The following is a 72,089-nucleotide window of genomic DNA, read 5'->3' as shown; positions in this document are numbered from 1 at the left end:
ACATGTCTAGAAATGGCAGAAGCATTCAGGCCTACACTATAGTGATCAAGAACATAGTGGATCAGCTTGCCACCATTGGATCTTCAATGTCTGAGGATGATATGATTGCAGTGACATTGAAAGAACTTGGCAAAGAGTATAAAGCATTTGATACATCTATTTTTGTGAGAGCTGAATCCCCTGATTGGGATGAGCTGATTGCTTTGCTACAGCACGAGGAAGTTAAACCTGGGCTGAATACAGGTTCTAGTATGTTTCAAAGTAGAAACACTGTTCTTTACTCTAGAAAGTGTGGCAGAGGTAGCAGAGGCCTGTCAAGATTGTGGGAGAGAAGGAAGGAGTCTCACTTGTAGCTTTCTTGCTTGCACAATGGGGGAATACACACAGAGGTGGAGGCTGAAAACAGTTTTCCTCTTCTTAGTTGTGTAAGCCAAAAGAACTCTCTTACAAAGAAATAAAAGAACCCTATATATGGGTCTCAAACAAAACTCAACTAACTAAGGTGGCATACTAACTGAGCCACGAACTAGAGTAGATAAGGATAGCTATCATGTAGCTATTATTCATGGGCGGTGTACCAACCGCGTCTGCAACTGATAAGTCGGTGACATAAATACACAACGGTCACCTTGGCATATCACGAGTGGAGCTCGATATCTCAACACTTCCCCTCGAGCTCAATCCCAATTCCTGCACACCAAGCAGGTCTCTGAACTTGCGCAGCTTCTCTGCGCCCAATGCCTTTGTGAATAGGTCAGCTACCTGATCCTCTGTGCTGACATAAACTAGATCAATAAGACCTAGTAAAACCCTCTCTCGCACATAGTGATAATGCACCTCGATGTGCTTTGTTCTAGCATGATAGACTGGGTTATTTGCCAAGTGTATACTACTCATGTTGTCACAATAAATGACAACTGGCCCATCTGTAGACTGATGCATATCATAAAGTAGCTTATGCAACCAAGCTACCTCACATGCAGCCATTGCTGTACCCCTGTACTCAGCCTCTGTGCTCGACAAGGCAACTGTAGGCTGTTTCTTGCTGCTCCAAGTGACTGCAGCACTCCCAAAAGAGAACACATATTCACTAGTAGATCGTCTATCAGAAATACTACCAGCCCAATCAGTATCAGTGTATCCATGCAACTGTATCTGAACCCCAGTCTCATAAAATAGTCCATACTGCAATGTGGACTTCACATACCTGAGTATGCATCTAGTCGCATCCAAATGTGGTTTCCTTGGAGCCTGCATAAACTAACTTACCAATCCAACAGCATAGCTCAAATCTAGCCTGGTAATAGTCATATAAATCAAACTTCCTACTATGCGTCTATACATAGTAGGGTCTTCTAGAAGCCCACCTACATCTGTGCTTAGCTTCGTATTCTACTCCAAAGGAACTGAAATAGGCTTACAGCCTGTCATCCCATATTTGGACAGCATGTCCAATCTATACTGCCTTTGCAAGAGCTGTATCCCACTTGGTGATCTAATCACCTCAATGCCCAAGAAATAATGCAGCTCTCCCAAATCCTTCATCTCAAACTTCTGCTTCAATAGCATTTTCACATGAAGGATATCTTCATCACTGTCATGTGTCATAATCAAATCATCAACATAAATGACAAGTAGCATAATATATTTTTCTGTTTTTCTCACATAAAGTGAGAAATCAGCCTTGGAAATCTGAAAGCCAATATGACAAGATACTGTCCTATCTTGTCAGGCCATGCTCTAGGCGCTTACTTCAAGCCATACAAGGCTTTCTTCAACCTGCAAACAAACTCAGGATGAACATCATGCACATAATCTGGTGGCTGCTCCATATAGACCTCTTCTTGCAAATCACCATGCAAGAAGGCATTCTTTACATCCATCTGATGTAAAGACCATCCCTTTGATGCAGCCATAGCAATGACTGCTCTTACGGTTGCCATCCTTGCAACCGGACTGAATGTTTCTTCATAGTCAATGCCATATGTTTGTGCATACCCCTTGACTACTAATCTTGCCTTGTATCTGTTCACAGAACCATCTGCATTGTGCTTCACCTTATAAACCCACTTACAGCCAATTGCATTCTTACCTTTAGGTAAAGGTACCAATTCCCATGTAGCATTTGCTTCCAAGGCATCCATTTCTTCATCCATGGCTTTCTCCCATTTTTCTTTTCCCATGGCTTGCTCAAAAGAAGTGGGTTCTGGTTCTTGTATCACTTTGACCATATATGCATAGTGAATGGCTGTAAATCCATCATATTTCAGCCTATCCACAGGATACCTAGCTCTCGTAGACCTGTGCAAAGTAGGTTCACTCCCAGGTGCTCTCAAAACATCCCTGGTCTTCCTTACTCTAGGTGTAACAATAGAAGGAATACCCAACTCATCATCAATGCTTTGTTCTGAGCCACTGGATTCACCATCCACATAAGAGTGACCTGCATTCACATCAAACATGGGCTGATCAACCTTCTCTTTTCCTTTTCATGATACCTGCATACCACTATCTACATTGCTTTGAGAAGATTCTCATGATCTCAATCTGCCTGTCCATGGCGAAGAATGTGAACCACTGCTAGACGACGCTCCAGGCCCACTAATATTTTGTGACTGCTGCTGTGAATTCTGTGCAGCATTACCATTTTGTGCATCTACATCATCAATCACATTTATTGGTTTATACCAGCTACTCATCTCATAAAAAATAACATCTCTCCTCACTGTAAACTTATGAGTAGAAGGGTTATAGCATCTATACCCTTTTTGCTGCAGAGAGTAACCAATAAAGATGCACTTCTCAGCTTTTGGATCCAACTTGGATCTCAACTCATCTGGCACATGTACATAGGCAATGCAACCAAAAATTTTCAAATGAGAAATATCTGGTTTCCTACTAGTATACCTCTCCTCTGGAGTCATTCCATGTATTGTTGTAGTGAGAGTCCTGTTCATTATGTAGACTATTATAGCAACTGCTTCAGCCCAATAAAAATCTAGCAAGTCTTTTTCATTGAGCATGGCACGAGATACCTCTCAAATATGCCCGTTTTTCCTTTCTACAATTCCATTTTGTTGTGGGGTATGACTGCATGAATATTGCTGCTTTATGCCATGCTCTTGCAAGAACTTTGCAAACTCATTTGAGAGGTACTCTCCTGCTCCATCTGACCTTAGGCATTTTATCTGCAGGCTTGTTTCTTTTTCAACCATAGCTTTAAGAGTTTTGAAATGCCCAAAAACTTCACTTTTCTTTTTCATAAAATACACCCAAACTCTTCTGCTATAGTCATCAATAAAAGTGACAAAATAATGACAGCCTCCAAGAGATGCAGCTTTAGTAGTCCACACATCAGAGTGGATTAATTCCAATGGCTTCTCACTCTCTTGAACATGTCTAGGAAATGGTTTCCTTGCCTGTTTTCCAAACTGACAGGCTTCACATACCTTATGCATTTCTGCAACCTTGAATTTGGGCAATCCTGCAACAATATTTTGGGCATGCATTGATTTAAGTCGCTGTACATTAACATGACCAATGCGTTTATGCCAGATATCAATATCTGCAACTACACCGGTCCCATGTGCAAACATTGCTGCACTCAATTTAGACATGTCTACATCCAACATAAACATTCTGCCCTTCTTCTTTCCTTTTGCTATCAAGCGACCTTTATTTTTCATATCCTCAACAAAGCATCCATGAGGATTAAATCTGACCTGTAAGCCCTGCTCAAACATTTGACCAATAGAAACCACATTCTTGGTGATATTCGGGACATGAAATACATCGGACAGGTATTTCTTTTTCCCATCCTGCATAGACAAAGGAATTTTTCCAATCTGCACAATAGGATGTGCAGTATCATCACCAGTCTCCACAAATCCTGATTTTTCCATTTTCCTTGCATCCTCCATCCATTCTGCATGACCTGTCATGTGGTTTGATGCACCTGAGTCAACATACCATACATCATTGCTTTCTTCTACACTTGTCACAGAATTGTTCATGTGCTGCACTATAAACAAATGCTCATTTCTGTCATCACCCTGTCTACTAGAAGATGCATAATTCCTTTGTTGCAGTTTTCCATTCATGATGTCATTCTGCTTTTTATAGCAGTCTTTAGCCATATGACCCATTTTACCACAGTAGTAGCATTCAACATTACTGTTTGCATTTTGGCCTCTTTGCCATCCACCACGACCTCTTTGGCTCCCCCTGTCTCTAGAGTTACCACGTCCTCCTCCATAGGACTGGTTTTCTTGAGTTTGCTGCATATTTTGATTTCTGCCACGGCCTCCAAATCGGCCTCCTCTACCTCTGCCTCTACCTCTTTCAGCATTTGAGTAGAAGACAGCTTCTTTTGAAGTTCCTCCTGAAGAAGATACACCACTATTTCTCTGCTCCTCAGAAATTAGAAGAGCAATCAACTCCTCAAAATCAGGAAATCTTTCACGGACGGAAATGGACGTTCGAAACTGTGCATAATCCTTTCCTAGACCATTCAAGGTCACTGAGACTAAATCATCATCTTCCATTGGCGAGCCAATGGAAGCAAGTGCATCTGCAATCTTCTTCACCTTCATGTGGTAGTCATTAATGCTGATACTTTCTCTTTGCACATTGTGCAACTCTTGCTTGAGCTGCATTTTCCTGGCTTGCGTATTTGTGCTATACATTTTTGACAAAGTATCCCATGCCTCCTTTGGCGTACTTGCATCTTGAATATGCACAATCATAGAGTTTGAAATGCTGATAGACAGCCAGTACATAACTTTCTTGGCTCTCTCATGCCATGCATTAAATGCTTGCATTTGCTGTTGATTGGGAACATCAGGAAGAACTAGTTCTTCTTCATTTCCTGCAACAAATTCCCAATATCCTTTTCCCATAAGGAAATTCGTCATTCTAAACTTCCATGCTTGGAAGTTGTTCTTGTCAAGCTTTTCAGTGACAATCTGTGAAAGAGAATCAGATGCCATTATAGAACACTACAAAAAATTCTGTCACTGCAAAAAACATAGCTTCACACTCACAAGGGAAAATCTGCAAAACTGGCGAAAGTGGTATTTGACCACACAGTCACTTTCTAGTGATGATTTTACATCAACAGGCAACAGGAATGATTCTGTAACTCCCAATGTCTCTGCGCACAAGCATACGATGCAATTTCTACAATAACTTTTCACCGACCTGTAGAACAGTGGCTGCACAGCATAAAACTGGGCCTTTTCCTGAGTGCGTGCAGAAAACTTCCGCCTCCAAAACGGGCCCCGAAATGGCCTCAAATCATTTAAAAAAAGGTCGCCAAGGGCTAAAGCCCTGTCCCGCAGCATATACTGCCCTCTTGCTTCACTACGAAGGGCGTCTCAACGTGAGACAATGCACTCTTGCACTTTCTGGCTGTGCTACCTGCAGAGATCTGCTCCCAAAACAGAAAATGAAAGCAACACTGCTCCTCTTACCAAAACATCGCGAGCTTGGCTTGCTTTCTTGAGCTTCTTACCACGAACAAGGCTCTGATACCATGTCAAGATTGTGGGAGAGAAGGAAGGAGTCTCACTTGTAGCTTTCTTGCTTGCACAATGGGGGAATACACACAAAGGTGGAGGCTGAAAACAGTTTTCCTCTTCTTAGTTGTGTAAGCCAAAAGAACTCTCTTACAAAGAAATAAAAGAACCCTATATATGGGTCTCAAACAAAACTCAACTAACTAAGGTGGCATACTAATTGAGCCACGAACTAGAGTAGATAAGGATAGCTATCATGTAGCTATTATTCATGGGCAGTGTACCAACCGCGTCTGCAACTGACAAGTCGGTGACATAAATACACAACGGTCACCCTGGCATATCACGAGTGGAGCTCGATATCTCAACAAGGCCATGGCTCTTTTCGAGGTCGAGGATACACTCAAAACACTTATGGACAACTGGCATGACACAAATACACAGGGCCAGCGTGGATGTGGCTGTTTTAGAGGTAGGGGGAGATCACCCCATGGTAGAGGTGGTGGATCTGGTTCATGGCAGTCAAATGATCAATCAAACAAAGATAGGGATTGTCAATACTACAGTAGATATGGACACATTGTAAAGGATTGTTACAAGAGGTAGGGAGATATGAAGGCAAAGGGCAAACAACATAGGCACTATGCATCTTCTAGCATTGCTCATGATGAGCAGGTTGATAGATTGTTTCCCATGCAACATGTGTCTAAGAATGCATCTAGGCAGAACAGAGATGAGAGATGGTACATTGATTTAGGAGCTTCAAATCATATGACACCCCTTGGAGAATGGTTTGATGAGATGGCTGTAGGTTTGCATGGACATGTTTGTACTGGGGATGACACCCAGCATACTATTCAGCATAAAGGAGTTGTACCTTTATTGATGCTTAATGGTAAGAAAAAGAGCCTGCATGATGTACTACATGTACCTACAATAACCAATAATCTTTTCTCAATTGGACAGATGGCAGAACATAATATGCATGTGAGATTTAATAGAGATGGATGCTTTGTTAAAGAATATGGTAATGGCTGCAAATTGATTGCTAGAGGCCAAAGAGATGGTAGAATGTTTACTCTTGACGCGTCAATTCCAGAATTGAAAGCAGCCATGTTTGCACATGATGATGGTGCTATATAGGATGTTGAGATATGGCATAAGCAGATTGGCCATGTGAATGTACAAAAGCTAAAATCTATGCAACAAAAGAAGATTGCGCTTGGACTACCTAGGTTCAAGTATCATGACTTTGGACATGTATGTGATGCATGCCAGTTTGGAAAGCAAGCACGGTTTCCATTTATGAGACATGTATAAAATAGCTCATGACCCTTGCAGTTGGTACATTCAGATATATGGGTTCCGTCTCATAATGCTTTGTTTGGTGGTGCTCGTTACTATGTATCCTTCATTGATGATCTCAATAGGTATACTTGGCTTTACATACTGAAACATAAGGATGATGTGTTTGATGCATTCAAGGACTTCAAGAAGCATGCTAAAAATGAGTTGAGCTATAAAATTTCATGTCTTAGATTATATGGAGGTGGAGAATATGTCTCTAACTACTTTGATAGGTACCTAGCTAAATATGGGATCAGAAGATAGTTAACTTGAAGTTACACACCACAGCAAAATGGTGTAACAAAAAGGAAAAATAGGGTGGAATCGGCAAGAGCTATGGTGAATGAGAAGAGTTTTCCAAATGGTTATTGGGCTGAAGCAGTAGTGACTGTTGTCTATGTGATGAATAGAACTCCTACAGCAGGGATTCATGATGTAACTCCATATGAGAGGTTGTATGGTCATAAGTCTAACATTTCACACTTGAAGGTATTTGGCAGCATTGCATAGGTGCATGTTCCTCATGTGAAAAGAGAAAGAAATTGGATCCTAAAGCTGTAAAGAGTGTGTTCCTTGGTTATGCACAAGAACGAAAAGCTTACAAGTGTTATGTACCGTCTACACATGAGACATTAATTAGTAGAGATGTTTTTTATGAGCTGGCATCGTGGTATGATAATCCTATTGCAATGGCTATTGATGGATCATCCAGCACTAGTAATGCTGAAAATACACCTATAGTGAGTACATCTATGAGTGGTCCTATAGGTGAGGGTCACCTACAGTAAGTCCTTGGTCATGATGCTTGTAGAGTCGTACTCCTACGTCCACTAACACGGATATTTCAGTGAGGGGGAGATTGGATAAGGGAAAAGAAAAGATGCTTGAGGATGTGATAGGTCCACTTATAGCAGGTTATGAGTCATCCAGTAGTGATAGTTTGGATAGTGAGTTGGGCATTCCGTCTATTATGACACTTGGAGCAAGGAATAATCATTATGTACCACCTCATGAGAGGCAAGCTCAGAGTGAGCCACAGTTACGGAGATTTGAGAGAGCTAGAAAACTAGTTGACATGTTTACATACATTGGTTATTTAGCCCACCATTATGCATATATGGCTAGTGTGACAGGTTACAAAGAACCTACAAAATTTGATGATGTAGTTATAGATGATAACTTGTGTGATGCCACGGATGAGGAGTATACAGCCCTGGCTGAAAATGAGACATGGTAATTGGTTGAGTTGCCTAAAGGCAAAGTCCCCATTGGTTGCAAATGGGTGTACAAGGCTAAGTGCAAGTTAGATGGTCATTAGAATGCTATAAGGCTAGGCTGGTTGCAAAAGGGTATGCATAGCAATATAGCCTTGACTATGAGGAGAATTTCAGTTCAGTGGCTAAAATGGAAATAGTCAGAACTATCATTGCTTTGGCAGCATGGAAAGGCTAGAAATTATGGCAAATGGAAATCAAGAATGCTTTCTTGAACAATGATTTGGTTGAGGAAGTATATATGGAGCAGCTCAAATGCTATGTTCACCCGGACTTTTCTACACATGTATGTAAGCGAAAAAGGCTTTATATGGGCTGAAACATGCACCTAGAGCATGGAATGCTCCGATTAGTAGTTATTTACAGCTACATGGATTTAGATTGGGCGATGCATATCATAGTTTGTTCACGAAGAAGACAGATCATGGATATGTGTTTCTAGCGGTTTATGCAGATGATCTTACCATCACTGGAGATGATGAAGAGGGCCTTGCTGAAATTAAATCATGTTTACAGGTTGAATTCAGAGTCAAAGACCTTGGTGAGCTGAAGTATTTTCTTGGAATTGAGGTAGTGTCTATGCCTCAAGGTATATGGATGCTACAGAAGCAATATGATCATGACATGTTACAAAAGTATGGTATGGCTGAATGCAAGCCTATGGAGACACCTCTTGATCAAAATGTCAAGCTCCAGATTGATGTTGGGAATGACATAGAGAATGTGACCATATATCGATAGATGGTGGGTAGCTTGATATACTTGTGACTATTACCTGTCCTAACTTATGTTATACAGTGGGGCCGATTAGTCAATTCATGCAGAAGCCTCACAAACCACATTTAGATGCAGTCAGGAGGATCATGAGATATGTAAAGGGTACTATAGGTTATGGGCTGTTTTATGCATATGGAAAATCTCTTGACTTGATAGGGTTTACTGATGTTGATTAGGCTGGTTGTGCCTATGATAGGAGGTCAACCATTGGTTATGCATTTGGATTGGGCAACAGTATGATTAGTTGGTAGAGTAAGAAACATCCTACTGTTGCATTGTCTAGTATAGAAGCTGAGTACAAAAGGAGCTGCCTTAGCGGCTTGCAAATCAGTTTGGTTGATGAAACTATTGAAAGACTTGGGAATATAGCTAGAAAGTAGAGTGAGATTTCATTGTGATAACCTCAACAGTGTTATGTTGGCTAGCAATCCCATCTACCATGCTAGGGCCAAACATATTGAGGTTCACTACCATTTCCTCAGAGAAATGGTTCTTACAAGACAGATTGGCTTGATTCATGTGAATACTGAAGACTAGGTAGCATATATATTTACCAAGTCTCTTGGTAAAGAGAAGTTATTATACTTGAGACAGCTACTTGGAGTTTATCATATGGTTTGAGCTTGAGGGGGAGTGTTAGAATATCAAGCTTTCACTACTCTTCAGTCAGTCTATCTTTATGTGTGTCATCGACATTAGTTGGATATAGCTATACATGTGTGTGACATTCAATAAATCGGTATAGTTAGTGACTTAACCACAGTTAATCTTGGTTAGTCATACCTATGTGTGTAAGTCTCTTTCAGTTAGTATGATGGAAGAATAATGGAAGAACAACAATGAGCTGAGGCTCATCTTCCACTCCACTCTATCTCTCTCCCTCTCTTCCAACAAGAAAGTCTAGCAAGCAACAGACTATGGCAAGTGCGTGGAATTCCTTCGAACCTTCAACATGAATTGCCACTCCTTTAACTGTGCGGTAAGGAGAGGAAACCCACGAGGTGGAGGTTGAGTTGAGCCTTGAGTTGGTGGAGAGAGTGTTGGGCCTGGCCAACAAAGTCGACAGACAATCCAAAAGGGATTTGTATAAAATGCTAGGAATGGAAAAAATTATGGTCCACACCAATGATGGCATCAGCCTCATCGCTATCCTAGATTCAAAAGTCAAGTTGTAAGTGAAGATGGTGCATGCCTTGTTCTCCCATCAAAGGTACAACACACTAATGAGCAAGATCAATGTATTGATGCTGGAAAGCATTGTAGCCAAATCCTTAGATGAAGTGAACTTGAATGGCTTCTTGTAAAAAACGATCAAAACCTTAGCAAAAGCACTATCCTCAGGTGGAAGACCAGTAGATGGACTATCCCCAACCTCAAAGGCAAGAAAGGAGTCATCCTCCAAGGTCTCAACCATAGGATTTGCTGGGTATTGATAACCATCATCTAGGAGGCAATAGGAGAGGTGCAAGGCAAAGAACAAGTTGGAGAGGCACCCAATAGGTCACCTTTCCATGAGCAGGAGAACAATCTAGTGAGAGAACTGTGATGAGGAATGAGAGTAGGAGACACAATCTAGCCAAGGAGGGGTGAACAAGAAAAAGAAGAAGAATCCCCAAAAGAAGGTTGAAGAAGAGCGAAAGAAGAAAGAAAAAGATGACTTACTGAGGGTCCAAAAAGAGTCGAAGGAGACTAAAGAAGAAAGGAGGAAAGAAAAAGATGAATTGGAGAAGATAGAAGAGGAGTCCAAGAGAACCAAAGAGGAGAGAAAAAGAAAGGAAGATGAAGAGGCCAAAGAGCTAAGGAGGAAAGAAGATGAGGACATGGCTAGGTCCATCCACATGTTGGTAGAGTAGCACTCCAAGGAGGAGGAGTTGGTTGCCATGATCCCTTTTAGAGGAGAAGGCCCAGGAACTAGTGCCCAAGTTCCAGACATCATACCACCCCCAGTGATAGAAGGAAAGGGCAAGGGTTTGCTTCATCCAATCTCACCCACTCTCATGCTGACTACCCTAGCTACCACAACTACCCAAAGCACTACACCCAAGGTAGATGCCAACAATCTCATGGCTTGGGTGCAATTCTTCCCAGTGGACAAGACACAGGAGATAGTCCTAGATGTAAGTGCAGGAACCCTAGTGTGACTGGAACTAAGAGACCGATGGGCGACTACAAATATTGAGTTAAGACAAGACCCCAAAAGGAAAAAGATAGAGGCCTCTACCACTTCCATCCCCATTGTCGTGCCGCTTTCCATAGGCTATGATGAATACGTCAAAGAGTTTCTCTCACAGCTAGAGAAAGCAAAGGAGGATAAGAAGATAGCAGTAGCCAAGTTGGAGGTTGAGAAGGAGACACTAGCAACCTACCAAATCGAGAGAAATTGCTTAGTGGGATGGCTATCAAAAAGAGATCTGTGAGCTGAAGATAGATCTCAAGGGAAAAGAAGGAGAAGAAGATAAGTGGCGAGAAAGGCTTGAGGATGAGCATCATGAATTGATCGGCCTACAAAGATAGTACAATATCCTCATTATGCAAACTGAAGAGTTGACAGGGTGGATGGGCAGAATCCAAGAAGCCATGGATCAACTCACAATAGAAGAAGTAGAGAAATCTCAAGAAGGAGAAGATCATCAAAGATAGATAGAAAAAATGACATTTAGGCTACTGATGGAGATGGAAGAGCAAGGGAGATTAGAGAGAGAGATTGAATGCTTGGAGAAGGAGAAGGAGAAAATAACCAAAAAGTGGAAAGGGAAAGAACCAACGATAGTGGCCTTATCTTAAAGATAGAATGAAAGCTTAGAGGAAATGAAACATAGAGCTGAAGAATGGGTGACGAAGAGTGAAAGGAGAGTAAAAGACATGGCGAGCTGCTTGGCCCTTGTAGAAGGGAACAAAGTATTAGCAAAAAGTAGGGCAGAGGCCACATAGACAAGATTGGAACCCCAACAACGTGCCTTCCTCAGCACTATCTTGGATGTCAAACATTCAGAAGAGGAGGAGGCCATTGAGACACTAAAGAAAAAGCTAGAGATCACCCGCACAGCCATAAGGCATGGGCTGTGTGCTCAACCACAACAAGAAGAAGGGACCAGCCTAAGCCAACGAGATCAAATAAATTATTTGCTAAGGGTAGGGCTAACGGTCCAAGATGTAGATTTTCTAGGCTTCAAGGGAGGAGAACCACAAGAGCCCAAGAGAGAAGATGAAATGTAGAGGCCACTTCTTCTAGAAATAGGACTAGAATTTGAAATGGGGCAACCAGATGAGGAGCTAGTCCCACAACCTCCCTCTCCACAACTAGAAACGTAGCAAGAGATGGGCACCACTATCGAGAGAAAAGTAGAAATCAAGAAGAAGAGAATGAGGATGTTGGAGCATGCAAGGAGAAGATTAAAAGCCCAACCAATAGTAGCCCTTGAAGCACCCATTCCATCACAAGAAAATTGTTTTCTAGTGAATTGGAATGTGGAGCTTATAGTGTGGGAGCAAAAAGAGAACGACGGCCAACCCTTCAACTTCACTTTCAAATTCCCCTCTACACTATGCGAAGTACTATCAACCAAAGTGGTGAAGGAGGTGATGCATGGGAGGAAGGCTTGGCGATAGGTGGAACTAAGAGAGGAAGAAGAATCTAATGCAGTGGGGAATGGAAGCACATGATTACTAGGAAAAAAATTTCATGGAGGTGCCCAAGACAGTGAAAGGCTACGGGTCCCAACCAAAGTGGAGGATGAGAAAATCCGGAACAGCAACATGGACACGTGGATGTCATTTTGCAACACATTATCCTTCGAGAGAAACAATCCCATATACATGCCATATTCGAGAAAGGTAGGGGTGGACTTCAACCCTAACATCAATGGGAGATATGATTTCTTGAAAATATACAAGGTAAATACCACAAAGCTGGTTGACCTTCTCCAAGAATGACTTATGAGACTTGATTTCCCATTTTCTTAATGAGTTCACTTCTTGCCTGGATCCCACCCTTTATCACTACTTGTAACTATCTTAGATTACTTAGGGTACTACTTAAACAAGATTCTACACCACAAGAATACTGCCTCCCACCCCTATTTTTTAATCTTAATGCCGAGTGTTGATCCAACATGTTTATACGCATAAACAAATCTCTATACATGACAAGAACTACATTGCAAATTATAAACAAAATAGTAAGTTTTTAAATTTTATCACTCTTTATTCTTTTACATCAAAGTTGTTTTTAAAAATCTTTGCAGTGTTCTAATTCAATCTTGTTTTACTGACAACTCTATATCCATCAACTTTGCATGAATGGCAGAATGTGGAATGTTTGAGCGGCAAGATACATGTTTGGCATGAAGACATAGGTTCTTTGATCTATGACAATAACTCTGCAAGTCAACTTGCAACTAAAAATATCTTTTTTTATAATTCATTGTATGTAGTAGAAAGCCAGAGATTGCAGCATGTCCCATTGCCGCCACTATCTAGTGGTGAATGGTTGATTGGTAGCTTGGATTTGTTAGGAGCATGTAAGTCCAAGATAAAATCAAACATCAATAGTGCTGTGAAACCCACCACATGCTCCAAAGATGTAGATCTTAGTTGGTTTATTCCATTCTCATTGTTTGCACATTTGTTTGGTTCATGTGATAATCTAAAGAAAACAAAGATTACTTATCAATGCAAGTGTCCATCTGAGGAATGGATGAGTCAGCTATTGGATGAGTCTTGGCAAGTCAAAAGAACACATTTTGATGAGACGATTGAATGCAGGGTCAACCAATCTGATCTCACATTTAGGTAAATCTTTTTTACTACTTTGAATGCCTTGATTTAATTGACATAGGTCTTGCTTAGATTAATTGCTGTGTTATTCACATTTACTTACCATTATTTTTGTTTTTATCACAGGTATTTCATCCCTAGACAAACTCTGTGCATTTGCTTTCGGTATAGAAGATGGCGACTTTTGCGAGGGGAGTGGATTAGCTTGGATCAAGATACCCGAGATGAGACACATATAGCTCTCATAGATGTGGTTATCTTGTGGAATGGTCATAATCCTTTTGTGGTCAGTGCAGAGAGCCATTGGCCCATTTCTTTTATGAGACAAGAAATCCAATTAATGTCCAATGAGGCCCTTTACAATTTCTATTTCAAATTAGATAATAGAAAAGTCAGGATTTGTAGTGAGCAATCCATGACATGTAAACAATGTGCTTCTCCACATATCCTTGAGATAGTGGAATCCTTGTAACTTTTTTTAAAATAAAGAAAAAATATTAAAAAAATTAAACTTATGAGTACTTTCAATTTTGGATCATCTTAGTTTACTATGATCCAAGCTTGCAATACTACATGCTGTAATTAGTCAATCGTGTTGGTTAAAATCATAATTAAATTACAAGTTGGAGTTCTATAATCTATGTAATATTGTCTTTGTATAATGATGTATTGTAGCTCATCTTTTCTACTTATTTCTTAAAATTAAATATTAAATTAGATCCAAGGGATTTTGAAGGTCTTTCATATTTCTTTTCTTAAAAATTTTCTATATTTTCTATAGCTGGACTTAAATATACTCATTGATCTAAGTATATTAGAGGATATAATAATGTAGAATGAAGCATTTGTCTGTATGAGTAATTTTAATGGTTACTTTAAAGTATTGAAATAAAGAAACTAAGGTGAGAGTTTTAACTTGAAACTTTAGGGTTAAAAAAGAACCTTTATTTAAAACCCTAGATACGTAAAAGCTATAACTCCAAACCCATTTTCACTTTCATTCTCTACTTTCCTACACTTGTGCAAACCCTCTCACCTACTCTATTTCGGACTCTGCTCTCAAATGGGTCCCCATAGATTGACCATATTGCCAAAATTCCCTGACCTGCAAAGTATGGACCATGTGCTTCAAGTATATGCTGCACAAGAAGAGAGATTAGAAACACAAACTAATTCGAAATGATGATATTTTTTTGTAATGGTAACAATACTGACCATGTAGTGTGTTATATTATTTGCAGTCCATTCCTCCACCATGGACTTATGGAATTCAGCAACTATCTCTTTAAATGTATTGGCATCACCATCCCTAAACCTCAACTTTTGTAAGAGAGTTGCTAATCTATCTAGGTGTATCCACACTTCTGCCTTTGCAATCCTCATTTGTCCCCCATTGCTCCAATCCCGAACAGTAAGGTGCAACTTTTTCCATGCTTCATACTTCTCTGGTTGTTTTACAAGTATATTGCCTTCCTCATCTCGAGGTGGAGATATAAACTTCCTAGCCTTGGGTCCACCAAAGCATGGTTTACAAGGGATATTTTCACTCTTTTCTAATTTTTAATTGTCCTTTTTTATTTCTACTTGGCCCCTATGCAATCCAACTTCAAAGAGGACTCGTTCTACCTTCTTGCATGTAGCATCAACTTCTGACACATGGTGTATCTTGTATGCAAAGCATATATATTCATATACTAGCTTCTCAATTATTCTAGCCAAACAATGCAATGTGCAAAAGTGAACCCTTGTTAGTGGTATTTCCAAAATAGGGCCAGTTTGGATCCACTGGAGCTAGCATTCCATTTCTCATGACTTTTTGATCACGTGTTGGAGCATCTTGTTGTCCTACCTTGGCAAGCCATTATTTCTTTCCATCTTTCCCTTTCTTCCTTGTTTGCATGTAGTATATGCACATAAATTTTTCATTCGCTACATTTGATAAACGAAACATAAACTTCAATGTTTTTAAATCACCAGCTGCAAGATGCCATTCAACTTGATAGTCCCCAAACCCCTCGATGTGCAAAATTGCTCCATTATTTTGCTATTGAATAACACTGGGTATATTAGTGACGTTAAAAAAAAATAAGTATTTCATGGTCCTCCTTTGGTACTTCAAATGCTGCAAGCCACCATATTTCATTATTTGACTGTACAATGAAGTATAAAGGATGGTTTTCATCAATGTTGGGATCCAATGCTCGATTCATAAGTGTTATACTCACACATTCAAGATTTTTCCCCTTAATAATCTCACTCTCATCAAGTTTGAGGACAAACATAAGCTTGCCTCTACATTCTTCCATAGACATATTGTAGAACTTGACAATAGCAATTTGAACCCTACATATATCCAATACAAAGTTGTTGGATGCATTCAATACAAATGCAAATTCTTTGGAACCATACTTCAATATGTGTGTATTTTCTAGATGCGTAAGCTCACCAATTAGTTCTAAAACTTTCTCATTTAGTTGTTTTCGAGCCTTCTTCACATGAAATGGTTTCGGCAACGACATTACCCACTTAGTTTTGAAAACTTTCTTAAATCCTGTATCCAATTGTTGATAGAGCATACTATATGACTCAGAACACATTCCCATGTTGTCACATAATCCCTGAGCATCTGTAGCAATAAACAAGTTGCTCACATCCCTAAGATGTTCATTTGCGACACCATCTACAATGTCCATGAATTTACGATTTTCCAATGCATTTTTGACCATATCCTTGCTTAGGACTTTGGCAATAGTATCATTCTCTCCATGAGGGAACATATTTCTCATTGTAGTAGATTGAGCATATATCTATCTATGATCTTGTCCACTTCCTTTGGTTAATTGGTGGATTGGTTTAACTAATTAGATGCGCTGATGTGCTTCTTTGGTATTTAAAGTGGGCCCAATCTCCAAATTTTTTTTGAGCTTCCTCTTTATGTTTTGATTCTCCTTCTCCAAGTCCATAACTTTAGACTGTAACTCCATATTTTGCACATGTGTAGCCTGCATAGCATTGTTACGTGAGCGGTGATCGAGAAAAAGCCTCACTCACAACCCACCCGATAATGAGATATTAAGGAGTGCCGGTTAGGGTAATTGACTTTATCAAATGCACAACACAACTTGGAAAATTAAAATATTCGATGAAACACCACAAACCACACAAGACAACTCACAATGAAACTATCAAAATTTTGACAATAGCCAAGTAAACTATATTCTCATACCTTAATAGCCTTGATCCGAAGCTTGACACCACAAAGTCTATCTTCTTCCTCTTCGACAATAGCACGTCCAAAAGTATTCTCTTGCATGCGACCCTCCTCTCACATCTCTCACAAGTTGACAAGAAGATACAAGGGAAGGGCCCCTAACTCTCTACTCTCCTCTCCTTTTATAGTTTTTTACGTCCTCCCTTACGTTGGACATGCTTTTGCTTTCCCAAAAAGCCTTGGGCTTTTTATGCCTTTCAAACTTAAGGAAATTTATTATTCTTGAAGTTTAAGATATTAAAGCTTAGGAAAATTTAAAGCCTTTAAGGCTTTTTACTTGATGCGTTAAGTTAACGCTATCCTTGCTGAATGGTCTGCTTTTGTTTCTGTTCATCTCTTTACCGTCTTCTCAGCAGATCTCCTCTATGTGCCTCTCCAAGCTCGCCGATTTTGTCGACTCACTCCTTCATCTTCTCATCCTCCTGCTTTGAGACTTTTGCACGCAAGTTATGCTTATCATCGTCGTCTTCACACTCGTCATCTTCTACAACCTTCGTCTCTTCCTGTGGCTTCGTTGTCGCTCTTTCGACCTCAACCATCTATGTCATCATGTCAGAGCTTGCTAATCTTCTCTCCTCTCAGCTTCATCTTCAAAGCTCCTTCTTCATCTTTAGTCTCGTTATTATTCTATTACCCTCTTTCTACGCTTCCTTTGTCCTTCGTAACCTCCTTCGTTCTCGCTCTTTCTCCCCTTTCGACTACACCTTCATCTTCTGCTCTGTCGTTGCAGTTTTCTCTCCTCTCGTCACCTTGCATCTCACCCTTTCTTCTTCTTTTGCTATTCTGTCCTCCCGACCTTCTGCATCTCCTTCTGTCGCGGCCTTCTTCAGTCACTTTGTCTTCCTCCTTCTTTCTCACTTCCATTGTTTTTTGCCCCATCCTTCTCCTCTCCGTCGCTATTAGGACGCCACAGCAAACAGTCCCATGCAGAGACAAGTTGTAGCTAGTTCTCAGGAAGAAAACTCCAGCTGTTCTTACATCTTCAGCATCTCCTCTCATTACATCGTCGGCTGCCATCTTTTATTGCATGATTTCCAAATCAGCTTGACTTGCCACCTTCTGATGCACACATCCACCTCAGAAGGCTTCGACAAAGAATCACTTCAGGTCAATAAAGATTGTCAGAGCTTGGCTCCTCCTTCGTCGATCTTCACCGCAGTTGTCGCAGCATCCTCCGATTGTCACCGAAGATCTCTCTCTGTCACCTCCGAGCTCCATGTCATCCGTTGTTGCAGTCTTTCGAAGATGCTTTTTCTTCGTTCATAGCTTCTTCATCACCCACAATTGAGTGTCTTTTCTGATCCCCTCACGTACTGTAGCAGCTTCAATTCGCCATCATAGTCCAACAAAACTGCCAATTCCTCCACCCTTCGCTAGATGTCACAACAACAGTCTTGTCTTTGTCTTCATCCGAACTCTCCTACATCTCCTCTTCTTTGGCAAATTTTGCTGTTTTAGATGAACCTTGGGCCTTGTTCACAACTCCCTCTTCTTCCTTTGCATACTTCTCGCACAGCTTTTGCCATTCCTTGAGCAATGCAAGGAAATCCTTTGCAACTTCATTCCGTACCAGAGTTTCTGGATGATTTTGTTTCAAGCTTTGTCTAGTACGTAGCAGAATCTCCATTCTCTTGCTGCATTGAAGAATTGCTGGTGGATATGGTCGACCTTGAATCATTTCCTGAATCATGGTCCCAATCCATCCATGGGCTCCCATGAATCCTCACTTGCTCCATATCCTTTCCAATGCACCTTGAACTCGAGTCCTGATTTGTTCCAGGCAGAAGGACCAACATAGCGGATGCCTGTCAAGATTGTGGGAGAGAAGAACGAGTCTCACTTGTAGCTTTCTTGCTTGCACAATGGGGGAATACACACAAGGGTGGAGGCTGAAAACAGTTTTCCTTTTCTTAGTTTGTGTAAGCCAAAAGAACTCACGTACATAGAAATAGAAGAACCCTATATATGGGTCTCAAACCAAACTCAACTAACTAAGGTGGCATACTAACTGAGCCACGAACTAGAGTAGATAAGGATAGCTATCATCTAGTTATTATTCATGGGCGGTGTACCAACCGCATCTGCAACTCACAAGTCGGTGACATAAATACACAACGGTCACCCTGGCATATCACGAGTGGAGCTCGATATCTCAACACTCCCCCTCGAGCTCAATCCCAATTCTTGCACACCAAGTAGGTCTCTGAACTTGCGCAGCTTCTCTGCTCCCAATGCCTTCGTAAATATGTCAACTACCTGATCCTCTGTGCTGACATAAACTAGATCAATAAGACCTAGTAAAACCCTCTCCCGCACATAAGGATAATGCAACTCAATGTGCTTTGTTCTAACATGATAGATTGGGTTATTTGCGAAGTGTATACTACTCATGTTGTCACAATAAATGACAACTGGCCCATCTGTAGGCTGATGCATATCATAAAGTAGCTTATGCAACCAAGCTACCTCACATGCAGCCATTGCTGCACCCCTGTACTCATCCTCTGTGCTGGACAAGGCAACTGTAGGCTGTTTCTTGCTACTCCAAGTGACTGCAGCACTCCCAAAAGAGAACACATATCCACTGGTAGATCCTCTATCAGAAATGCTACTAGCCCAATCAGCATTAGTGTATCCATGTAGCTGTATCTGAACTCCAATCTCATAAAATAGTCCATACTGCAATGTGGACTTCACATACCTGAGTATGCGTCTAGCTGCATCCAAATGCGGTTTCCTTGGAGCCTGCATAAACTGACTTACCAATCCAACAGCATAGCTCAAATCTGGCCTGGTAATAGTCATATAAATCAAGCTTCCTACTATGCATCTGTACATAGTAGGGTCTTCCAGAAGCTCACCTGCATCTGCGCTCAGCTTCACATTCTGCTCCAAAGGAACTGAAATAGGCTTACAGCATGTCATCCCATATTTGGACAGCATGTCCAATCCATACTGCCTTTGCAAGAGCTGTATCCCACTTGGTGATCTAATCACCTCAATGCCCAAGAAATAACGCAGCTCTCCCAAATCCTTCATCTCAAACTTCTGCTTCAATAGCATTTTCACATGAAGGATATCTTCATCACTGTCACATGTCATAATCAAATCATCAACATAAATGACAAGTAGCATAATACCTTTCTCTGTTTTTCTCACATAAAGTGAGAAATCTGCCTTGGAAATCTGAAACCCAATAGTGACAAGATATTGTCCTATCTTGTCAGACCATGCTCTAGGTGCTTCCTTCAAGCCATACAAGGCTTTCTTCAACCTGCAAACAAACTCAGGATGAATAGCATGCACATAACTTGGTGGCTGCTCCATATAGACCTCTTCTTGCAAATCACCATGCAAGAAGGCATTCTTTACATCCATCTGATGTAAAGACCATCCCTTTGATGCAGCCATAGCAATGACTACTCTTACGGTTGCCATCCTTGCAACCGGACTGAATGTTTCTTCATAGTCAATGCCATATGTTTGTGCATACCCCTTGAATACTAATCTTGCCTTGTATCTATTCACAAAACCATCTGCATTGTGCTTCACCTTATAAACCCACTTACAGCCAATTGCATTCTTACCTTTAGGCAAAGATACCAATTTCCATGTAGCATTTGCTTCCAAGGCATCCATTTCTTCATCCATGGCTTTCTCCCATTTTTCTTTTCCCATGGCTTGCTCAAAAGAAGTGGGTTCTGGTTCCTGTATCACTTTGACCATATATGCATAGTGAATGGCTGTAAATCCATCATATTTTAGCCTATCCACAGGATACCTAGCTCTCGTAGACCTGTGCAAAGTAGGTTCACTCCCAGGTGCTCTCAAAACATCCCTGGTCTTCCTTACTCTAGGTGTAATAATAGAAGGAATACCCAACTCATCATCAATGCTTTGTTCTGAGCCACTGGATTCACCATCCACATAAGAGTGACCTGCATTCACATCAAACATGGGCTGATCAACCTTCTCTTTTCCTTTTCGTGATACCTGCATACCACTATCTACATTGCTTTGAGAAGATTCTCCTGATCTCAATCTACCTATCCATGGCGAAAAATGTGAACCACTGTTAGAGGACGCTCCAGGCCCACTAATATTTTGTGACTGCTGCTGTGAATTCTGTGCAGCATTACCATTTTGTGCATCTACATCATCAATCACATTTATTGGTTTATACCAGCTACTCATCTCATCAAAAACAACATCTCTGCTCACTGTAAACTTACGAGTAGAAGGGTTATAGCATCTATATCCTTTTTATTCTGCAGAGAGTAACCAATAAAGATGCACTTCTCAGCTTTTGGATCTCAACTCATCTGGCACATGTACATAGGCAATGCAACCAAAAATTTTCAAATGAGAAATATCTGGTTTCCTACCAGTATACCTCTCCTCTGGAGTCATCCCATGTATTGCTGCAGTGGGAGTCCTGTTCATTATATAGACTGCTGTAGCAATTGCTTCAGCCCAGTAAAAATCTGGCAAGTCTTTTTCGTTGAGCATGGCACGAGATACCTCTCCAATATGCATGTTTTTCCTTTCTGCAATTCCATTTTGTTGTGGGGTATGACTGCATGAATATTGCTGCTTTATGCCATGCTCCTGCAGGAACCTTGCAAACTCATTTGAGAGATACTCTCCCCCTCCATCTGACCTTAGGCATTTTATTTGCAGGCCTGTTTCTTTTTCAACCATAGCTTTAAGAGTTTTGAAATGCCCAAAAACTTCACTTTTCTTTTTCATAAAATACACCAAAAATTTTCTGCTATAGTCATCAATAAAAGTGACAAAATAATGACAACCTCCAAGAGATGCAGCTTTAGTAGTCCACACATCAGAGTGGATTAATTCCAATGGCTTCTCACTCTCTTGAATATGTCTAGGAAATGGTTTCCTTCCCTGTTTTCCAAATTGACAAGCTTCACATACCTTATGTATTTCTGCAACCTTGAATTTAGGCAATCCTGCAACAATATTCTGGACCTGCATTGATTTAAGTCATTGTACATTAACATGACCAATGCGTTTATGCCAGATATCAATATCTACAACTACACCAGTCCCATGTGCAAACATTGCTACACTCAATTCAGGCATGTCTGCATCCAACGTAAACATTCTGCCCTTCTTCTTTCCTTTTGCTATCAAGCGACCTTTATTTTTCATATCCTCAACAAAGCATCCATGAGGATTAAATCTGACCTGCAAGCCATGCTCAACCATTTGACCAACAGAAACCATATTCTTGGTGATATTCGGGACATGAAATATATTGGATAGGTATTTCTTTTTCCCATCCTGCATAGACAAAGGAATGTTTCCAATCTGCACAATAGGATGTGCAGTATCATTACTAGTCTCCACAAATCCTGGTTTCTCTATTTTCCTTGCATCCTCCATCCATTCTGCATGACCTGTCATGTGGTTTGATGCACCTGAGTCAACATACCATACATCGTTGCTTTCTTCTGCACTTGTCACAGAATTGTTCATGTGCTGCACCATAAACAAATGCTCATTTCTGTCATCACCCTGTCTACTAGAAGATGCATAATTCCCTTGTTGCAATTTCCCATTCATGATGTCATTCTGCTTTTTATAGTAGTCTTTAGTCATATGACCCATTTTACCACAGTAGTAGCATTCAACATTGTTGTTTGCATTTTGGCCTCTTTGCCATCCACCACGACCTCTTTGGCTCCCCTTGCCTCTAGAGTTACCGCGTCCTCCTCCATAGGACTGGTTTTCTTGAGTTTGCTGCATATTCTAATTTCTACCACGGCCTCCAAATCGGCCTCCTCTACCTCTATCTCTACCTCTTCCAGCATTTGAGTAGAAGACAGCTTCTTTTGAAGTTCCTCCTGAAGAAGATGCACCACCATTTCTTTGCTCCTCAGAAATTAGAAGAGCAATCAACTCCTCAAAATCAGGAAATCTTTCACGGACGAAAATGGATGTTCAAAACTGTGCATAATCCTTTCCTAGACCATTTAAGATCACAGAAACTAAATCATCATCTTCCACTGGCGACCCAATGGAAGCAAGTGCATCTGCAATCTTCTTCACCTTCATGTGGTAGTCATTGATGCTCATATTTTCTCTTTGCACATTGTGCAACTCTTGCTTGAGCTGCATTTTCCTGGCTTGCGTATTTGTGCTATACATTTTTGACAAAGTATCCCATGCCTCCTTTGGCGTACGTGCATCTTGAATATGCACAATCATAGAGTCTGAAATGCTGATAGAGAGCCAGTACATAACTTTCCTGGCTCTCTCATGCCATGCTTTAAATGCCTGCATTTGCTATTGATTGGGAACATCAGGAAGAACTGGTTCTTCTTCATTTCCTGCAACAAATTTCCAATATCATTTTCCCATAAGAAAATTCGTCATTCTAAACTTCCATGCTTGGAAGTTGTTCTTGTCAAGCTTTTTAGTGACAATCTGTGGAAGAGAATTAGACACCATTACGAAACACTGCAAAAAATTCTATCACTGCAAAGAACACAGCTTCAGCCTCACAAGGGCAAATCTGCAAAACTGGCGAAAGTGGTATTTGACCACACAGTCACTTCCTAGTGACAATTTTGCATATACATGAACCAAGGATGATTCTGTAACTCCCAATGTCTCTGCACACGAGCATACAATGCAATATTTGTGGTAACTTTTCACCAACCTGTAGAACAGTGGTGGTTGCACAGCATAGAACTGGGCCTTTTCCTGAGTGCGTGCAAAAAACTTCCGCCTCCAAAATAGACCCCCACCCACAGCATATACTGCTCTCTTGCTTCACCGTGAAGGGCGTCTCAACCTGAGACAATGCACTCTTGCAATTTTCGGCTATGCTACCTGCAGAGATCTGCTCCCAAAATAGAAAATGAAAGCAACACTGCTCCTTGTACCAGAACACTCCGACCTTGGCTTGCTTTCTTGAGCTCCTTACCACAAACAAGGCTCTGATACCAAGTCAAGATTGTGGGAAAGAAGGAAGGAGTCTCACTTGTAGCTTTCTTGCTTGCACAATGGGGGAATACACACAGAGGTGGAGGCTGAAACCAGTTTTCCTCTTCTTAGTTGTGTAAGCCAAAAAGAACTCACATACAAAGAAATAGAAGAACCCTATATATAGGTCTCAAACCAAAGACAATTAACTAAGGTGGCATACTAATTGAGCCACGAACTAGAGTAGATAAGGATAGCTGTCATCTAGCTATTATTCATGGGCGGTGTACCAATCGCATCTGCAACTAACAAGTCGGTGACATAAATGCACAACGGTCACCCTGGCATATCACGAGTGGAGCTCGATATCTCAACAATGCCTATGATTTTCTCAACTTCAAACTCGCCATCTTGTAAAGCAGTATCTTCTTCAGCTTCTTCCCCTTCTTCCTCACTTCTGCTACTTTCCAATACTGCAGCAAAAATAATCCAAAGGTCCTCATGTAATAGAGCAGACATGCTTTTATCCCTTATGTACTTTGCAAAACATCCAAGGACAAATGCCAAAGCTTCACCGATCACTGCATTTTTTCTCCCTTAATTCTGAAAGAGTTTTGTTCTTTCTGTCTATCTGTGTTTGATTTTGCTGCAGCATTTGTTTAAGTGATTTATACTCTCGTTGTAAGGATAACACCTTTCTCATCTCAAAGTCATGCAATCTTTTGGCAGACCCAACTGCCAATGTCCACCACATACAATTTGAAGGTTGTTCATCCAGATCAGCTAGCCAATCTGGGTAAGCATCACCATCTTTGAAAAAATTAGCAACACCATCATCCACGCCTTTCTAAAATTTCACCACAATCCATAATCATGACTTCAGGGATTGTGCTCTATGCTGCACACAACTCCCATCCCTTTAATGACCTTTTCAAACACAACATGCTTCCCATCTAAGTGAGAGGTTCAAGTGGTTGTTATAAGAATTGGGACCCGTTTGTGTTTGGTCTTGCTTAAGTCCTCCTAAAATCAAGGCCAAAAAATATATATGTCCATTGAAACCCCTTGTTTCTTTGGTGAAAAACTCAACACATTCTTCTCTTGTCACAAGCTCAGAAACCTGGTTTAGAGGACATTATCCAAATTTTCATCAGTTGTTGGCTTTTTTCTCAATATTGACTATGAACTTGGTGTAAAATATTACACGGCGCAGCGAACAGAATCTGAGAAAGAGATAGAGAGTACACAACAGATAAGAGGAGAATCAGTAAATTCTTTAACTTCAAACAACTGATACAAAGATGGCTCTGTCCACCCGTGCGCTTCCACTAAATGAAGCTTAGATGGCGATCTAGACAGAAGATAGGTGAAGAGCTTAAGGCTAGCTGGAACAACTCTGACTGGGTGAAAGATGAGTGTAAGATGGCTGCGAAGGGGTTTAGCTTTTATAGCCTGCGAAGGTCGTTAGGTCGGCCTACTGACCGACCTACCATATGAGTCTCCACTAGTCGGCCAGGGAATATTCCCTTTACCATCGGGCCCCACAATAGGGGCCCCTTTTAACTCCCTTACCACACAACTCAATGCAATGTGCCTCGAGTTGCTACCAGCTTAACCACTCTGTCTAACCCAAAGATTAGACCCACAACAGTCACCTTTTTGCCATCCGGTCACATAGACCTCATCTGATATACAAGTCAGGACTCAACCAATGTCCGGGCTCACATTTGGCTTCTCCTCATAATCGGGGCCTTACAACTTTGAGCACCATGGATCATTGGTAGCACCTAATGAGGGTGGGGGCATTGATCATATCTAACACCCCCCCTCAATGTCCACCCATAGGTGAACTATCTCCTCGGCCCAATGCCGAGTCTCTGAAGATGAACTTGAAGCAGATCCTTCGGAAGTGCTTTGGTGAAGATATCTGCTCCATTCTCCTCTGTTGGACAGTAGACCAGTTCCACTATCCCATCCTCCATCAAATCACGCACATAGTGATACTGGATCTCTATATGTTTGGTGCGTGCATGAAACACTGGATTTTTGGCGATGGCGATGCAACTCTGATTGTCACATCTCAGCACAGTTGGTTCTTCATCCTGCACTCCCATATGCCATAGAATCCTTCTCAACCATACGGCCTCACATGCAGCAAAACAAGCTGCCTTGTACTCTGCTTCGGTAGAAGACAATGCCACTGTTGGTTGCTTCTTACTAATCCAAGAAAAAATTCCTGAACCCAAAGAGAAACAATAACCAGAAACTGACTTCCTGGAATCAATGTCTCCCGCCCAATCTGAGTCACAGTTCCCCACAAGAGAAGTTTCGAAACTGTATGTGATACCATAGTCAAGAGTTCTCTTCAAGTATCTGAGCACCCACATCCCAGCCTTCCAATGACTCTCATTGTCAAGATTGTGGGAGAGAAGGAAGGAGTCTCGCTTGAAGCTTTCTTGCTTGCACAATGGGGGAAGACACACAAGGGTGGAGGCTGAAAACAGTTTTCCTCTTCTTAGTTGTGTAAGCCAAAAGAACTCTGTTACAAAGAAATAGAAGAACCCTATATATGGGTCTCAACCAAACTCAACTAACTAAGGTGGCATACTAACTGATCCACGAACTAGAATAGATAAGGATAGCTATCATGTAGCTATTATTCATGGGCGGTGTACCAACCGCGTCTGCAACTGACAAGTCGGTGACATAAATATACAACGGTCACCCTGGCGTATCACGAGTGGAGCTCGATATCTCAACACTCCCCCTCGAGCTCAATCCCAATTCCTGCACACCAAGCAGGTCTCTGAACTTGCGCAGCTTCTCTGCGCCCAATGCCTTCGTGAATATGTCAGCTACCTGATCCTCTGTGCTGACATAAACTAGATCAATAAGACCTAGTAAAACCCTCTCTCGCACATAGTGATAATGCACCTCAATGTGCTTTGTTCTAGCATGATAGACTGGGTTATTTGCCAAGTGTATACTACTCATGTTGTCACAATAAATGACAACTGGCCCATCTGTAGACTGATGCATATCATAAAGTAGCTTATGCAACCAAGCTACCTCACATGCAGCCATTGCTGCACCCCTGTACTCAGCCTCTGTGCTCGACAAGGCAACTGTAGGCTGTTTCTTGCTGCTCCAAGTGACTGCAGCACTCCCAAAAGAGAATACATATCCACTGGTAGATCGTCTATCAGAAATACTACCAGCCCAATCAGCATCAGTGTATCCATGCAACTGTATCTGAACCCCAGTCTCATAAAATAGTCCATACTGCAATGTGGACTTCACATACCTAAGTATGCGTCTAGCCGCATCCAAATGTGGTTTCCTTGGAGCCTGCATAAACTGACTTACCAATCCAACAGCATAGCTCAAATCTGGCCTGGTAATAGTCATATAAATCAAGCTTCCTACTATGCGTCTGTACATAGTAGGGTCTTCTAGAAGTTCACCTGCATCTGTGCTCAGCTTCACATTCTGCTCCAAAGGAACTGAAATAGGCTTACAGCCTGTCATCCCATATTTGGACAGCATGTCCAATCCATACTGCCTCTGCAAGAGCTGTATCCCACTTGGTGATCTAATCACCTCAATGCCCAAGAAATAACGCAGCTCTCCCAAATCCTTCATCTCAAACTTCTGCTTCAATAGCATTTTCACATGAAGGATATCTTCATCACTGTCACCTGTCATAATCAAATCATCAACATAAATGACAAGCAGCATAATACCTTTCTCTGTTTTTCTCACATAAAGTGAGAAATCTGCCTTGGAAATCTGAAAGCCAATAGTGACAAGATACTGTCCTATCTTGTCAGACCATGCTCTAGGTGCTTGCTTCAAGCCATACAAGGCTTTCTTCAACCTGCAAACAAACTCAGGATGAACAGCATGCACATAACCTGGTGGCTGCTCCATATAGACCTCTTCTTGCAAATCACCATGCAAGAAGGCATTCTTTACATCCATCTGATGTAAAGACCATCCCTTTGATGCAGCCATAGCAATGACTGCTCTTACGGTTGCCATCCTTGCAACCGGACTAAATGTTTCTTCATAGTCAATGCCATATGTTTGTGCATACCCCTTGACTACTAATCTTGCCTTGTATCTGTTCACAGAACCATCAGCATTGTGCTTCACCTTATAAACCCACTTACAGCCAATTGCATTCTTACCTTTAGGCAAAGGTACTAACTCCCATGTAGCATTTGCTTCCAAGGCATCCATTTCTTCATCCATGGCTTTCTCCCATTTTTCTTTTCCCATGGCTTGCTCAAAAGAAGTGGGTTCTGGTTCCTGTATCACCTTGACCATATATGCATAGTGAATGGCTGTAAATCCATCATATTTCAGCCTATCCACAGGATACCTAGCTCTCGTAGACCTGCGCAAAGTAGGTTCACTCCCAGGTGCTCTCAAAACATCCCTGGTCTTCCTTACTCCAGGTGTAACAATAGAAGGAATACCCAACTCATCATCAATGCTCTGCTCTGAGCCACTGGATTCACCATCCACATAAGAGTGACCTGCATTCACATCAAACATGGGCTGATCAACTTTCTCTTTTCCTTTTCGTGATACCTGCATACCACTATCTGCATTGCTTTGAGAAGAATCTCCTGATCTCAATCTGCCTGTCCATGGCGAAGAATGTGAACCACTGCTAGAGGACGCTCCAGGTCCACTAATATTTTGTGACTGCTGCTGTGAATTTTGTGCAGCATTACCATTTTGTGCATCTACATCATCAATCACATTTACTGGTTTATACCAGCTACTCATCTCATAAAAAACAACATCTCTGCTCACTGTAAACTTACGAGTAGAAGGGTTATAGCATCTATACCCTTTTTGCTGCAGAGAGTAACCAATAAAGATGCACTTCTCAGCTTTTGGATCCAACTTGGATCTCAGCTCATCTGGCACATGTACATAGGCAATGCAACCAAAAATTTTCAAATGAGAAATATCTGGTTTCCTACCAGTATACCTCTCCTCTGGAGTCATTCCATGTATTGCTGCAGTGGGAGTCCTGTTCATTATGTAGACTGCTGTAGCAACTGCTTCAGCCCAATAAAAATCTGGCAAGTCTTTTTCATTGAGCATGGCACGAGATACCTCTCCAATATGTCTGTTTTTTCTTTCTGCAATTCCATTTTGCTGTGGGGTATGACTGCATGAATATTGCTGCTTTATGCCATGCTCCTGCAGGAACCTTGCAAACTCATTTGAGAGGTACTCTCCCCCTCCATCTGACCTTAGGCATTTTACTTGCAAGCCTGTTTCTTTTTCAACCATAGCTTTAAGAGTTTTGAAATGCCCAAAAACTTCACTTTTCTTTTTCATAAAATACACCCAAACTTTTCTGCTATAGTCATCAATAAAACTGACAAAATAATGACAGCCTCCAAGAGATGCAGCTTTAGTAGTCCACACATCAGAGTGGATTAATTCCAATGGCTTCTTACTCTCTTGAACATGTCTAGGAAATGGTTTCCTTGCCTGTTTTCCAAACTGACAGGCTTCACATACCTTATGCATTTCTGCAACCTTGAATTTAGGCAATCCTGCAACAATATTTTGGGCCTGCATTGATTTAAGTCGCTGTACATTAACATGACCAATGCGTTTATGCCAGATATCAATATCTGCAACTACACCGGTCCCATGTGCAAACATTGCTGCACTCAATTCAGACGTGTCTGCATCCAACGTAAACATTCTGCCCTTCTTCTTTCCTTTTGCTATCAAGCGACCTTTATTTTTCATATCCTCAACAAAGCATCCATGAGGATTAAATCTGGCCTGCAAGCCCTGTTCAACCATTTGACCAACAGAAACCAGATTCTTGGTGATATTGGGGACATGAAATACATCGGACAGGTATTTCTTTTTCCCATCCTGCATAGACAAAGGAATTTTTCCAATCTGCACAATCGGATGTGCAGTATCATCACCAGTCTCCACAAATCCTGGTTTTTCCATTTTCCTTGCATCCTCCATCCATTCTGCATGACCTGTCATGTGGTTTGATGCACCTGAGTCAACATACCATACATCATTGCTTTCTTCTGCACTTGTCACAGAGTTGTTCATGTGCTGCACCATGAACAAATGCTCATTTCTGTCATCACCCTGTCTGTTAGAAGATGCATAATTCCCTTGTTGCAGTTTTCCATTCATAATGTCATTCTGCTTTTTATAGCAGTCTTTAGCCATATGACCCATTTTACCACAATAGTAGCATTCAACATTACTGTTTGCATTTTGACCTCTTTGCCATCCACCACGACCTCTTTGGCTCCCCCTGCCTCTAGAGTTACCATGTCCTCCTCCATAGGACTGGTTTTCTTGAGTTTGCTGCATATTCTGATTTCTACCACGGCCTCCAAATCGGCCTCCTCTACCTCTGCCTCTACCTCTTCCAGCATTTGAGTAGAAGACAGCTTCTTTTGAAGTTCCTCCTGAAGAAGATGCACCACCATTTCTCTGCTCCTCAGAAATTAGAAGAGCAATCAACTCCTCAAAATCAGGAAATCTTTCACGAACTGAAATGGATGTCCGAAACTGTGCATAATCCTTTCCTAGACCATTCAAGGTCACGGAAACTAAATCATCATCTTCCACTGGCGACCCAATGGAAGCAAGTGCATCTGCAATCTTCTTCACCTTCATGTGGTAGTCGTTGATGCTCATATTTTCTCTTTGCACATTGTGCAACTCTTGCTTGAGCTGCATTTTCCTGGCTTGCGTATTTGTGCTATACATTTTTGACAAAGTATCCCATGCCTCCTTTGGCGTACTTGCATCCTGAATATGCACAATCATAGAGTCTGAAATGCTGATAGACAGCCAATACATAACTTTCCTGGCTCTCTCATGCCATGCTTTAAATGCCTGCATTTGCTGTTGATTGGGAACATTAGGAAGAACTGGTTCTTCTTCATTTCCTGCAACAAATTCCCAATATCCTTTTCCCATAAGGAAATTCGTCATTCTAAACTTCCATGCCTGGAAGTTGTTCTTGTCAAGCTTTTCAGTGACAATCTGTGAAAGAGAATCAGACGCCATTACAGAATACTGCAAGAAATTCTGTCACTGCAAAAAACACAGCTTCACCCTCACAAGGGCAAATCTGCAAAACTGGCGAAAGTGGTATTTGACCACACAGTCACTTCCTAGTGACGATTTTGCATAAACAGGAACCAAGGATGATTCTGAAACTCCCAATGTCTCTGCGCACAAGCATACGATGCAATTTCTACAGTAACTTTTCACCGACCTGTAGAACAGTGGTCGCACAGCATAAAACTGAGCCTTTTCTTGAGTGCGTGCAGATAACTTCCGTCTGCAAAACAGGCCCCGAAATGGCCTCAAATCAAAAAAACAAGGTCGCCGAGGGCTAAAGCCCTCGCCCGCAGCATATACTGCCCTCTTGCTTCACCGCGAAGGGCGTCTCAACCTGAGACAATGCACTCCTGCAATTTCCGGCTGTGCTACCTGCAGAGATCTGCTCCCAAAACAGGAAATGAAAGCAACACTGCTCCTCTTACCAGACCACCGCGAGCTTGGCTTGCTTTCTTGAGCTCCTTACCACGAACAAGGCTCTGATACCATGTCAAGATTGTGGGAGAGAAGGAAGGAGTCTCGCTTGAAGCTTTCTTGCTTGCACAATGGGGGAAGACACACAAGGGTGGAGGCTGAAAACAGTTTTCCTCTTCTTAGTTGTGTAAGCCAAAAGAACTCTGTTACAAAGAAATAGAAGAACCCTATATATGGGTCTCAACCAAACTCAACTAACTAAGGTGGCATACTAACTGAGCCACGAACTAGAATAGATAAGGATAGCTATCATGTAGCTATTATTCATGGGCGGTGTACCAACCGCGTCTGCAACTGACAAGTCGGTGACATAAATATACAACGGTCACCCTGGCGTATCACGAGTGGAGCTCGATATCTCAACACTCATGAGGTTTGTTTGAGAACCTGCTCAAAACATCAACAGCAAAACTGATATCTGGTCTGGTGTTACACAAGTAGATCAGACTGCCGACCAACCTCCTATACCTCCCAATGTCTGCTAATGCTGATGTATCCTCGACGGATAACTTTGCATTCACCTCCATAGGTATAGCTATCTCCTTGCACTCGGTCATGCCAAATGCCTTCAAGATCTCCCATGCATACTTCTTCTGAGAGATGAAGATCTTTCCTGGCTCTTGCCAGACTTCAATCCCCAAACAATAGTGCAGCAAGCCCAAGTCTGTCATTTCAAACTCAAAACTCAAAGCCTTTCGAGTTTGGTTGATCATATCTTCATAGTCACCTGTAATAAGAAGGCCGTCCACATATAGGACAATCACTACAGACTTTTTACCATCCCTGTAAACATACAAGTTAGCATCTGAGGCACATCTTTTGAAGTTTAGGTTTAAAAAGAACCTATCTATCCGCTGGTACCATGCTCTGGGGGCTTGTTTCAGCCCATACAATGCCTTCTTCAGTTTACACACTTTGTTCTCAGAATGGGGGGCCTCAAACCCTGGTGGCTGAGCCACGTACACCTCCTCCTTGAGGTCACCATTTAAGAACGCTGACTTAACATCCATTTGGTACACTGGCCACTTCTTATGGGCAGCCACTGCAAGTACTGTGCGAATAGTGGTCATTCTGGCAGTTGGGGCAAATGACTCTTGAAAATCAAACCCTTCAACTTGTGAAAATCCTTGGGCAACCAGTCTAGCTTTGTACTTTTCTAAGGTACCATCAGCCTTGTACTTTACCTTCCAGATCCACTTGGTGCCAATAACCTTCCGCTTTGCTGGTCGATCCACTAGCACCCAAGTGTCATTCTTCATTATGCTGTCATACTCCGCCTGCATAGCATCCTTCCATGATGGATCTGCAAGTGCTTCTTCTAGGTCAGTTGGCTCCTTTACTTCTCTCATAATCTCAACCATCAAGGCCATATTGACTATGTGAGCAGACGCCCTCCTTTGCTCCTCTATTCTCTGAGACCTCCTTGGTCCGTCTGCCTTCTCCTCAACAGATGCAGGCATAGGATTATTGTGGTCATAGAGCTGCTTCACCCAGCGCGGCAATGGCTTTTCCGGTGGGGTGATGTCAGGTTGGTGAACTTTTTCCTCATCATCTGAAGATGATGCTTCCTCCTCCTTAAGGATAGGGATAGCTCTCGAGACAGGTTCATAATGGACTACTTCTTCGCTTGATGATAAAGTGGAAGAACTTGCCTTCTCCTCCTCCACTGTATGCGGCTCCTCCTTGAACACCACATCACGACTCGCGATGATCTTCTTTGCCTCTTGGTCATATAACTTGTAAGCCTTCTGCTCATCACTATAACCCAAGAAGATACATTTTCTGCTTTTTGGTTGTAACTTGTTTCTCTTCTCATCTGAAACATGTGCATAACATTCACATCCAAAAATTCTGAAATGTGAAACAGATGGTTTCTTACCAGTGTAAGCCTCATGAGGTGTTTTTCCCTTGAGAGCCTTTGTGTAGCTCCGATTTAGAATGTAGACTGCAGTATTAACAGCTTCAGCCCAAAAATGGTTAGGCAATCCCTTGCCCTTTAGCATGCATCTTGCCATCTCCACAATGGTACGATTCCTGCGTTCCACAACACCATTCTGCTGAGGTGTGTGAGGCATCGTCAATTGACGCTTGATCCCTTTGCTCTTGCAAAAGCCTTCAAACTCCTTTGAGTTGAACTCACCACCACTATCTGTTCTAAATTTCTTCACACTTTTCCCTATTTCATTCTCAACAAGTATTAGCCATTCTTTAAACTTACCAAAAGCTTGAGCCTTATCACGAAGGAAGTACACCCACATCTTCCTACTGTAGTCGTCGACAATCAACATAAAATAAGAAGATCCCCCCAAGGCCTGTGTAGGCATCTTACCACACAAGTCAGCATGCACCAACTCTAGAGAAGCCTGTACTCTATTCTTGCTTTCTTGTGGAAATGCCTTTCTTTGTTGCTTGCCCATCATACAAGCTTCACATGGTTCCTTCAATTCAGTTATTGTAGGTAGGTGAGCAACCATACCTTGCTTTTGCATCTCCTTCAATACTGCAAATCCGATGTGTCCAAACCTTTCATGCCAAAGCTTACTTGTGCCCACTCCAGCGGTGGCTGTAAGAGCACTTAGCTCATACAGGTTGTTCCTTCTTTCTCCTTTGCCAACAATTGTGCCAGCACTATCAATAATTTCTGCACCTGTCTTCTTGAACCTCACTTCATGACCAAGATCAGTTATGGCAGCAACTGATAAGAGATTTCTCCTGATTTCGGGAACATACAACACATTTGAAAGCTTTTTGACTTCACCATTTGCAGCAACAAAAGAAATAGTACCTGTGCCCGCAGCAGGGCATTTAGCATCATTTCCAACCGTCACAGTGATGGATTCTTGTAGAGGCTGCATAGAACTGTATAGACCTTTCTTGTTGGTCATGTGACGGGAGGCCCCACTATCCAACACCCAAGAGTCAGTGGTAGATTCTTCTTGCGCCGAGGAGCACACTTCCTCTATGGTCGCCATGAATAATTCCAACTCTGCTTCAGCCGTATTGGCTGTCTCTTTCCCTTTACTTTTAAGGGTACCATTCTTTTCATCTGCCTTCTTGACACGACAATCTGCAATTGCATGTCCTTTCTTCTTGCAGTAGAAGCAGCTCCTTGAAACTTCTTCTTGCCGCCCTTCTTCTTTTTATCACCATCATTTTTGGTGGAGGAAACACCTTTGCCTTTTGCATTGGCAGAGAATGCAGCATCTCCATTGTTGCTTCCTTCTCGGGCTTTCAGCCTCAACTCCTCCTCCATTAATAATGCACAAAACTCCTCAAAAGTCAAAGCTTGAGGTCTCACCTGAGTATTAAGGGTAGTTACTAGTCCATCAAACTTTTGTGGACAAATCCGAAGACACCTCCGAGCTAGCTCTTCGCTAGTCTTTTGTATCCCAGCGCCAGCCATCTGGTCGCGCAGATTCTTAATCCGAGTGATGAATGCTTCAACCATCTCTCCTTCAGCAAACTTCTCCGCTGCTAGTTGATTCTCCAAGTTTTGAATCCTTGTTTGGTTTCGTGTTTCATACTGACTCCTTAGTACATTCCAAGCCTCTGACGCTTTGGTTGTATGCTGAATCAGAGTCAAAACACTGTCAGAACAGCTTGTAACTAAGGCACACAATGCATCTGCATTCCTTCGTTTCCAAGCTCGTAGAAGATCTGCATTCGGAGGAATCATCACACTAGGATTTGATGGGTCGGGGGTAGGCTGTGGTTCTGCGTCAGTCCCCAGCACAGTCTCTAGAAGCTCATAAGAATCAAGGATAGTTGTAATTTTGAACTTCCACAAGGTGTAGTTTGTACCATCTAACTTGCCTTCGCTGAAGGTTGGTGGACGAATCCTCAGTGTTTGAATAGCCGGTACAGCAGCACCACCTCCTGCACCGCTTCCTGATGCGCCAGAACTGCTTCCCAGAGTCGACATCGTTTCTCTTTGCTGTTGAAGCCTTTGCCTCTTGCACGCTCTCCGATCTATAGAGCCCCCTGGGCTCTGATACCATGTAAAATATTACACGGCGCAGCGAACAGAATCTGAGAAAGAGATAGAGAGTACACAACAGATAAGAGAAGAATCAGTAAAATTCTTTGACTCCAAACAACTGATACAAAGATGGCTCTGTCCACCCGTGCGCTTCCACTAAATGAAGCTTAGATGGCGATCTAGACAGAAGATAGGTGAAGAGCTTAAGGCTAGCTGGAACAACAACTCTGACTGGGTGAAAGATGAGTGTAAGATGGCTGCGAAGGGGTTTAGCTTTTATAGCCCGCGAAGGTCGTTAGGTCGGCCTGCTGACCGACCTACCATATGAGCCTCCACTAGTCGGCCAGGGAATATTCCAGGGAACTCAATAGGGGCCCCTTTTAACTCCCTTACCACGCAACTCAATGCAATGTGCCTCGAGTTGCTACCAGCTTAACCACTCTGTCTAACCCAAAGATTAGACCCACAACAGTCACCTTTTTGCCATCCGGTCACATAGACCTCATCTGATATACAAGTCAGGACTCAACCAATGTCCGGGCTCACATTTGGCTTCTCCTCATAATCGGGGCCTTACAACTTTGAGCACCATGGATCATTGGTAGCACCTAATGAGGGTGGGGGCATTGATCATATCTAACACTTGGCATCCTTTGGAATGCTAGGAGCGAAACCATTCTTGGAATTTTTGATTTTCATATAATATGCCCTAACAGGAATATGATTTGAAAGAGATCTCCGTGCACAACCATACATGATTTGAGAAAACATGCAATTGATCTATGATATGCAATCAATCAATCCATGCTACACACAAAATAATGTATGCATTGAAGAATTGTGCCTAGCCTATCTAGATGTGATCGTGCATCATGCAAAATGCAAACAGAAATCCTTATCCTCACCTCTCAACTCTCATAAAAAAGATATGATATACTCCGCTCCTCCCATCCAAAATCTCACAATCACTCTAGAAAGTGATGGTCCTCAAGATGTTGACCAAATATGAACAACCCTTCTCACAATTGATGGTGTCCTTCACCACCCTCGAACTCTCCCAACCACCTTACACTCTCAACCAGAGGTTCTTAGCTTTGTGATGAACATCCCAAATATTGTGCGTGCAAGAAATGTGCGTGCTTAATGACAGGTGCTCTCTCATGTGCGCGTGCATCTAAAATTTACTGCATATAGCTGCAGTGGACCTCATGCTGTGCTAGTGCTCAATGATGGTGCAAAATGTGCATAATCCCAACCCATGGCATGGAAGTATTTGATAGGAATAGGAGATGACCCTCGAGTCTAGTGCATCAACAAGTGCAACGTGAAGTGCTCGTGAATCCATAATCCCTGTGATGTGCAAAAGTCTCGACAAGAAAATATACCTAGCTCCTCAATGTTCAGTAGCTATTGATAAACACAAGCTTTATCCTATTCAGAGAAATACCAAGCTCAACCTAGGCTATCAAGTTTCACACTCAAAAAATCAAACAAAATGACAGAAACAAATCCTATGTTAATCAAACACAAGAATTCCAAATACAAAAAAACAAAAAAAACTATCACGCAAACAACTAAGCTAGCAAAAATCAAACCTAACTACAGTTTGACTAGGGCTTTTCAGTTTTTAGAAAAACACTTGACATATTTAGCTCTCCTCCTAGTCTGCAAATATTCATGTGCAGCAGTTTCTTTCATAAAATGATGCAACATCTATCATCCATTGAGTTTCCTCATTCTTTTGTTGAAATTGTTGTTCTGACCACTCCTCTATTTGTATTGTCATTAACCTTGATATGTACTTCTTTAATCTATATCCATCTATCCTTTGCTTATGTGCCTTCCCATCCAAATTTTCTAATGCATAAGTTCCATTTTTTAAAACTTCAGAAACCCTGAATGGTCCTTCCCACTTTGTTTGGAATTTCTTTTGAAAAGTATGATCCAATTTACTAATGTATCTCAAAATTAAATCCCCTTTTTTTATATTTATAATTTTTATTTGTTATTAATCTCTTGTAAAAAAATTCTTGACTTTTCTCATATTGATCACACACTTCCTGTCTGTTTAATTGTGCTTCTTGTAATTGTATCAACCTTTTTGTGAAATAATTTTTTTCCTCTCCTTCAATCAACTTTTCAATCATCCTTAAAGTCGGTATTTCTACCTCTATAGGTAATAAGGCTTCTTTTCCATAAGCCAGTTTAAAGGGAGAATAGCCTGTACTTTCTTTTCTTACTAATCGATAAGCCCACAAAGCACTTGGCAATTCAATATCCCATGTTTGGGGACGATCCTTTGTCATTTTAGACAGCATTCTTATTAACTCCCCGTTGAATCGCTCGTTGAGACCATTACATTGAGGATAGTATAGTGAAGCAAATCTTTTTGTTATTTTCATTTTCTCACAAAGATAGTCTATTAATTCTCCCTTAAACCCTGGTCCTCTATCTGACAAAATCTCTAAAGGTGTTCCAAGTTTACAGCATATATCTTCATAGATAAATTTTCCCACATCTATGGCTCTGATGTTTTTTACAGCCTTAGCTTCTGCCCACATCGAGAAAGATAATCAACTGCTGTCAAAATATATATTTTTCCTCATGAAGTATGTGATAATGGACCAATTGCATCAATTCCCCATTTTTCAAAATGTCATATGCAAGAATTGTTTTTCTTGTTTTAGGTTTCAATATTCTCTTACTCATTCTTTGACATTCATGACAGGATTTACATCGATGATTAACATCTTTTTGAACACTTGGCCACATATATCCTTTAGTTAAAATCTTTTGTAAAGTTATTTTGTAAGAATAATGTCTCCCACATGCCCCCTCATGATTTGTTTCTAGAATGTGATATATTTCTTCTTTCGAGGGTACTCTTCTTAAAATTAAATCCACTCCTTTAGCATAAAGGACATCGTTCACCATTTTATATCTTCTAGCTCTTCTTAAAAACCCATATTTTTTGTTTTTTTGAATACTAGAATGTACTTTTCCTGTTAACAAAAATTCTTCTTCCAAGTCAAGAGCTTCTCTTCCCCTATAAAGAGGAAGATCTGCTTTCATTACAAATACTTGACAAATTGCTAATTGGGCTGCATTGTGAGCTTCCTAATTTTCTTCCTTGGAAATATGTTTCAAACTCCAAGCTTCAAACTGTTTTAAATCTCTTCGAATTCTATTACACAACCTCTTCAATTTGGGATTTTTTATTTTCCAAACTCCGAGTATTTGCTTTATTGATAGTAAAGCATCACCTCTAATTCTCAACCTTCAAATTCCCATTCTTCGACAAAGCATAATGGCTACTTGTAAGGTTGCATACTCAGCTTCATTGTTACTTATTGCCTCAAGTTTAATTGTTTCTTTTTTTATTAACTTTCCTTGAGGATCATAAACCACTATTCCTCCTGAAGATGCTTGGTGTGCTTTACGATATGATCCATCAAAATACATCTAGAATGAGTTTTCTATTTCTGGTTTTTCTTCTTATTTTTCTCCAAATTTTCCTTTAAGTAAAAAAGAGCTTCCTCTATAGGTTAAAAGGTCTACTATTGTAGCCCTAGTTGAGTCCTCAACCTGGAATTTATATTGAAATTCTTCTAGTTCAAAAATCCAATTTATAACTCTTCTTGATAAGTTTGAGTTATTTACCAACTATGGTAATAGTGTATAGCTTGTTAAAATAGTAAAGGATTTTGGTAGTAGATATCTCCTAAACTTTCTACAAGCAAATATTACACTTAACATTACTAGTTCTATTTCTATATATGTTTTTTCTATTTGCAACTTCACTCAACTTGGGAAATAGATAGGTCTCATATATCTAGAATTCTGTCCTTTTTGCATTAGAATTGCTCCAACAGCATCTTCCCAACTAAAGGATTCACAAAAAACTCCTTTTCCCAATCAAGTGCTTGAACTGATGATGCATGACTCACAGTTTCCTTCACCTGTTGAAACACTTCTTCAGCCTCTTTAGTCCACTCTAAAGGATCCTTCTTGGCTACCATCTCTAATGGATAGAGTAACTAAGATGCCAAAGGAATGAATCTTGATAGATATCTTACCTTATGAATGAGTGTCATAAGTTCTTTAGTATCTGTAGGCAATACTAAGGTTACTAGGGCTTCTAGTTTTTCAGGATCAGGTTCTATTCCATTTTCTGAAACTACATGACCAAGAAGTTTCACTTTTGGTTGAGCTATTTTGCAATTTTTTGGATTTAGTTGACAACCATAACTATCCAATCTTTCAAATACTTTTCCAAGTTTTTCATAATGTTCTAATCTTGTACTATGAAAGCAAATATCATCAATGAGATCTCTAAAAAACTTCCCTAGGTAAGGGCTAATACTTTATTTATCCTCCCTTGATACCAAGCTAGTCCATTACTAAGTCCAAAAGGTAAAACTCTATAGCAAAAACAACCCCATGGTGTTATGAAAGTCGTTTTCTTTTGATCCTCTGGAGCAATGGGTAATTGAAAATATCTAGAATATCCATCATAAACAGTATACCTTTCAAAACTTGCAACTGAATCTAAGTTTTCTTCTACGAATGGTAGCGGATAATGATCCCTTTTTGTGACGACATTTAGAGGCTTATAATTAACACAATTTCTCCAACCTCCCATTTTCTTTGATTCTATAACTATTGTGCTTACCCATTCTGAATCTTCTACAGGATAAATAAACCCGGCTTGCAACAATTTATCTACTTCTTCTTTCAAGACTGATATTTGTTCTAAAGTCAGGGGTTTTAACTTTTGACATACTGGCTTGGCATCTTCTTTCAGCTCTATTTTTAGCCCTTCCCCTTTCATTCCGCTGTCGTATTGCTGCGCATTTGAGGTGTGAAAACCACCCAAAAGTTGTGCATGAGATTTGTTACTTTGTACATACTTAGTTGTTATGTTTGCTCTTTCATTCTATGCCGAAGATGGAGAAGAATAAGGTTTTTGATAGATTGGAAACTCGAGATGCAATCTCATGGGCTACACTTATTTCAAGATATGCCGAATATGGGCTTTGTGAGGAAGTACTAAACTAATTCCAAGAGATGCAAGTCGAAGTACATTGGTGGATATGTTTGCCAAATGTGAGAGCTTGCTTGATGTTTAGCACACCTCAGAATGGTGCAATACAACTAGTAGGAGCATCAAGACAGGCTTGATTGTGAGTGTCATTGTATCACAGTGGACTTGGGCAGCTACTATTTTGCAAAGCTCTAATGTTACATGGGAGTATGGTGTCAATGGCCCTTTGTGGTATGCGAGTGAGATGACAATTCAGGTGCTCCTTTTTGGAGTATTTGCCATTGAAATCAAACGGAAGACATCATCAGTACATACAATTGGTGAGATTGTGTGTGTGAGGTGGGTTCTTTTTGGTGCACATTGTTGTTGTTGGTGTTTGTTTTGCCCACTTCACCAAGATGGATACGCATAGTGGTAGCATGTTTCGGCTTCTATAGGCTTCATCGTCTTGATTACTTTAGTGGATCCTTCCCCCCCCCCATGACAAGTAATAGTGCTACTTCAGGTGGCAGTACAGCACTGTTTAAACTGTCTTGAAGGGGCAAGTTGTGTACATGCTATGCTAATCTTTGATGGGAGATTGTGCTATCCTTATCACTCTCCATTTATAAAGAAGGAGGCTACTTTTTGATAAGGACAATCTGCGTATGTATTAAAAAAAAGGAAAAGGGCCACTAATCCTGAAAAAGGGGAGCGAAAAGGGAGGCCTCTCTGGTTTTTCCTGGGGGCAGAAGGAACGAAAAGAACGGCACTCTGGGGGGGGAATAGGGACGAATGTGGAAGAAAGAAGCGAGGCCTGCCAACGATGGAAAATCTCCAGCCTTCCATTGCTCAAGATCCAGCCTTCCACTGCTAAAGATAGAGCCTTTCACTGCTTATGAGGGAGCCTTCTATTGCTCATGAGAGAGGGGGACCAGTAGCGCTTGGAAATGGAGGGGGCGCAGAATTTGGAGAGGAAGGGGATCAACGGAAGGAGCTCTGCTTTTTGGTGGGAAGGAGGTTTTCAGTAAGGGGAATTCGTGTTTTGGGATGGCTCGGAGGGAAGAATCAGCAGGGGCCTCGACACCACCAGCAGCGTGAAGAAATCCAGGCCTTTTATGATTCGCCGTTGCTCGAAGTCCTGTTCCATGGGCTCAAATTGAAACCTGTCACGTTTCCACAGATTGACACCTATCATGATTTTATGAATTGATACCGTCTTGTGAAAATTAAACTGATACCCTTCTTGTGAAATCCACAATCACCGAGCAAGACTCTGCCACACATGAGGCCATTGCCTTCAGATTGTCAGCCATATTAGGAATCAGAGCGATAGAAGAGGAGAAGTGTTTCAGAGTTCCGATCTGGTTCCCTGCGATTCAAGCTTTTCCGATCGAGGGTCAAAGCAGGGCTTCTCGGCAATGACGGCTTCTCTCTGCAACGCATGCTTGTTCCCTTCCAACATACTCCCACCGCAGTCTGGTTGTGGGCCGACCGATTCCTTCTCCTCTGGCATGCCCTCCTCTGATCATAACTACTACAGAGAACAGTAGGCAGCATGCCATGGACACTGACAATCAAACCTCTCTGCTGCATTTTTGCGAACACACAGAATTGCAAGACGCCAGCTACGAGAATTCATTCGTATACAAGCTGCCTATTGGACAATGCTAGAGGAAGGGAGTCAAACATTTGCCATGATTTTGATGCAATCTGTAGTCAAGGCACTAGACTATGTTATGTAAGACGAGCTGCAGAAGGAATTTCCGTCCTGTTCGGCTTCTTTCAGAAGCGTTCAAAAGGGGATTGAGGTCTCTGTCTAGAAGTGAAACGGCCAAGAGCTCTTTTGAAGAGGAACATGATCTAGAGAAGAGCTGAAGCCTCTAGGATTCGTGAGAAGTATCCTTACAGGATTCCTGTAATAGATGAGAAAGCTGAAAAGAAGTGACATTTCAGACATCAGATAAGAAGAAGTACTTTGTACCAATTGACCTTACTGATGATCAATTTGTCTATGTTATTCGGAAGAGGATCAAATTAAATGCAAGGAAAACAATCTTCATCCTTGTAGACAATGTTCTTTCGCCTACTGTTACAATTATGTCAGCTATCTATGAGGTATACAAAGATGAGGATCGCTTTCTTTATGTTACATACAGTGGAAAGAACACCTTTGGTATGCTAAAACCGTACATATGAAGAACATACAGTGATGGGGGTGTTCGCAGGACATTGGAGTCATAACATAACAGCATATTCTTGAATTCTTATCATCACCCATAAGTCCAAAACTTAACAAGGGAAAATTGCAAAGGCTAGAACAACATGGAAGATAAAGAGTTAATGGATTTTCTATTTTCTTTCCTGGATTCGAGAAGGATGAACTGAATGAACCGATTTCTTCATCTTGAACCCTTGTTTTGTTATTAACAGAAATTAAACAAAGACTTGGCATCAATTTCTCATCTTGCTTACTTGCATGATGAATCTTCTTTCCTGAAATTTATCAAGGACTTCTGAAGTTGCGACTTTGCTTTCGAAATCCCTTCGACATCGCTGATTTCTAAGTATGAGGCTGCAAAAAGGTTGGGATATTTATTTATAAGTGAATGATATTGTTTTCTTTCTCCATGTGTCAAATCTTGACTTAACATTTTTTCCAGAAACTCTCTTTTTTTGGTAACTTGAGGTAGTTCCATTAATTTTTCCAATTCCTCTAGTTTCCCTTCTTCATCATCTTTAAAAAAACCATCTTTCTGATTTCCTTTGACTTTAACATTTATATTTTGGACTTTTTGTGAATATTCTTCTTCTGAAGTTGATTCTTCATCTTTTAATAGGAACAAAAGTCCTTTTTCTTTAGAAGGAAGAACTAAATTAGGACTTTTTTTGTTTTTTGATACCCTTGAAACTATTGATGGTTCTATATGAGTTATTGACCTCACTCTGTTTTCTAGAGATATTTCCTTCTTCTTTTTATTATTTTTTTCAATGATTATAGATGAAATTTCTGGATCTGAATCACTTTCTGAACTTCCCTCCTCAGTTTCATCTTCTTCTTCTGTACTATCACTTTCCTCCTCTTCTTCCTTGCTAGTATCCTCATTCACTAATTCCTTTCTCGAGGCCATATCAAACTTCTTTGCTACTCCTCTATGGTCATAAATTGTTAAAGTTCCTTTCCCCCAATCTTGTATTGCTCCTGCTTTCCTAAGCCAAGGTCTACCTAGAATAAGCGAAAATGCTCCTAATCCTGCTGGCATAACATGACAAGTAATTTTCATAGCAACTCCATAAACCTTGATTTTAGGATTTTAAATTATTCCTATGAAAGGAGAGAAGGATTGAAGCTTGCACGCGAGCTATGGCGGGAGAGCAAGAGCAAGAAAGAGAGAGACAAGAAATGGGAACTCCAACAGTCACAATGTGTGACCGGGCCTTCCTTTATTTACTAGTCACTAAAATGAATGTAAAGAATAAAGTGACGTGACGGGCGTTCGCCACCTGTAGTGTGCAGTGGCGGGTACTGTCAGTGTAGTAATACACAGGGTGGTACGGAGGAGGCGCCTTTACTGTCAAGAATCGCGTGGTGGAGGGGATTGCTCAAGATGCTGCGCCGAACACACACAGAATGCACAAGGAGAAGCTCACTCAAGAGACAAGAAGAGAGATGGAGGCCAAAACGTTTTCTTGCTGATTTCTTCTTCTTCTTCCACACACTTTACAATGTACACAAAGTATAGATAAGATACAACATAAAAGAAAAGTGGCCCACTAAGTCAAACAATGCATAACCGACTACACTAGTCGAATGGCGCTATAACTATGCCAGCTGTAAATAGGTGTAACAACCTGAATATAATAAGTAATGAGTCAGTGGCCATGTGAGAGTCATAATGACCACCGACGTGCTAAGTGTAGATGTGTGGACCCATCTAACCAGGCGGTCCATCATCCATGTCCACATGTGTTGAGCTTGCCATCTCAACACTCCCCCTCAAGCTCAACTGCATCTCTGCAACTCCAAGTAAGCTTCGAAACTTTTGAAGCTTCTCTGTACCCAATGCCTTCGTGAAGATATCAGCTATCTGATCCTGTGTGCTGACATACACCAAGTCAATCTCACCTGCTAGTACCTTCTCTCTCACAAAGTGGTAGTGTACCTCAATATGTTTTGTCCTGGCATGGAACACAGGGTTCCTAGCCAACTGTATACTGCTCATGTTGTCACAATAAATGACAACTGGACCTTCCACCTGCATATCCAAATCAGCCAGTAACTTTTGCAGCCATACTACCTCACATGCTGCAACAGCAGCACCTCTATACTCAGCCTCTGTACTCGACAAAGCAACTGTAGATTGCTTTTTGCTGCTCCATGCAACTGCTGCACTACCAAGAGAGAACATGTATGCACTGGTAGATCTTCTATCAGACATACTACCAGCCCAATCTGCATCTGTGTATCCAAACACCTGTACATCTGTACCTGCCTCATAGAAAAGCCCATAATGTAATGTGGACTTCACATATCTCAATATGCGTCTCATTGCATCCAAATGTGGCTTTCTAGGTACTTGCATAAACTCACTCACAAGACCAACAGCATAGCTCAAGTCTGGCCTTGTAATGGTCATGTAGATCAAACTCCCCACTATCCTCCTGAACATAGTAGGGTCTTCTATCTCATCCCCAACATCAGCACTCAGCTTTACATTCTGCTCCAACGGGACTGAAAGTGGTTTGCATGCAATCATACCATACTTGGACAACATATCCAAGCCATACTGTCTTTGGGACAGCCATATACCATCATCACATCTGATCACCTCAATGCCAAGGAAGTACCTTAGCTCACCTAAATCCTTCATCTCAAACTTCATCTTCAAACAGCCCGTGACTTCAGCAATCCCACTATCACTATCACCTGTAATAATCAAGTCATCCACATAGATGACTATGATGACCAAACCTGTATCTCCCTTTCTCACATAAAGTGAGTGATCAGCATCAGAAACATAAAAGCCAATATTGACAAGATACTCTCTGATCTTGTCAGACCATGCTCTAGGTGCTTGCTTGAGCCCATAGAGTGCCTTCTTCAACCTGCACACATACGTGGGATGCTCTAAATCTTCATAACCTGCTGGCTGATCCATATACACTTCTTCCTGCAAATCACCATGCAAGAAGGCATTCTTTACATCCATTTGCTACAACCTCCAACCTTTGGCTGCTGCCAAAGCAATCACACATCTGACAGTTGCCATCCTAGCAACTGGGCTGAAGGTTTCATCATAATCTATGCCATATGTCTGGGCATAGCCTTTTGCAACCAGCCTAGCTTTGTACCTGCTAATAGAACCATCTGCATTGTGCTTAATCTTATAAACCCACTTACATCCAATAGCTTTCTTTCCCTTTGGCAATGATACTAGATCCCAAGTCTTATTGGCCTCTAGTGCAGCCATCTCCTCATCCATTGCTGCATCCCAATGAGCATGACCAACAGCCTCCTCAAAACACGTGGGCTCAACATCCTCAACTAGTTTCACCATATAAGCATAATGGTGAGCTGCATAACCCTCAAAACCAAATATTTTAACAGGGTATCTCACCCTGCTAGACCTGCGTACCACTGGATCACTCAATGGAGTCTTTGCATTAACACGTGCTCTCTGCACACCTGGAGTCCTCACTGAAGGAATGCCAATCTCATCATCCAAGCTCTCTGAGCCACTGGAGTCTCCATCAAGAACTGCATCCATGCCTTCTGACACCTTATTCTTTCCTTTGTCTTTACCTGTAGTGCTATTGGATGCACCCGAAGATGTAGAGGTACTCCTTAGTCTCCCAGACCAAGGACTACCAGATGATGTCTCTGGTCCACTAAGAGTCTGTGATTCTTGCTTTTCAGCCTGCACATGAGTATCATGATCATCATCAACATCCAATGCATCACCACTAGATGCATACCAATTGCTCATTTCATCAAAGATGACATCCCTGCTCACTCTGAACTTACATGTGACAGGGTTGTAACAACGATACCCTTTCTGCTCTAAAGAGTATCCAATAAAGATACACTTTTTAGCCTTTGGATCCAGTTTCTTCCGCAACTCATCTGGCACATGAACATACGCAATGCAGCCAAATACTTTCAAGTGTGAAACATCAGGCTTCTTACCTGTAAAACATTCTTCGGGGGTCATACCATGAACTGCAGCTGTGGGAGTTCTGTTCATAATATAAACAGTAGTATGAACAGCCTCAGACAAAAAATGCTTAGGCATATTCTTTTCAGCCATCAAGGCGCGTGCAACTTCTGCAATATGGATGTTTTTCCTTTCTGCAACCCCATTTTGCTGTGGGGTATACCTGCATGTGAACTGTCTCTTTATCCCATGAGACCTCAGAAAATCACTGAACTCATTTGAGAGGTACTCTCCCCCTCCATCTGACCTCAGGCACTTTACTTTCAAGCCTGTTTCTCTTTCAACTGCAGCCTTGAAAGTTCTAAAGTGCTCAAAAGCTTCACTCTTTTCCTTCATAAAATATACCCACAGCTTTCTAGAGCAATCATCAATGAATGTGACAAAATATGAACTGCCTCCAAGAGATACATTTTGTGTAGGCCCCCAAATGTCTGTATGCACAACATCAAGGATATTTCTGCTTACATCTCTGTCATGTGAAAAGGGTTGTCTTGCCTGCTTACCAAACTGACATGCTTCACATACCTTCTGAAATTCTGCAACTTTAAATGTAGGCAAACCTGTAACCAACCCTTTGGACTGCATTAATTTCAGCCTTTGTACATTTGCATGTCCAATGCGTTTGTGCCAAATTTCAATGTCTGCAACAACACCTTTTCCTTTGGCATACATAGCCGCATTCATAGTAGGAATTCCAGCATCTAGAGTGAACATACGTCCAACTCTACTTCCCTTTGCTACCAACCTGCACTTGTCATTGAAGTCTTCTACAAAGCAGCCCTTTGCATTAAATCTGACTTGCAGCCCTTGCTCTACCATTTGACCGACTGACACCAAATTCTTTGTAATAGATGGCACATGTAATACATCTGAAAGACTCTTTGTCTTACCATCATGCAAGGACAAGGGAACTTTTCCAATGTGTGAAATTGGGTGGCATGAGTCATCACCCGTCTGCACATAACCTGCATTCTGCAAATCCTGCATCTCTCCAAACCATTCTGCATGGCTGGTCATATGATTGGATGCACCTGAATCAACATACCAAACATCTTCATGTGTTCCCTTTCCTGTAACAGCATTGAGCATATGCTGCATAACGAACAAACGTTCATTTTTGTCTTCATTCTGTCGTGAAGACGATGCATAGTTTCCTTGCTGCAACTTACCACTGCAGATATCATCTCTCTTAGCATAACATTGGGCTGCAATATGACCTGTTTTGCCACAGTAGTGGCACACAATACCAGAGTTGTTAGAACCTCTGTTCTGCCATCCACCTCTTCCTCTAAAGCTCCCCCTGCCTCTAAAGTTACCACGACCTCCTGAAACCTGCATATCGCCAAATTGCTGATTCAATCTGTTTTGCTGGTTATCACTACCACGTCCTGCACCACGGCCTCTTGAAGAGAACCTGCCACGTCCCCTTCCAGAACTGGAGTAGAAAGCTTGGACCTGTTCACCACTTCTTTCAGATGTCTCACTCTGCATGTTGATCTCTTCAGTGATCATAAGAGAGACCAATTCATCGAAATCTGGAAATGGCTTTCTGACATATACGGAAGTTACAAAAGACTTCCAAGCCTTTTCATTATTAAGTCCACCCAAGGTAGACGACACCAAATCATCATCATCGGGCATTGCATCAATCGCTGCCAATGCATCTGCAATGCTTCTTACCTTCAGTGCATACTCATTGATAGACATCTTCCCTTTCTTTAATGTATTCAACTCTTGCTTGAGTTGAATCTTTCGTGCCTTTGTATTTACAGAAAACATACTTTCAAGTATGGTCCAAGCTGCATATGCATTCTCTGCATTTCTAATGTGTCCCAGCATGTTATTGTCAATTATTGCAGACAACCAATACATGATCTTCTTGTCTTTTACATTCCATTCCTTTCGTGCCTTTGTCTCTTCTGCAGTTGGAGGATCACTCACCTCCGGCTCCTTTTCTTCACCTGAAACGAACTCGTAGAGGCCTTTTCCAATAAGAAAGTTCGTGACACGGAACTTCCATGAAGGGTAGTTGTTCTTGTCGAGCTTCTCAATGATGGGGCTTCCACTATTCTCTGCCATTATCACAATAATAATACCAAACAGCAAGCAAATCTTCTGCAACCCTCGACCTGTAGTACACAGCAATTCACCAGACAGCCTTTTCCACTGTCTGCTCAACAATACATGCAATCTGCAACCAGTTTGCAGATAAACCTTGTGTTTACTCACTGGTAAACACCTTTGAACTTACAGATCTGAAATCTGTAACCTGCGCACCCACGTTCGGTCAATACAGTCGAAGTCACAGTGTACCCTGAAACTGCTATCCGCAACCTTGCGGCTCTAAAACGGGCCCTGAAACGGCCTCAAATGCCCAAAATCTCTGCGGGAAACCCTGAAGGGCTTATCTGCAGAATATACAGCGCTCTTCGCGCACACCAAATCTCACTGCAATCTGAGATTTTTGCTCTGCCCTGCTTCCGGTGCCTCCACATGCACTATCCAAGAGAAGGAGTGGAAGAATGGGAGAAATTCTTACATGTAGCTTGCTTGCTCGAACCTTGCTTCTTCTCCTTCACTTCAACCTTCGAAATCAGCCTCTCTCAATGGCGCGGCTCTGATACCAGGTCAAGAATCGCGTGGTGGAGGGGATTGCTCAAGATGCTACGCCGAACACACACAGAATGCACAAGGAGAAGCTCACTCAAGAGACAAGAAGAGAGATGGAGGCCAAAACGTTTTCTTGCTGATTTCTTCTTCTTCTTCCACACACTTTACAATGTACACAAAGTATAGATAAGATACAACATAAAAGAAAAGTGGCCCACTAAGTCAAACAATGCATAACCGACTACACTAGTCGAATGGCGCTATAACTATGCCAGCTGTAAATAGGTGTAACAACCTGAATATAATAAGTAATGAGTCAGTGGCCATGTGAGAGTCATAATGACCACCGACGTGCTAAGTGTAGATGTGTGGACCCATCTAACCAGGCGGTCCATCATCCATGTCCACATGTGTTGAGCTTGCCATCTCAACATTTACCCCAACAACCTCCCATTTAAAGGCGAATCTGCCCCAGTGAGAGAGAAAAGAAAAGAAAAAGACAGTACAACTGTACATAGGTACAAGGGATGAGGAAAGGAAACATCTCATCCAACGCCCATCAATCTCGTGAGGAAGGCAAAGCGCTCAGTAGTGAGGCTTTTCGGGAGTAGATCTGCAGGATTCTCATCAGTGGAGATCTTAACAAGGTCAACAAACTTGTTCTCCACGACACCACGTATGAAGTGATACCTCATCTCAATGTGTTTTGTCTTTGCATGGAAAACTGGATTCTTAGCCAACTGAATAGCACTCATAGAATCCGAATGTAGTATAGGTATAGCATCAATCCCAAGGTCAGTAACTAGACGGCCTAGCCATATGGCCTCCTTGCAAGCCTCAGTGGTTGCAACATACTCGGCCTCAGTGGTAGACAAAGTCGTACACTTATGAACCCTGGACATCCAAGAGACAGCACCTCCAGCATAGGTGAATACATAGCTAGAAGTGGACTTCCTAGTATCTGCATGTCCTGCATAATCGGAGTCAGTGTACCCCACGACCCATGTATCATGGCTGCCATAGCAAATACACATATCTGTTGTGCCCTTTAGGTACCTCATGATACCCTTCACGGCATCCCAATGTTTCTTGCCAGGTGTAGCCATATAGCGTGCCACAACACCAACTGCAAAGGCAATATCTGGACGAGTGGCTATCATGGCATACATCAAACTGCCCACGGCTGAAGCATAAGGGATCTGGGCCATCTCAGCCCTCTGCTCATCTGTCTGCGGACAATCAGCAAGTGATACCTTCACATAAGAAGGCAATGGACAGCCAACAGGCTTTACGTCCTGCATGCGGAAGCGCTCAAGGACTTTATGAATATACTCCCTCTATGTGACAAGTAGAGGAGTCCGTGATGCCTGTCGCATCTAATGCGCATACCAAGTATGTGAGAGGCCTGTCCCAAATCCTTCATCTCAAAGCTCTTCTTCAGCTGAGATTTAAGAGTATCTAGCTCATCATGAGCTTTCCCTGTTATCAGCATATCATCCACATAGAGTATCAAAATAAGCAATGAACCATCACGGGCTTTCTTCGTGTAAAGACACGGATCCATAGCACTCCTACTGTAGCCCTATTTGACTGCATAAAGGCATCAAACTTATGATACCATTCCCTAGGTGCCTGCTTCAAGCCATAAAGACTTTTCTTCAACTTGCACACTAGGTGCTCCCTGCCACGTTCTGCAAAGCCCTTAGGCTGCTCCATATAGATCTCATCATGCAAGTCCCCATTTAAGAAAGTCGTCTTGACATCCATCTGATATAGATCTAAGTCAAGCTGAGCAAACAAAGCCAAGACCAAGCACAGGGTGGTCATCTTAACCACAGGAGAAAAGGCCTCATCAAAGTCTACACCATGCTCTTGCTTAAAACCCTTTGCTACCAATCTGCCCTTGTATGCCGGCTTGGGGTGTCCCATGTCGTGTATGTCTATGGGTGGCGCGAAGTACTTTGTTACCTTCATTGATGATTTTTCTAGGAAAGTGTGGGCTTACCCCATAAAGCAAAAGCCCGATGTCTTGGCAGTCTTTCAGCGTTGGCTTGCTCTTGTTGAGAACCAGAATGGGTATAGGCTGAAATGCCTTAGGACTGACAATGGGGGAGAATATGTCTCACGTGCTTTTGAGCAGTTTTGTGATGACAGGGGTATTAAGCATCAATTGACCACCCCTTACACCCTCGCCCAGAATGGTTTGGTTGAGCACATGAACAGGACTATTTAGGAGCGTGTCCACTCTATGCTTAGCCATGCAGGCCTACCACAGAGCTTTTGGGCTGAGGCAGTTAGTACGGCAGTGCATGTCATAAACCGATCGCCTTCTAGTGGATTGGATTTCCAGGTTGCAGAGGAAGTTTGGGCTGGTAGGCCACCCTCTTATGCGCATCTCTGTGTCTTTGGATGTGAGGCATTTTGCCATGTGCCCAAGGACAAGAGGAGTAAGTTGGATCCAAAGAGCATTAAATGCATCTTTCTTGGTTATGGTGATTCAGGAGAGATGGGCTATCGCCTATGGGATCTACAGGCGCGGAAAATAGTACGCAACCCACGATGTAGTCTTCCATGAAAACAAGATGCACAGGCAGCCTGAGAAGGTGGTTGAGATCCGCAGAGTGATCTTTCAGGAGGAGCCTAGAGCTCCTGCACAGCGAGTTGGATAGCCTACAGCTGCAGCACATGCTCATGGTCAGGGTGTTGGACAGGCAGCTGGGCAGGCAGCAAAGCCTGTAGTGAGACGGTCTGCTAGAGACAGACGTCCACCTGATAGATTTCAGCCCTCTATGCATTATGTTTTGGTTACAGATGCAGGAGAGCCTTTCACTTATGATGAGGCTATGCGTAGGGGTGAGAGTCATTCCTGGGAGAGGGCTATGTAGTCTGAGATTGACTCCTTGCATAAGAATGAGACTTGGGGTTTGGTTGCCTTGCCTAAGGGCAAGAAGGCTTTGCCATGCAAGTGGGTGTACAAGCTGAAAAGTACCCATGTTCTTATCATAAAGATTCTTGATCTTTTTCCATAGATCTCATGCACTCTTTGCTTCCTCAAATACATTATAATGTACATGTTCAATGAGAGACAATACAATCGTGGACTTGCATAGCTCATCAAGTTCAAGCCAGTCGTCATTGTTCATAGTTTCAGGCTGCTCCCCGCTCAACCGAAGTGGCTTAATCTGAGATTTCTGCACCAAGACCTACCAAATTTGACTCTTCCAATAAGAGTAGTTGGCACCATCCAACTTTGTGATGTTAAATATGGCATTATCAGTCGAAGAGGATGCCATAATGCATGCTGGAAATGCACAGATAGTCTAAAACTACTTGTTGTTTTACTGTAAAAAATGCCCAAAATCCACTAAAATGAGCTCCAAATGGCGAGAAAAGTGTGCCAAAAGATGCTCCCCACTTAGTACTAGGTGCGGTACACCAAATCAGGATATTTCACCATAAAAATACTGCTCATTCCACCAATAAATGCTTGCTGTAATAAATTTCAGAACTGCAATAATGACAGCAAACTGTCCCAAAACTGGATCTAATGTCAACTAAACAATGCTAGGTCCAAAGCCAGCATAAAGAGGGCAAAGCAAAGCCAAATGACAGTGAAAATACATGAGCATAACACCGAGATATGTCAAATAGCATCTGCCAGTAAGAGGCACACCCCCAGACAATCTAGGCAAAATGTACATGCAACTGCCAAAACCTGACACAAATAGGTGTTTGCTCAAAAGAAAGTGGATCCAAAACTGAGACTCAGCTCATAAGCATCCTGTGAACCAAGACATATACTCAATGCAACATCCAATTGTCGGAGTATAATCCCAAAGTCTCAATACATTTGTAACTGCTCAATGACATAGACTGCTCCAATACATGCAACTACTCCAATAGCATGTAATCCCTGCTCAAGGTCAAGTAAGCATGCAAGATGCTCCCACTGGCACAAAAGGCATACAAACGAGCTCAAGGGCTCAAGCAACCCAAGAAAAAGTACCAGTGACAAGTGACCAAGTCAATGCGTCATACGCATCCCAAGAGCATGACATACATGAAACAACTGATGGAAGCAACCAACGAGCAATACATAATCCCAAAATAAGTTCTCTGTCAACTCAATGACATCCGATAGCAACCAAGTAAATGATCAAACTGAGTCGAAAATGCTCAAATACATCCAAGGCAAAGCTTTCAATGTCAGTAAAGAATAGACGAACCAAGGGGCATATATCACGAACCAAAGCATGTAATGTATGAAGCCTAACTGTCAAGCATAGACATGAGGCATAAGCGGTCCAAGAGCATGCCAAGTCGGTCCAAATGCCACTGAATACCAACCAAGATGGAGCTTATGCGTAGCTCAAATACATTCCATAGACTCAAACATGAGCTCAAAGTCGTCCCCAAATGTCAGATACATGATGGCAAATCCCAAAGTATACATCCAGTACCAATAGGTAAGTGACAGAGCATCCAAAGTACCTTCAGCCCACTGTTATTAGCCAAGTTTGACTATCAAAACTGAGAAATTGCAGCCAATATTTTAGGCCAAAATCATGGCATAATCATGTGCATACATTCCCAAGGCACTAGGCATCATGTAGGCCGCATAGGGCATCAAACAAGGTAACCTGAGTAGAATATAAGCATCAAATGCCAATGCCAAGTGTGGCTGCCCTGTTTCCAACACTGTATAATAGTAAATGACAGTCTCAAATCAGAGAATGTCAGCCCCAAAGCTTCAATGCTGCACAAGGCCTAAAGAAGCTTTCAAAGTAGCTCAAATGCCTTCTAGAAACCATTGTTTAAGTGCTCATTTAGGAGCCAAGGCATATAGGCTGAAAACGTGATGAGTAGGCAAGCAAAAATCTGGCGCAAATTCAGCGCAGGCTGTCTTGGGAAGTGGCTGCTCCATGTGGCAATGTTGGTGTGGATGGGAGGCTCAAAGAGGCCCCAAAGAGGGCATACACAAAGCCATGAATGCCCAAAGCAAAGGGCAAGGGAGATATAGAGCTTTGAAGCTTCAAATGATGGCTGCCCCTTGTTGAGAATCAGCAATCACACTCAAACAGCCTCTTTGTATGGAGTCTCAGGGTCAAGGACATGCAGGCTAACTTATCCCATATGCACAATGGTGCCTACTGCAGTTTCCTACTTTCCTATAAAGCATTGTACTTGCTTCCTTTCTTAAAGCAATGATAGTACTCTTTTCATTTCAGTAAAGTGTCAATGTCATTGTCCACATACACAAGATTGTGTTTATGAGTCCAAGTCTCAATCTTGGAACCTAATTAACTTGTGTAACAAACAGTGTCCATTCCATCATGAGTCTACACTTCTCCTTCCATCCTCCATAGCTTCCGGTTATGTCATGCTCTAGATCCCTCATTTCTTACATGGTATCAGAGCCTAGTTGGGCATGGCATTGCTTCTCTAGCCTCTCTTGATTCTTCTGAACCTCCATCCAGCTCAGTGTCAGTGTATGACTTCTTTTCTCAACTCTACTCTCACTGAAGCTTCCATGGCAGCCATAGCCAGCAGCACCCTGTCAGATTGAACTGCTTATATCTCACTCCACAGGTCAAATCTCTTGGAGCTTCCTTCTGGAAAAGTATTCCCCAACTCATAAAGCTTCCCTGTATCACATCAATCCAGGACATTGGATCATCTGGAGCTCAGCATTGTGAAAATCCCCAATCTCTGTTCTATGTCTGCCATAGCCAGACATGACCTACCTTGCTTGGAGCTTCCATAACTCTTCAACCAGGCATAATTTCAACACGATTTCTTCTAGAGAAATGTTCCTTGGCTCAGGGCGCAGCTTCTTGTCACTTTAAACACCAACATTGATGATCTACAGCTCCAGCATTGCTCAAATTCGACCTCGCTGTCCAGATCTGCGCCGATTCTGTTCGCGGCAACCTGCGCGCTGCATACTGACCACGATGTTGATGATCATGATGGGGCTTTGGTAGCCCATGACATAAGCTTCCTAGATATGTAAAAATTTTTGAAAATGATCCACTGTAACTCCTGCAATCAGCAAAAAACCAGGCCCCTGTCTCAGAAACCCTAATTCCACCATAGCCAAAAGCTTCAAAATCTTGACATTTTTCACTGTTTCTCTCACTGAAGTTATTAACAGTGATTTTAATCACTGAGCAATACTCTCTGAAGTTCGTTAAAGTACTGTCACTCAGATCTGAAGGCATCAGCATCAAATCAAGAAGGGGAAGATCACTTGGAGTAAAAGACTTTTGCAGATTTGGTATTCATTGACACTAAGTTAGTGCTTTTTAGCACTTGTGTCTCTCAATCAATTCTTCTGTTGCTCAAATCTAATAAAGTCTGAAGTTGATTTGCTACTGTTCCCGTAAATCTAACATGGGCAAAGACTCGCCAAATGCTCGATTAAAAGGAGTCGGATTCCACACTTGGCAAACCCGCATCAAGCTCATCCTGATGAAGAAGGGTCTCTGGGCCATCACAAATGGCAAAGAGAAGAAACCGCGGGACGCGGACCTTGCAACTACTTGGCAAAAGAATGATGACAGAGCCCAGGCCATTATCAAATTGGAGCTAGACGACAGTTATATCCATCATGTGGATAACTGTGAGACCTCACAAGATACATGGAAAAGACTTGACACCCTGTTCGGTGCACAATCTAAATCATCAAAGTATGGTCTCCTGATTGAATTCTTCAGGCTTGAAATGAAGTCCAGCACATCACTTGCCACACATCTCAATTACATGGAAGGACTCCTAACCCAACTTGCAGGAATAAACATTAAAATGGATGAAGATGTTTGCATCGGTGTTCTACTTAAGAGCTTGCCTCCTGAATATAATAACGTATCAACAACTTTAATCAACATGCCAAATCCTGAACTTGTTGATATCCAAGCATCACTGTTAGAAGAAGAAAAGAAGCTAAAAACTAAAGAAGAACCAAGTACCTCTAGAGATGAGCATGCATTATATGTTGGCAACAGGTACAAAGGCAAGAAGGATCAGCTCTTTTGTGACTTCTGCAAAAGGACCGGACACACCGAAAAGTTCTGCCACGCAAGAAAGAGATCCCAAAAGGCCTATCTAGTCGCAGTCAAAGAAGAAGAAGAAAATGAAGCAAAGGAAGAAGAAGATGAAGACCACTAGGATCGGAAGGACAAGACTCATCAGTCCTTGTACTCTCATAATTCTGATAAACTGTTTTAATAGCCTTGTATTTTTTCCTTGCCCTAATGCTTCCTACCATAAGCTATGTAAACTCCTTATGTAACTTGGCATTACAGTCCCTGTACACTTTGTGAGGCCCCTGTTACAGCCTCTGGATGTCCACCATGTTTATGGTACCCACACTTAGCTTTTTCTGCGACAACCTCTGGTGTTTTGCCATGTCTGTGGTATGCCCACACTTTGCAGGTGGTTCTCATTACAGCCTCTACACACTTTGTGCCTTTCCTAGTTGTGATTGAGGAGGGGTGTTGAGAATCAGCAATCACACTCAAACAGCCTCTTTGTATGGAGTCTCAGGGTCAAGGACATGCAGGCTAACTTATCCCATATGCACAATGGTGCCTACTGCAGTTTCCTACTTTCCTATAAAGCATTGTACTTGCTTCCTTTCTTAAAGCAATGATAGTACTCTTTTCATTTCAGTAAAGTGTCAATGTCATTGTCCACATACACAAGATTGTGTTTATGAGTCCAAGTCTCAATCTTGGAACCTAATTCACTTGTGTAACAAACAGTGTCCATTCCATCATGAGTCTACACTTCTCCTTCCATCCTCCATAGCTTCCGGTTATGTCATGCTCTAGATCCCTCATTTCTTACACCCCTCTTCTTCTACCTATTTAAAACTGAGAACTGAAGTAAAACCCTTCAAACTCTGATGTAATACCTCAAGGGCAAGGCCCTGAAGAAGCCCAACAATTCTGGGAGGGAGCTCGAGAAGCTGGGGAGTGTCGGAAGCTCAGGAGATCGGCTATGGCTGCCAGGATGAAGACCCAATGCACGAAGGGAGTCGATGCGAAGGTGGAGAAGCACCGAGTTGAGCTTGAGCAAGAGGAAGCCAAGCTCTGATACCAGTTGAAAGGAGAGAAGGATCGAAGCTTGCACAAGAGCTATGGCGGGAGAGCAAGAGCAAGAAAGAGAGAGACAAGAAATGGGAACTCCAACAGTCACAATGTGTGACCGGGCCTTCCTTTATTTACTAGTCACTAAAATGAATGTAAAGAATAAAGTGAAGTGATGGGCGCCCGCCACGTGCAGTGTGCAGTGGCGGGTACTGTCAGTGTAGTAATACACGAGGCGGCACGGCGGAGGTGCATTTACCCTAACATCCTATGCATTTCACTTTAGCATGATTTGCAAGCCTAATTCTAAAACCGTATCCTGCCACTATTCGAAGTCCAAATTGTTCTACACATGCTTGGGTAATCACACTGACTTGTGCTCCTCCATCTATGTATGCCTCTCCAATATTTTGGTTTTTGTACCAAGCATCAACTACAGGACAAGTATCCAGTAAATCCTCTACACTCAAAACTCTTACAGTACCTTTTTTTCGTTCTCTCCCTTTTGGATTTACTAATTTCTTCCATTGTCCTCTCATCCTAGGGCACAACTCCATCAATAGAGCAAAAGATATATCAGCTTTCCTACCCATCATATCTTTCTTTAGATCATAGTCACTTTCTCCTTCTCCCAGAGGAATATCAGTAGTATGATAATGTTTTCTAGGTGCTCTCGATCTATTTTCTTCTTTTTTCTCTTTCTTCTCTCCTCTTTTTGTTTTTCTCCCTCTTTCCTCACCAGCCTTACTAGTTTCAGGTTCATCTCTCTCAGCATCTCTTCTTCTTTTAATTGCAAGCATAACATCAACAGTTTTATTTTCTTCATTTTTTTTATTTTCTAAAAGAATACAATTTATGGTACTTTTTCCTTTCTCTTCCTCATTTAACTTAGATTCTTGAGAAGTAGAATCATTTTTTATTTCTATCCCAAAATCATTATGTCTGTTAAGAAAATTTTAAGGTAAAGGATACATATCCTCCCTTGCTCTAGGTGGATATGGACAGTTTGTACTTATATGACCTATCTCTCCACATGAATAACAAGTTACCATCGGTCTACGAAAATATCCTCTACCATTTCCTCCTCTTCCCCCTCTCAAATTTTCTTGATTTAGTTGTCCCATTAGCCCTCCATTACCTCTTCCTAAGGATCGACCTCTCAATGCTCCTAGCCTCATGTTTTGCATTTGTCCAGATAATTGATCTTCAACTTCTGGTGCTAGTTGTGTATTTTGTCTTGCTAAAACTTGATAATTATGTTTGTCCCTTTGCCAAGTTTGGTCTTTATTATCTATAGGTGTTCTAAATGACTCTTTTTTTTAATTTTCTCAATTTTTCTCTCTTTTTCTATAGCAATCATTACAGCTTCATCAAAAGTACTAGGTTCTTTGATTTCCAATTTTGTCCTCACCTCTCCTTGCAAATTTTCAATGAAATTTTTAATTTTTAATATTTTCGAGGCTCTCTCTCCTGGGCCTAAAGATACATTCCAACGATCCCAAAGTCTAGCGTACTCTATGGCAAAAAATTCTATGGTCTGGTCTTCTCTCTTTTAGCAAGTTTCTATTTTTCTCCAAAGGTCATGGGAAGTTTCAGTTTCTTTAAAATGATCAAGGAATGCCTGTTTAGTTGCCTCATATTCCATAGAAACAGGAGGATTTCTTAGTCTAAGGGTCTTTTCATAATCTTCAAACCAATTACGACCTTCTTCTAACAATTGAAATTTCAGAATTTGGAGTTTCAGAGTTGAGTCATTTATTCACTGGATAATACATCCAAGCTCTAGTTTTTCGAGGAATCGCTGAGGATCCTCTCCCTTTTTACCATAAAATTCAGGAAAAGAACTAGCCATTTAAAAAAATGATTACAAACAAGCAATCAATCCACAAATTACAAACAAAGTCAAAAAATTTCGGGACTCCTTAGTAGGGGCACCAAAAGAGATGTTACGAGAGCGTGAATTGAGAACAAGCCTCACTCACAACCCGATAACGAGATATTAAGGAGTGCCGGTTAGGGTAATTGACTTTATCGAATGCACAACACAACTTGGAAAATTAAAATATTCGATGAAACACCACGAACCACGCAAGACAACTCACAATGAAAGTATTAAAAGTTTGACAACAACCAAGTAAACTATATTCTCATACCTTAATACCCTTGATCCGAAGCTTGACACCACAAAGTCTATCTTCTTCCTCTTCGACAATAGCACGTCCAAAAGTATTCTCTCGCATGCGACCCTCCTCTCACATCTCTCACAAGATGACAAGAAGATACAAGGGAAGGGCCCCTAACTCTCTACTCTCCTCTCCTTTTATAGTTTTTTACATCCTCCCTTATGTTGGACATGCTTTTGCTTTCCCAAAAAGCCTTAGGCTTTTTATGCCTTTCAAACTTAAGGAAGTTTATTATTCTTAAAGTTTAAGATATTAAATCTTAGGAAACTTTAAAGCCTTGCTGAATGGTCTGCTTTTGTTTCTGCTCATCTCTTCACCGTCTTCTCAGAAGCAGATCTCCTCTATTTGCCTCTCCAAGCTCGCCGATTTTGTTGACTCACTCCTTCATCTTCTCATCCTCCTGCTTTGAGACTTTTGCACGCAAGTTATGCTTATCACCGTCGTCTTCACACTCGTCATCTTCTACAGCCTTTGTCTCTTCCTATGGCTTCGTTGTCGCTCTTCTGACCTCAACCATCTATGTCGTTGTGTCAGAGCTTACTAATCTTCTCTCCTCTCGGCTTCATCTTCAAAGCTCCTTCTTCATCTTTAGCCTCGTTATTCTTCTATTACCCTCTTTCTATGCTTCCTTCGTCCTTCATTACCTTCTTCGTTCTCGCTCTTCCCCCCCTTTCGGCTTCGCCTTCATCTTCTGCTCTGTCGTTGTAGTTTTATCTCCTCTCGTCACCTTGCATCTCACCCTTTCTTCTTCTTCTGCTATTCTGTCCTCCCGACCTTCTGCATCTCCTTCTGTTGCGGCCTTCTTCAGTCACTTTGTCTTCCTCCTTCTTTCTCACTTCCGTTGTTTTCTGCCCCATCCTTCTCCTCTCCGTCGCTGTTAGGACGCCGCAGCAGACAGTCCCGTGCAAAGACAAGTTGTAGCTACTCAGGAAGAAAACTCCAGCTATTCTTACGTCTTCAGCATCTCCTCCCGTTACATCTTCGGCTGCCATCTTTTACTGCATGATTTCCAAATCAGCTCGACTCGCCACCTTCTGATGTAGACATCCACCTCAGAAGGATTCGACAAAGAAGCACTTCAGGTCAATAAAGATTGTCGGAGCTTGGCTCCTCCTTCGTCAATCTTCACTACAGTTGTCGCAGCATCCTCCGATTGTCACCAAAGATCTCTCTCTGTCACCTCCGAGCTCCATGTCGTCCGTTGTTGCAGTCTTTCGAAGATGCTTTTTCTTCGTTCATAGCTTCTTCATCACCCACAATGGAGTGTCTTTTCTGATCCCCTCACGTACTGTAGCAGCTTCAGTTCGCCATCATAGTCCAACAAAACTGCCAATTCCTCCACCCTTCGCTAGATGTCACAACAACAGTCTCGTCTTTGTCTTCATCCGAACTCTCCTACGTCTCCTCTTCTTTGGCAGATTTTGCTGTTTTAGATGAACCTTGGGCCTTGTTCACAACTCCCTCTTCTTCCTTCGCATACTTCTCGCACAGCTTTTGCCATTCCTTGAGCAATGCAAGGAAATCCTTTGCAGCTTCATTCCGTACCTGAGTTTCTGGATGATTGTGTTTCAAGCTTTGTCTAGTACGCAGCAGAATCTCCATTCTCTTGCTGCATTGAAGAATTGCTGGTGGATATGGTCGACCTTGAATCATTTCCTGAATCATGGTCCCAATCCATCCATGGGCTCCCATGAATCCTCACTTGCTCCATATCCTTTCCAATGCACCTTGAACTCGAGTCCTGATTTGTTCCAGGCAGAAGGACCAACATAGCGGATGCCTATGATTTTCTCAACTTCAAACTCGCCATCCTTTAAAGCAGTATCTTCTTCAGCTTCTTCCCCTTCTTCCTCACTTCTGCTACTTTCCAATACTACAGCAAAAATAATCCGAAGGTCCTCATGTGATAGAGCAGACATGCTTTTATCGCTTATGTACTTTGCAAAACATCCAAGGACAAATGCCAAAGCTTCACCGAGATCACTGCCTTTTTTCTCCCTTAATTCTGAAAGAGTTTTGTTCTTTCTGTCTATTTGTGTTTGATTTTGCTGCAGCATTTGTTTAAGTGATTTATACTCCCGTTGTAAGGATAACACCTTTCTCGTCTCAAAGTCATGCCATCTTTTGGCAGACTCAACTACCGATGTCCACCACATAGAATCTGAAGGTTGTTCATCCAGATCAGCTGGCCAATCTGGGTAAGCATCACCATCTTTGAAAAAATCAGCAACACCATCTTCCACGCCTTCTGAAATTTCACCACAATCCATAATCATGACTTCAGGGATTGTGCTCTATGTTGGGCACAACTCCCATCCCTTTAATGACCTTTCCAAACACAACATGCTTCCCATCTAAGTGAGAGGTTCAAGTGGTTGTTATAAGAATTGGGACCCGTTTGTGTTTGGTCCTGCTTAAGTCCTCCTGAAATCAAGGCCAGAAAATCTATATGCCCATTGAAACCCCTTGTTTCTTTGGTGGAAAAATCAACACATTCTTCTCTTGTCGCAAGCTCTAAAACCTGGTTTAGAGGACATTATGTAGATTTTCATCAGTTGCTGGCTTTTTTCTCAGTGCGTGCTGACTATGAACTTGGCATCCTTTGGAATGCTAGGAGCGAAACCATTCTTGGAATTTTTTATTTTCATGCAATATGCCCTAACAGGAATATGATTTGAAAGAGAACTCTGTGCACAACCATACATGATTTGAGAAAACATGCAATTGATCTATGATATGCAATCAATCAATCCATGCTACACACAAAATAATGTATGCATTGAAGAATTGTGCCTAGCCTATCTAGATGTGATCGTGCATCATGCAAAATGCAAACAGAATTCCTTATTAATTTAAGATTCCTTATCCTCACCTCTCAACTCTCATAAAAAAGATATGATATACTCCGCTCCTCCCATCCAAAATCTCACAATCACTCTAGAAAATGATGGTCCTCAAGATGTTGACCAAATATGAACAACCCTTCTCACAATTGATGGTGTCCTTCACCACCCTTGAACTCTCCCAACCACCTTACACTCTCAACCAAAGGTTCCTAGCTTTGTGATGAACATCCCAAATATCCTGCGTGCAAGAAATGTGCGTGCTCAATGACAGGTGCTCTCTCATGTGCATGTGCATCTAAAATTTACTGCATATAGCTACAGCGGACCTCATGCCATGCTAATGCTCAATGATGGTGCAAAATGTGCATAATCCCAACCCATGGCATGGAAGTATTTGGTAGGAACAGGAGACGACCTGCGAGTATAGTGCATCAACAAGTGCAACGTGAAGTGCTCGTGAACCTATAATCCCTGTGATGTGCAAAAGTCTCGACAAGAAAATATACCTAGCTCCTCAATGTTCATTAGCTATTGATAAACACAAGCTTCATCCTGTTCAGAAAAATACCAAGCTCGACCCAAGCTATCAAGTTTCACACTACAAATCAAACAAAATGACAGAAACAAATCCTATGTTAATCAAACACAAGAAATCCAAATACAAAATAACAAAACAAACTGTCACGCAAACAACTAGGCTAGCAAAAATCAAACCTAACTATAGTTTGACTAGGGCTTTTCAGTTTTCAAAAAAACACTTGACAGCATCTTCAATGACAGACATTGCTTGTTATAGGCTCTGGCTCTCCCTATCCTTCTCAGCCAATAATCTATCCTTTTCCATCAAAGACTACATATTCCCTTGTAATCTTGTCTGCATATTTGTCAAGGCTTAATGAACCCCTACTAATCCTTGTGTGACAAGTCTGCATGTGTATCCATACAATCTTCATTGCCTTCACAAACAAACTTTACAAATGATGTAAGTCCTTCAAATGCACCCATCAATCCAAAGGTTCACGTTTTTTTCCTTGCATTTCTTTCTTGTTGCATCATGTATCTTATTGCATCATCCCTTTCTACAGTTCTTTTGAACATTGGTGCATATTCATCCTCCAATTGAAAGTGAATATCTCTCTTTCTCTTGGTACGTCCTGCACTTGCATCCTGTAAAGAAAAATATATGCCAATTTTAACATTACACAATTACATCCCTTTGATTAATAGTAAGCTAAGGAGTCGATGCCAATTTTTTGATCAATAGTAAGAACATCTAAATATTTGGAAGCTGTAGGTCAGCATCAATCCAGCAACATGCAACTAATTCTGGATTGGCTCAAATCACACAACTACACCCCTTTGATTCACTATATCTGTGTTCTTTTTTATCCAGTTGGATCTTGTCTCTTTCTCTTGATTTCAGTCTGATAGACCCTAATCAACCCCTAATCTTCCTGTAATCTTAGCTTTTAATCTACCTCTAATCAACATCCAATTTTATATTCTATTCTATCCAAAATATTCTCTCTCTGTCTCTGTCTCTGTCTCTGTCTCTCTCTCTTTCTCTGTCTGTCTCTCTCTCTCCCTCAAGAAGAATTTATCAAAGATATCTAAACACATTTATAGAGAAGCTTGGCTAGTGGAGAACAATAACATCATCTTATCTTCTATACCCTAATTTACTCTCTGTCACTCTATCACTTATTTTCTTAGTTCATCTCACATAGTTCTCTCTCTTCCCCCCTCCCTTCTCCCTATTTCCCTCTCTCTCTCTCTCTCTCTCTCTCTCTCTCTATATATATATATATATATATATATATGAATTGCCACTTAAAGATTAAACAACTATGAAGAATAATAACATCACAAAGATTTAAAAAATAAAGATACATCAATTATCACTTGATTGCTTGTAGCAAGGTAGAGAGTGTTGTAGATAGAGATTATTTGATTTCAACAAATGCTATTAAAACCACTCCTGAGATTGCTTGTAGTAGGATAGAGAGTGTTGTAGATAGTACTGAGTATTGCTTTAGAAGATTTCGTATGCAAGAATTTATATTCTGGAGGGAAGAGAAGAGTATACAAAATTTCGAATAAAACTAGAGCTTTGAGAGAGAGCGAAGAAATGCCTAGAAATAGGCATATACTTGTCCAAAAACAATAAAAATTTACAAGAAAACTCTTCAGTAAAAAAGGCATCTCTAGGTAAAAAATAATCTTAAAATATGATGTGTATGTTATTTTATATCATTTTTTAACTTTCACCCTTTTAAAAAGCAGGAATGAGAATGATTCTAATATATTTTCATGCATTGGATCAACTTTCATAAGGTCAAAGTCAAGTATAGCTAGAAGCATGATCAGCATGGTGGTATTCACTAACTCTTCCATAAGCCTCTCAGGCATCACCATGCTCTGTATGACTGAAGCATATGAGGCTGAAGTCACCATTGCATGGACTGCATCAACCCCTAAGTGTTGTATATTCATGGACCCTGCATTCTTAGTGATGTCCAAGCATTTAAATTGCAGGTCTATGGACTGATGAGGCTCCCGCATGGCGTCATGATCATCCAAATCCACATGCTGCCCATGATATGCTTTCTTGAACTGAGGTTCTTGTTGTGGACCCATACCAAAATGGTCTTCAACAAGATCTTCTCCATCCTTTGCATTATAATATTCAAATACCAAAAATATTTTGGCAGTCTTTTGCATGTGGCTTGGTGATTACAAGATAGTGGCTTAGCACATCGATAGCATAAGCCCGCAGCATGCAGTTCCCGTATCGTATCACTAGTAAGGTGTCTAACGCGTTTAGCCTTAGATAGCAATTTACACACCTGCTCATCACCATTGGTTAGCTCTATAATAGTTCTGACATGCTGCTCATAGTCATCTTGCTGCTCATGTACAGTAGATGGCTGTCCATGCTCATGACCATAATGCTCATGTTGTCCATACTACATATGGTGATAGTAGTCTTGCTGCGCATCAGAGGGACAGTTTGGTTGAGCATATGCATTTGCTTCCACTAATGTTTGCTACTCACATACATAAGCATGCTGCCTTTGATCATTGATCCCATAGCATTGGTCATGCTGTCCATAATCTCCATGAGAATACATGTCACAAAAATGTTCATGCTGCTGTCCAAATACATCTCTTTGCTGCTGCCTACTACCAAAACTTTGGTCATATTGTTGCCCATAAACATGCTGCCCAAAATTGCATGATGACTATCCAACATGATTACAATGATGTCCTTGCATCCTAGGATGTCCATAAGTATGATGATTGGCAAGTCCATGAACATAGGTATTGGCATGGTGTCGGTCATAATCACTTGCTTGTTGCTGATCAAAGCTAGAAGGGTACTGATAAGCATAACCATTTCTGTCACATCCATAAGAACTGGCCTGCTCAACTAAGAGAGCCTCACAAGTATAATCATAACTATGTTGTTGAAGAGGTGGATGCTCATAAGCATAATCATGTTGTCCATAATAGCCATTCTGCTACCAAGGTTCAATGGAATGATACTCATCAGCATATACATGTTGGCCATAATCATAAGCATTTGATTCAAGTGTACCATCAGCATATACATGTTGACCATAAGCATAAGCATTTGATTCAGGTCTTGCTATTTTTTCCATAACCGCCTTCATAAGAGCAATACACCAATAAGTTAAAACTCCAAGTTTGTCAATATTAGCCTGTGTTTGAAGCCAACCTTGTTCAAGTTTGTCAATATTAGCCTGTGTTTGAAGCCAACCTTGTTCACTAGAGCTGGAGATATTGATCTCAGCTGCCATTGTAGTCTCAGTTGAAGAGATATGTTGTTCCTGTCCTTGCCTTAAAATTTTGGTTTCACTCATTTGACATGCATACTCACAAAATACACAGTCCCCAAATCAGGACCAGCAGACACATTCAACTGTACCCTGCCCTGAGATTCAACACATGCAAACCAAAGGAAAAATCTCTGACTGCCCTGCTCCTAATCGCTGGTCTTTGAAACAAAAAGCCTTGTCTCCCACCATATAGTCACCGAGTCCATACAATCCTAGCAATCTTGTTGGCTTGAAGGACACAATGCAATGGTTGTTCATGAAGCAAGTGGGAACTCTAGAATTGCAGGAAACTCAACTGGATGGAATTCAATTAGTAGTGTTGCTGTGGGCACAAAGAGAAGCATTGAAGTCCTGGAGGTAGCAGAACCAACAGCTACAACATCTTCTGGAGGCTCAGGGGATACTGACAATAAAGAAGGAAAAAAAAATGGTGTAGTTGCTGTGGGCCTGAAGCGGAGGGCATGTGATGTTGAAGATTCCGAATGTCAAAGCAAAGATCCAGATGATGATTATGGTGATACCAAGAAAGCTGCAACATATCAATCATCTTCAAAGAGAACCAGGGCAACTGAAAATCACAACCAGTCAGAGAGAAGGAGGAGAGATAGGATAAAGGAGAAGATGAGGGTGCTCCAGGAGCTTATACCAAATGCTAACAAGACTGACAAAGCTTCAATGTTGGAAGGAGGCCAAGATAGTCTCTCAGGAAGATGTCTTCAACTCTGGTGCCTGGGCTTACCAGAAAGCTCAAGGAAGTATTGGATACATGGACAGATCCCCCAGATCAGCAAAATGAATAATAGCTCGAACCAGAGAAGCCATGGTTTTGCAGAAAGACTGGCATCACATTTGTATAATTCATATTCATGTCTTCAACAGTCTCAACTAGCAACATTGGAAGAGTATGCCAATGGAGCAAACATGTCAAATTTTTCAGAAATTGGAGCGTTGTGGAATGGCACACAATTGCAAAGCTGTGAAAGAGGTAATCCATGGAAAGATAAGATGCCTTCTTGTTCACGGAAGAAGTTTTTTTCTTGATGCAAAATTGCAAAGGACTGATATCCTTGCTGCTACCCTAGATTTTCCCTTTTCATATCTCAAGTCTGCAATTCCTGTTGTTGCATTTCAGGTGGTGAGGATTAGCCTGGGAAATTTTTTGTTCTTCTTGCTTTTAGCCGTGATTATGATTGGGGTGAAGAAGCAAAATGATTATTGTGATGGATTGCACCATGGAGGCTGGATGGCCAAGTTTATTGCATGGTCCACACTTATTGTTTTGATGTTTTTCGTTCCCAATGGAGTAGTCTATGCATATGAGACATTGTCCAAATTTGGTTCTGGTGAATTCTTCTTGTGCAAGTCATCCTTCTGATAGATTTTACTCATAGTTGGAATGCAGCATGGCTGGAAAAGGACGAAAAGTTTTGTTACATTGCCTTGCTCATTGCCTCTATTTTCTACTATGCAGCAACTTTCACCTTGTCAGGACTTCTTTTCCACTGGTTCACCTCATCTGGGTATGCTGTAACTGAAGTCAAGAGTAGTGAAAGTGAAATTTCTCTTACATTTGTTTTAGCCTCCACTGCTACAGCTGATGTTAGCACTTTCTCAGAGGGAGTAGTTATGTCGGTGTCCTCAAGATTGAAGGCTCTGCTTTACCACACATCTCTCATTCAATTGGATCATATGAGGTTGATCTGTGGTTTCACGTCCAGAGATGTTGAAGTCCGAGTCTGTTGTCCAGTCAAATACGCAGGATCCGTAGATTCAATCAAGCCATTGTGCTCTCTGCTGAAATTCTTGCCAATGTAAAGTTTATTCAGGAGAAACCGCTTATTGGCAAGTATTTTGAGGAGATCAGTCTCAGGACACTAGGAAGATTTTATCCCTGGCACACAACCACCTTGCAAAGCACCATATAGGCATAACCAGATAGAGCAAAAAGAAATTCAGAGTCAAGTTGAGGAATTACTAAATAGAGGATTGATTAGACCTAGCAGTTCTCCATTCGGTGCACCTGTTCTGTTAGTCAAGAAAAAGAATAATACCTATCGTATGTGCATTGACTATCGAGCTTTAAATAAGATCACTGTAAAGAATAGGTATCCTATTCCTAGAGTTGATGACCTTATGGAAAAACTGCAAGGATCTGCTATATTTAGTAAGATAGACCTTAAGTCTGGTTATCATCAGGTGAGACTAGATAAGTCTGACATATTCAAGATTGCATTTAGGACACAGTTTGGTCATTACGAATTTTTAGTCATGCCATTTGGATTGACTAATGCACCTGCTACATTTAGTAGAATGATGAACCATATATTTCTGAAATATCAGTATTGTGTAATTGTTTTCTTTGATGATATTTTGGTGTTTAGTCAAAATGAGAAAGAACATTATGAGCATTTGTCATTGGTTTTTCAGTTATTGAAAGAAAATCAACTGTATGCAAATCCTGAAAAGAGTGAATTCTTTAAAACAGAAATTGAGTATTTAGGTCATATTGTATCATCTAATGGAATTAAAGTTGATCCTAAGAAAATTGATGCAATATTGAATTGGCCTGTACCTAAAAACATGCATGAGTTACGCTCATTCCTTGGTTTTGCTAGTTTCTATAGGAAGTTTGTACGTAATTTTTCATTACTTGCTTTACCATTAACCAAACTTCTGAAGAAAGGAATTGTTTATCATTGGACCGAAAATCAACAGAAATCCTTTGACTTATTGAAACATGCATTAACCAATGCCCCTGTTCTACAGTTTCCTGACTTTAATAGACCATTCTTTCTAGTAGTGACCGATGCTAGTGGATCAGGAATAGGAGCTGTACTTATGCAAGACAATCATCCTATAGCCTATTCTAGTTGTAAGCTGAAACCTTCTGAACTGAAATATTCTGCATATGACAAAGAACTATTAGCAGTTGTACAAGCATTAAGATAGTGGAAACACTACTTAATGGGTTCAGAATTTATGATTAAGACCGATCAGCAAAGTATTAGACATTTGCTTAGCCAATCCCAAATCTCTGACCGTCATATCAAATGGGCCTCCTTTATTCAAAGTTTTCATCCTATCATTCAATACCAACCCGGAAAAGAAAATGTAGTGGCTGATGCATTGAGTAGAAGACCTGCCATTCATAACATTTCTGTCATATCTTTTGATTCTTTGATTGCTATGAAAGATACATATCATCAGGATATTACTTTTCATGTTGATTGGAATAAATTAGTTCAAAATAATTTCATTCCTATTGATTCATTGTCATATAATGATGGATTTATGTTTTATGAAAAGAGATTGTGTGTTACAATTCCATTCTGATCTTTTGTTTTGAATGAAATTCATTGTCCCCCATATCAAGGTCATAGAGGTATCATATCTACCTTACGTATATTAACTGAATATTTTTATTGGCCGCATATGGATGCTGATGTATCTAACTTTGTTTCTGAATGTTTGATTTGTCAACGAGTTAAGAGACATCATGGTAAACAGTATGGATTACTTATGCCTTTGTCTATTCCATCTAAACCTTGGGAACAAATTTCTATGGATTTCATTACTAGTTTACCTAATACTAAATCTAACCATGATATGATTTGGACAGTTGTAGATAGATTTAGTAAACAAGCATATTTCTATCCATGTAAGAAAACTTTAACAGCATCACAAGCAGCACAGTTATTTTTGAAAATTGTTTTTACTAACCATGGATTGCCAAAAGTTATTATTTCAGATCGTGATTCTAGATTTTGTAACAACTTTTGGATTACTCTGTTTGCTAACCTAGGCACAAAGATTGATTTCTCATCTGCATTTCATCCAGAAACTAATGGACAAACAGAAGCCACTAACAACACAATTCTAGATCTTTTACGTGCATATACTATCTCTAAACCACAGACATGGGACACACATTTGCATTTATTACAGTTTGCATATAACAATACCCCACACACATCTACAAAGAAAGCACCATTTGAAGTGATTTATGGATATAGATTATCTACACCGGTTTCATCTTTGTCAAACAGAATTCAAAGTGCTGATGATATTGCTAGTATGCATAGCAGTATTTTTGATGAGGTCAAAGATATGATTGCTAAAGCTCAGCAATCATATACCAAACAAGCCAACAAGAAAAGACAAGCTATGAATTTCAAAGTTGATGATTATGTTTGGCTGAGAATAGAAAAACGTAGACTGCAAAGTGTAGATAGACATCCAGTTGTTAAATTAGCCCCTAGATTCTATGGACCATTTAGGATTATTCATAAAATTAATGATAATGCATTCAAGTTAGAGTTACCCCCTCATTGGAAAATTCACAACACATTTCACATTAGTTTATTGAGACCATTTAGAGGCCAATTACCTGTACACCTTCTTTATGAAAACCCACCTTTACTAGAGGAAGAGACTGAAATACTTGAACCAGAAGCTATTATAGACACTGACTTTATAACCACTAGAACTGGCTGAAGGTATTCTAGATATTTAGTTAAATTTAAGAACCATCCTGTAGAGGAAGCACAATGGATGCATGCTAGAGACTTAAATGCTTTCCCCACTCTGTTAGCTCCACATTGAGCTAATAGCAATTGAGGTCAATTGCTATCCCACCCCGGGGGTATGATGCCAGGAGGCATATTTCACGGTGAATTCCGTGCCACGGTGGATTCTGTGAGGTTTTACGGTGGATTCCGTAAACTTTGATGACCGGGGCTCATACACAAAGTGGATTCTTTGTGCGAGAAGTTAATGGGAACGCCTGTCCTTTTTGGGCATTTTATTAATTTAGTGTGTACATGGGTGATTCCATAGCGGGTGATTCCGAAAAATGCATATTAAATTAATAAACGTTTATGAGTTTAGAGTCCGCATTCATAATAAATTAAGGTTAGGATTTATTTCTAACCAGTTGATTTATTTATGTAGCTAAAGACTGCTAGGTATTCACTTTTGTCGGTTTAATTGTATTATTTTACTAACGATTGTGAATGCTTCAGTTGATGTGTAGAGATAGCAGCAGTGGCGGAGGAAAGCATTGGAGTCTAGCGAGTATTCGATCTATGGATTATATTTTGATAGGCGCCACGCCTATATTTTGTCATGCCTATTTATTGAGACATCGATTATTTATTATTATTTTGTATGCGCCCATGCGCACGGTTATGTTATTTCTATTTGGACATTGTATTGGCGTGCCAGACTCTATGGGCACCGTCCATTAACTTTATTCCTATTTTTTTAAAAGCAAACTCAAAAGCTAAAAGCTTGATATATTTTTTTAAATTGGGCTATTATTGAGCATGAAGAAGAAATATACATAAAATACATACTTTGTGAAGCGCTCACACAAGGCATGGGGGGAGATTGCACCCAATTGGTCTCTGGCTCTTGTCGTTGATGCTTTTTACCTTGTAACTTGTGCAAAAAGTAGAGTTCATTGTTCTTAGGGACCTTTCGGGATTCACTACGCGAGCATACATCGACCGATCTGCGCACCAGACAGCTATCCTTATCTACTCTAGTTCGTGGCTCAGTTAGTATGCTACCTTAGCTAGTTGAGTTTGGTTTGAGACCCATATATAGGGTTCTTCTATTTCTTTGTATGAGAGTTCTTTTGGCTTACACAACTAAGAAGAGGAAAACTGTTTTCAGCCTCCACCTTTGTGTGTATTCCCCCATTGTGCAAGCAAGAAAGCTACAAGTGAGACTCCTTTCTTCTCTCCCACAATC

General features: G+C 41.2%; 1 long non-coding RNA gene across 3 annotated transcripts; it reads right to left on the bottom strand.

Moving 5' to 3' along the window:
- Positions 1–15,944: 15,944 nt before the first annotated feature.
- LOC148039693 (uncharacterized) lies at positions 15,945–59,725 on the bottom strand. 3 transcript variants are annotated; one of them, XR_015688341.1, is made up of 2 exons: positions 59,600–59,725; positions 15,945–16,692 (listed from the first exon to the last, which is right to left on the bottom strand). It is a non-coding gene; the product is annotated as an uncharacterized LOC148039693 (long non-coding RNA). The 3 variants fall into 3 exon arrangements; XR_015688343.1 differs by lacking the exon at positions 59,600–59,725 and adding an exon at positions 16,917–17,047; XR_015688344.1 differs by lacking the exon at positions 15,945–16,692 and adding an exon at positions 54,755–55,398.
- Between the last annotated feature and the right edge of the window lie 12,364 nt (positions 59,726–72,089).

The sequence above is a fragment of the Lygodium microphyllum genome, chromosome 2 (assembly GCF_053477565.2).
Source record: "Lygodium microphyllum isolate KBCC chromosome 2, Lygodium_microphyllum_v1.1.10, whole genome shotgun sequence".
Classification (NCBI taxonomy): Eukaryota; Viridiplantae; Streptophyta; class Polypodiopsida; order Schizaeales; family Lygodiaceae; genus Lygodium; species Lygodium microphyllum.
Note: the sequence above shows the minus strand (reverse complement) of the source record. Positions and strands in the feature narration are given on the sequence as shown.